The 72,089-nt window shown below is 43.3% G+C and overlaps 1 long non-coding RNA gene across 1 annotated transcript; it reads right to left on the bottom strand.

The window, feature by feature from the left end:
• Nucleotides 1–38,513: 38,513 nt before the first annotated feature.
• Nucleotides 38,514–46,980, bottom strand: LOC138923470 (uncharacterized). Its single transcript, XR_011437119.1, has 2 exons — nt 46,535–46,980; nt 38,514–40,395 (listed from the first exon to the last, which is right to left on the bottom strand). It is a non-coding gene; the product is annotated as an uncharacterized lncRNA (long non-coding RNA).
• Between the last annotated feature and the right edge of the window lie 25,109 nt (nt 46,981–72,089).

The following is a 72,089-nucleotide window of genomic DNA, read 5'->3' as shown; positions in this document are numbered from 1 at the left end:
TAATTCCCTAAAGCAAGGCCCAGGCCAAAGGATGCTTCAGGTGGAGGTAGGAAAAAATCTGTTTATTTTTATTTTTCTCATTCAACATCTTGAGCGAAATTATTTAGATGCAGTGTCTCTTGAAAGGATAACAGTGCCAGCTCTCATAAGTTATTAAAGCTGAAATTTACTATCATGTATATTAAAAACAAGAAAAAACTTTCTGATGCTCAAGGCTGTAGTACATCGAAGCAAATACCCCAGGATTTCCCAATAGCACAGGTTCCCATGGAAAATGAAAACAAAGACAACAGAATAAAAAGATGAGTTCAAGCACGGGTCAAGTATGTGTACCACATTTTTGATTAAAGTTTTCTGAGGTCCGTGGGGATGGAAGTGATTGTGAGTAACTCAGTGTTTGGAAAAGTTGGGTATTCAAAAGAAGGTTCTTTAAGCTGAATTCAAATACTAGCTTTGATACTTCTTAGCAATGGGACACTGCAAATCACTTAACTCCTCAGGGCCCCAATTTTAATATTATAAAATGAGCATGATAATATCCATATTCCAGGGTCGTTTTAGGGATTACAGGAGATATATATTTAAAGCCCTGAGGACAGTGTAGGACACACCATTGACCATCTATATGAGCTGGGCCTGTGCTGGGCGTTTCACACATCCGTCTCTTGTGCTCCTGTATAGCATTTACCACTGTCTGACATTATCCTATACATTTATTTGGTTATTTATTTTTTTCTGTTTCCCTTCTCCACCAAAATGTAAGATCATGAGGGCAGGGACCAGCCACTTTCTTAACAAAGACAGAGCAGGCTTCAGGCTCAGAGCCTTAGACAGGCAACATCATCCAGCTACAATTTAATGACATTTGGTTTCCATGTACATTTCTTTTTATTGTATTATTTCATTAAGAACAAGTGATAGTGAGTTTCTATTCATGGTTCTAATAAAAGTGCCCTTTTAAATTAAGTATATTTGATAAATAAATCCCAATAAGTACATGAATTTATTAGGTTTATTTATTTAAAATTTAGTTGATTTAAAGAAAAATATTAGATAGGTGAGAGTAAACATGATATACTAATACGACCAAAAATGTATCTACTATTTCTCAAACAGTTAAAATTGAGGGTTTGTTGGGGCATAAGATCCCCCAAGTTTTTTCCAGGACCTTTGTGCTGTGACCTGATAATTCTATAAGGAATAACCCTATCATGAGCAAAAAGAGTCATAGATACACTCTTGCCTTAGGAGACCAAGTTTCAGGCAAAAGAAAAGGCAGCCTGTGAATAGCTGAGCGTATTCTCCCTACCCCAAAGGGAAAGGCTCCAAGTTCTTGTTTTCTTACTTTTCCCCTCATCTAATTTTGTTTTACCAGCAAGTTTCTGGTTAGAAACTTTCTAGTCAGACACCAAACATCTTGGAGCCAGACACTGTGCAAATCAAAACAAAACAATAAAAGTGAGGCATGAAGAAGAAAGCAAATGGAAATGAGAAGCGAGTCTGTCAACATTTCCTCACTTGACAAGGATCAAATCCCAGGCATGGGGACATCATAAGCCAAGATTGCATCCCAACTCGCAAGGACCAAGAGTGTTTCTTCACGTCTCCTCTTTTTCCTGTTTCCCTTTCCCAAGCCATTTTCCCTTTCTTTTTTGTTTAAAGGAAGAAATTCAATGCATACTCTGATGAAATCTTTGGGTCTTGTTCAATTTGTTTTCGATCACGCCGGAGTGCGGTGATGGCGCAAGGGGAGGACAGGTCAACTTCCTCAGCACTTTCTTGTCTTCAGTAAACTTCCTGAATCATGATGGAAGCTATCCTGATGATAGCAATATTTCACCTACTGAGAGAATGGTTTTTTACATCAATGCTTCTCAAACTTTAATGAGATTACAAATCACCAGAGGATCTTCTGATTCAGTAGGTGTGGGGTGGCCTGCATTTCTAAGAAGGTCTGTATTTCTAGCAAGCTCTAATGCTGATGATGATGCCAATGATGCCAATCCATGGACCACACTTTGAGTAATGAGATTATATCATCATTGTCATCATATGACACAGCATTTACAAGCATCCAGCTGCCCTATGCTCTGACCTAATGCTGAACTGACATTCATTTTCGAACCAGAAACACCTTCCCAGGTCCTGGGAAAAATATGAAGATGAGTAAGATTTTATTTTTGCCCTCAATAAGCTTACCAACCATATCTAAGATCACAACCAAAGACATAAAATTGTGCTATACTTATTACGTGAAAAAGCCCCTGTAATAAGGGTACAAGATGTATACCAAATCAATGGTAATCAATTTAAAAAATAAGTATTAAATTCTTCTCTCTCTCACATACACACATACACACGTGTGCATACATACACACACACATACTCATGCTCACCATTTTTAGAACTTAAAGTTTAACTTAATGCTTGTAGTACTTACCTGTACTCTTTAGATGGGGGGTGAGGGGGAGGTGGCAAATCCTTTGAATAGACCATGAAAGGCAAGAACGTAAAGCACTGAAAAATTTTTTAAATTTAAATTTTCTTCAGAACCTCTTCTCTGTGTTCTCTAGAGGAGGTGTCTCCTATCATCCATTGCTGTTGAATTTGGCCATATCTTGGATCCCATCCTCAATTTCAGTGGGATGCCTGTTCTTCACATGTTCGTGGTGTCAGGCCTAATATTAAGGCCCTATTATGTGCTGCTTTGACATCTGGAGAAATAAGGGAGCTAACAAGTTCCCCTGCCCACTCTGCTCCTGTAAATAAGGTTCCCTAGCAAACAACTCTCCTTATCCAGGGGACTGCACACAGTTCCCGTTTACCCCTGAGTAGTGGGTTTCAGTTCCACAGAGTTATTCAAACCGGCCAATCACATCCTCCCTTGGGGACCAGGGGTCACCATACCCTCTTAATACTACTAAGCTTGGCTCATAGCCCCTGATTGTTCATTCTGATCCTGAGTGCAACCTCTGTGTGGTGCTGTAGGGTGTGTGGTGTCCTCGTTCCCCAGCCTGTGAATATAATGTTCTTGATAAACTCCTGTCCTGTCCATCTCATCGGTTCAGTGTTGGGTGCTTTGTGCTCAGCCATCCCCATAACCCTAGGGCAAGAATCCCTCCCTCACCAATGAGGTGAACAGGAGGCAATTAAAATAATATGTCATTTGACTTTGAGTGGGATTTCAGCTTGATGCATGTACTGAATGGCATGCAGGTGAGTTTGCTGCCCAGAACGTGGGGTTCAGATAGCTCTGAGGGTCCCTTTACCACCATCATTACCTCACAGGCTTTCAGGCGTGGGCTTATGCTAACTTCCAGATTAAAACCCTTGTGATTGGACATCAGATTTCTATTTCAGTAATCCTTTCACTTACACTAATGCTGTTCATTGTCTAACACAAAACTGGAAAAATTTAACCACTCATATATATTAAATATATCCTGAAATCAATTTGGATTGTGTTCAATTCAATGCCATAATCATTACTAGAATGCAAACACCATAGAAGAATGTTCATAGCAGCATTATTCGGAATTATTTGTAATAGTCCCAAACTGGAATGTCTATCAAGACCCAATGTGTCAACTCAAATGCCCATCAAGAGTAGAATGAATAAATAAACCAAAGTATATTTATACAGTGGAATACTATTGAGCAATGAAAATTAAAAAACTACATCCACTTGCAACAACTTGGATAAACCTCGCAAACATAAAACTGAGCTAAAGATGCCAGACACCAAAGAGTACATATGTATAATTACATAAAATGTAAAGACAGCTAAACTAACCTGTGATTAGAAGTCATAAAAGTGGCTAACTTTGGGGAAGAGGAAGTAAGTCATAAGTAGGAGGAGAAAGGAAGGAGGGCTTGTGAGGGTGCATTTAATGTTCAATTTCTTGACCTGGGTCATGGTTTAAGGGATATGTTTACTTTGTAATAGCTAATTATTCTGCACGTAATTTTCTCTCTTTTCTGTATATATGTTATATTTCAATAAAAAGAGGTACTGTGTTAGCAGTAAAAAAATCTTTTTTCAGCCATCTAACTGTTGTTTATTAAATGCCTACCATATGCTTAGCCAGCCTTGCTGGTCTAGCTAGGGGTTAATATTTGGTACTGTCACTCCGTGGCCTGGGTTTATTTCCTGGTCAGGAAACCACATCACCGGTCTGTCGGTTGTCATCCTGTGGTAGCTGCATGTTGCTGTGATGCTGAAAGCTATGCCGCTGGGATTTGAAAAACCAGCAGGGTCACCCATGGTGGAGAGGTTTCAGCAGAGCTTCCAGACTAAGACCGACTAGGAAGAAGGACCTGGCCACCCACTTCCCCAAAAATTGGCCACGAAAACCCTATGAATAGCAGTGGAGAAGCATCTGACAGAGCACCAGAAGGTGAGATGGTGCAAAAAGACCAGGCAGGATTCTGCTTTGTGTACACAGGGTCGCTATGAGTCAGAACTGACCCAACGGCACTAACAACAAACTATACGCTTAAGATAAGGATGAGGTCTCTGTGGTGAATGAGACAGCCATGGTCCCTATAGTATATCAAGATGAGAATTGGTCACTAAAAACTAGTGCTCTGGGTAGTAAGTGATAAAGCCCGTGAAGAGATGCATATGCAAATTGTTGCAGGAGTTCAGGGGAGGGAAAGATCATTTCCAGCTGGGGGATCAGGGAGGTTTCACGGGAGGTAGGACTGCAGCTGGGCCATGAAGGGCAGGTAAAATTCAGCTATGTAGACATGGCAGAACACACTGTAGGTGGAGAAAATGGTACCAATAGGATGAGTCTAAGGCGGACAGAGAAGTCAAATGCTGTAGGATGGCTGAAGTACAGGAATGTGGTAGGAAGCGATGTGAAATAAAGACAGAAAGGGAGTTAGAGTCCAGTCCTGGAAGTCTCTGAGTATCACGCTAAAGAGGTCAGGCTCCATCCTGCAAAGGGGGATAGTTTTACTGAAGGATAACTGAGCTTTAGGGAGATAAGAATAGGCACTGTATGGCCATCAGATCATAGGTGGGCAGGCCAGCTATGGGGAAGCCAGGTAAGGGACCACGGCTTTAATCCAGACGGGAGGTGTTAAATGCTTGAATTCACCTGCTGTGCTTACAGTGTGACAGATAGAGAGGGGAGCTGACTTAGCAATTCAAAGGAGCAAATGAGTCAAATGGACCTGATGTTTTAATTCCAGCTGTACCACTACACTGATGTGTAAACTTGGGTAAATTGATTAACTTCTCTAAGAGTTAGCACGTCCATCTGTAAAATGAGGCTAACATAAAGTTGTACTGAGGATTATGAATGCGGATGAATATAAAGTACCTAGAACACCGCTTATAATAGAAACTCAATACATGGTAGTGGTCATCGTAATTATTACCATCCCAGCCAGTCTTAGCCCCGTTTTCTTTGGACGTAGTCTAAATTAGATTTCTTTCATGCAGAAGGTGAACAGCAACTTTTAAGGAAGCAATCTCCTTTAACCAACCTAAGATTTTCAAAATTTTTCCCAAATGTAGTATAAACATAAAAGAAAACAAAACAAACATCTGTGTATGTGTGTGTGCGTTTATGCCTCACTGCACATTCCCATCGTTAACCAAAAAATGACACCTTTCTAGAAATTAGTGACCATGATCAGCTCCTGTGCCAGACTGCTGCCCATCATCCATCAAGTCCAAACACAGCTTCAAGGTCATTAGTCACACCAACGACTGCTCCTGGCCAGAAGAGATACTTTTTCATGAGGGCGTTTTTATTTATTTATTTAACATCAGACATCACTCTGTCTGACTCAAAATGTGGTTAGCATCTGTAACAAAATCCATGTAAACAGGTCTCCCATGAGCCGTTGCAAAGATCCTCAGTAACTTCATGCATAATGGAAGCTTATGTAAGTGTGTGTTGCCTCAGGTGGGCGCCTTTTCAGAGCTCCTGGGGGTTTCTCTTGTGATTTTGCGTTCTCTCTCCTTCAGATGTTTGGGTTCTCTGAGCTGTCATCCCACAGAGATGATTTCAATCCTGGATTGAAAAGCCAGTCCAAAAAAAAAAGCAGAAAGTGAAAATTTATTTTTCCCTTCAGAATTAATTTGTCTGACATGAAACTCACAAAATGGTTGACAAGAAAATAGACTTAGTTTCACCCAATAACGAAGAGTTGTCTGTCCTGTAAAAGGTATCTTGTGAAAATGAAAAGTTTAGGCCAAAGGGTTATTTTCTACAAAATACATTCTGTTTACTGGGGTTTATTATCTTATATTTAAAATTTGCTATACATATTTATGACAGTTAAACGGACAACAATTTTAATTTAGTTTAAATTTGGGCTGAGTTGGATATATTATGTCTCTTAAGTGAAGGCCTGGTAAGTATCTGGTAACCTCACCAAACTAGAATATAGGGAGTAAGCATCTCTCATGAATGTATACACAATTCAGTGTGGCTATCTGGATTCCCATGTTACAGAAGATTAGAAGCAAGTGGGAAGCCAGAATTAGACACACTGACAATTATAAGCAATGATGGCCGACAACCTGACAGAGAGTAAAATAATAAGAAATATCTAAAGCACATGCATAAATACCCCAAAGCAGCAGTTTGGAGTCTTTAAATGTAGGGGCAAATCAACAGCTACTGACCTCAAATCATACTGAGAAATGTTTCAAAAAATCATCATGCATACATCACGAAACCGCTAGACATGGAAAGTGCTTTCCATCCAAAGTAGCTTAAATTGATTTCCACTGCTCACAGGGATAATCTTCAGCCATTTAAAATTGGTTCTTATGTGTACATGACTTATTCTTCAACGTCAATGGATAAAAGAGATGTTATTATATGTTTATAAAAATGACAGCATCTGTCAGCTCAATTAGTTTAAAAATAACAACATACTATGAGACCTCCTAAGGAATCTCCTCCTTTAGGTCAATTTCCAATGGAGGCCCACACACCGCATTTCTGGAATGACTCTACAGGAGTGTTTCTTGGAAAATTGCTTGCAAAGGACACTTTTTAGAAAAAAATGGCCAAGAAAGTCTAGGGCTTAGTCACAATGCACATCAGCTATACTGAAGTCTCTGAGAAGACCATGGCAAAGAAATATTCTCATTTTGTAAGATGCTGTCTTCCTTGAACTTATTTGACCAGTGAAGTTTTTTAATGTAAAAATTATCCCTATTTTACAGTATTTGTCTTCTACCAATTGCGCTTTTGGGAATACTGCTCTCTGGCAATGGCTCCCATATCAGTCAGGGATCCAGTAGGAAACAGATGATACTCTTAAAGGAGTTTAACAGAAGCGAGTTTTACAAAGGGACTATTCTGAGAGGCGTGGTCAGAGGTAAGAGAACCACAGTAATCCAAGCGTCAGCAATGATGGGGAGATGTCATCATCCCTAGGCCTGAAGGCCCAGGGGGAGGTGCGGTAGTGTGACCAGAGCATGGGGAGGGCTGCAGTGGGGGAAGAGGAGCTATGACCTGTGGTACGCTTCCTCATAAATGTTTAACAACTTGTTCTTCACGGAGAAAAAAGGCCTACTTGAAATATTTGCTGGTTTTTGTGGAGTGAATCCTCCCTCCATGGCCAATTTCAAGCTACCAAGGTGAAGTCAGTGAAGGTGGAGTTGGGAAGAGACGCGGAGTAGCACAGCTTTATCTATGATTTCCATCACACAAACCCAATGGACGTAAGTAACCTCCGGAGCATGAATAACAGTAAATGCTTAGGAAGTGATTGGTTGTGAGTATTTATTATTTTTAATATAATTTATTTAATTGTACATTTATATACTTTATTTTTAAATGCAGTCTATGTTTAGCAACTAGCTCACAAAATTGCTGAAAATTTAACAAGCTGGCAACAGCAAACTATTGGCTGTAACCACACAGGGAAGAGCTGCTATCAAAACCAGAACCGCGGGGGGGCGGTCCTGGGGAAGAGATGTGAGGCCCTCTGGTCTCTCGCCAGGGAGCCGAGAGATCTCTGCATCCTTGAGAGCATGTAGTCTGCCTCAGTCAGCCTCCCAGCATGCCGGACAGGGCCACCAAAGGTGGAGAATAGATCTGGGGGATTGAGGAAAATGGAAACTAACCAGTGGAGGTCCTAAATGAATACGTTTGAAACTCAGGATTAGGCTGGTTGTATGAGGATCCCTCAAACTACCTTTAAATGTACTTGATGAAGCAAAAATCGCTAGGAATCTATATATTTTTAATGCTGCCCAGCCGATTCTGATAGATGACTAGATTTAGAGTAAAGTATTACATGAATATAGCTCTCAGGTATTAAGAGTGCCACAGTGGACTGTTTTTCTCTTGGAACTCAACTGTTCTTTACTATCTGACTTGTCCATTTGAGAAAATATCTTTCTAGATTATCTTGCCCCATCAGGGGTAGTTTTAGGGTTCTGGGTGATTCAGGTGGGAGTAGTACTACAGCCAGAAGCTCAAACGGTGGAGGGAGGACTTTGAAGAGCCACATAGGGGATCAGGACTCCACTTAAATGGTTCAAGCAGAGTACAGTGGTGCCCTTGAGCTGAGGAGGTGGACAGCAGAATTTGGGGCAGCTGAAGTGGCTGGAATCTGCAGGATAAGTGTCTTCGTCTGCACGGGCTGTCATAACAAAATACCATAAACTGAGTGGTTTCAACAACAGGAATTTGTTTCTCACAGGCCTGGGAACTGGGAAGTCCGAGATTAAGGGGTGGGCTCACTCAGTGCTCTGGTGAGGGCTCCCTTCTGGGCTTGCAGTTGGCTGCCGTCTCGCTGTGTCCTCACATGATGGAGAGAGAGGAGGTCCTGGTGTCTCTTCTTCTTGTAAGGACACTAATCCCATCGTGGGCACTCTACCCTCATGACCTCATCTAAACCCCATTGCCTCCCAAAGATCCCACCTACAAATGTCATCATTTTGAGCATACGGGTGTCAACATACGAATTTTAGGAGGATAGAAACATTCAGTCCATAACAAGAGGGCGGCAGAAAAGAGAGCTGTGCAGAGGGGTAATCCAGAAATCTGTGGGTTTCATGTATAAGTCCCTGACTGAAGAGTAGTATATACATGCAAAGGGTGAGACTAACCAAAGCTTCTCATACGGAATAAAGTCCAAGCTCTGTATTTTGTCCTCCATGCCCCTGCGTATGTTTATGGAGCATGCTTTCCTCTTCATCTAATCTCATGATGTCTCCTGATGCTCTCCACGCTTAGTCACAGTGCTCTCTCAGGTTCTCAAATGTGCATTTGTTAATGTCGCCCCCCATCCTGAGTCTTCCCCACACTTTTCACAGGCTGGATTCTTTTCATCCTTCAAGTCTCATCTTAAAGTCACAGTCTCAGAGAGGCCTTCCTTGAAGATATGCTGTCAATAGCAGTTCACTGAGTTTCCTTTTTAATTAAAAAAAATTTGTTCTTGGGGCTGGCCCGGTGGCACAGCGGTTAAGTTCGCACGTTCCACTTCTTGGCGGCCTGGGGTTCGCTGGTTCGGATCCCGGGTGTGGACATGGCGCCACTTGGCACGCCATGCTGTGGTAGGCGTCCCACATATAAAGTAGAGGAAGATGGGCACGATGTTGGCTCAGGGCCAGGCTCCCTCAGCAAAAAGAGGAGGACTGGCAGTAGTTATCTCAGGGCTAATCTTCCTCAAAAAAAAAAAATAAATTGTTCTTACTTCTTATTTTCAAATAAAACACATGCAAACAAAAAAACTGCATAAAGCAGATATATTATTCATGAATCATTATATGGCAAACACCTTTACAACCACCACCCACATCAAGAAATAGAACTTTGACAGGTCCCCAGAAATCTCTCCATTGGTCCCATACCCAGAACAATTTTCTCTTCCTGCTGAAGTAACTGACTTTTACATTAATCTCTTCCATGCATTTTTCTCTAGTTTATCACTTAAGTGTACACTCCGAAACATTATAGTCTTGTCCATTTTTCAATTTATTGGATATCTCTTTAATTCTCCTAATTTACAATCCCTCCTTTTTTATTCCAATCTTCAAAACTTAAAAAAATTAATCTATAATTTGCATGTGATAAAGTACGTGAATTTTAAATATGGAGTTCCAGGAACTTTGACAAATGTATGCACCCTTGTAGCCACCATTCTAATCAGGGCATAGACGATCTCCATTGCTGTGATCTGAATGTGTATGTCCCTCCGAAATTCATAACCCCCAAGGTGATGGTATTGGGAGGTGGGGCCTGTGAGAGGGGATTAGGAGCTCTTATAAAAGAGGCCCTGGAGAGCTTGCTTGGTTCTTCCACCATGGGAGGACACAGGGAGAGGGTGCCACCTATGAGGAAGCGGGCTTTCACCAGACACTGCACATGCCAGTGCTATGATCTTGAGCGTCCCAGACTCCAGGACTATGAGAAATAAATGTTTGCTGCTTATAAGACACTCAGTTTATGGTATTTTTGTTATAGCAGCCCAAATGGACTAAGACAGCCATCATTCCAGAAAGTTCCATCCTGTTCATTCTAGCCAGTTGCATCCTCAAGAGGCAAATACTGTTCTAATCTCTACAGTTATAGTTCTGTTTAACCCATTCTAGAACTTCAGGTAAACTAAATCATGTAGTATGTTCTCTTTGGGGTCTGGTGTCTTTCACTCCATGTAATGTTTTCAAGATTCATCTGTGTTGTTTTGTTTATTGGTAGTTTGTTTCTTTATATTGCTGAGTAGTATTCCATTGCATGCATATACATCAATTTGTTTATCTACTCTTCTGTGGATAGACATTGGGCTATTTTTAGATTTTAGCTATTATGAATGGAGCTGCTATAGACATTCTTATAAAAATGTGCATTGCAATATTATTAATAATAGCTAAAAACCAAAAATGACTTAAATGTTCAATAGTAGGGGGTTGGTTAAACAAGTGATAATAAAATAATACCATAGGAATCACGTAATCATTTGAAATTATGTTTACTAAAATTTTTTAGTGGAATGGAAAATACTAGCATGTTAAGGAGGAGAGATAGAACATAAAATTGTTTTGCAGTTAATCTCAATTGTTAAATATTTGCATATGCATAAATAAATATATATGTGTATATGGATGAAAATACACTAAAATATTAATGAAAATTTTCCTGATTATTTTGATTGTAGTTGGCTTTAATTTTTTAATGTATTTTTGTATTTTCCCACAAATTCACACTCATCATATCATTTTTATAATCAGAAATAAGCTTATTGTACAAATAGAGATACTGTGAGGCAAATTTGTATTCACCTATGATGCAAAAAAGGAGGGATGGTGGAGCCATTCTAGCCCAGGCTTACACTGAGAACGTATTTCATTTCTGGGCTCCTGATATGGCTTTGGTTCCACTGTCCACAAATCCAAAGGAGGCTATATAAGGGAGTTGTTAATATTTATGAAAACATTGTCGAATGGCAAAACAGACACGTAGTCAAAATGAGGATTTGTAGAGGTGAGAGCTCTCATAGCACAGGCATTCAATTCCTGCAGCACCCATTTCCAAGCACATAGTAGGTTTTTAAATCAATGCTTGTTGAATGCATGAACAGGCATGTGAAAACATAGTGAAATGATCTGCTCTGGTGTACAGGGTCTGTACACACCAGTGTAATTAAAGAAATAGTGACATAAACACCAAGAAGACAGTGTATCCACCTCAGTCTTGAAAGATGAGAGAGCAGGACAAAAAAGGGCCCTAGACAGAAGGTAAAACATGGGTTAAATCTTTAAGGATTAGTGGAAAATCCATGAGTTAAACAGGGAAGAGATGGCCTTCCAGGCAGAAGAAATAGCTTACAGAAAGGCATGAATCTGAGGCATTTATGCCATTATCTGGGAAATGCGAGGCATTGACAAGGGCTGGTATAGAGGGTTTACCAACGTGCAGATAGTTGGAGTCCAAGCTTAAGAGGCTTAGAAGGAAATAAAGACTGCCAAATAGCAGTGTGAAACAGCTGATTTTACTGCTTGCCTGCAGAGCAGAGACATGACACTCAGGAGTGAGTTCAGCCAGTGGTCCAACAGAAAGAACTAGACACTGAATAAAAAGAAGGAAGCACACCAGATAAGGCAAGAACTTGAGCTCATTTCTGGTTGGCTCCAAGGTGGACTGTAAATTCTTCACGACTGATTGGTTGCCTTTAGGATTCATGTCATTGATGCTGGAAAGGCAAGTTATAAATATCCTCGAATAAGTTGGGTGAGATGCAAGAGGGCATAGGGTCATTCCATAGACAATTTTGCAAGATATTTTTAGATAAGAGAAAGCAGGGAGAAGTTCATTAGGGACCCTGTGTGGCATGCTAAGAAATTTCAACTCTTTTTCACTTGGTTTATCAGCCTCCTAACTGGGCTCCCTTGCTCCAGTCCCACATTCCTGCAATCCATTCTCCATAGCTTGTAAACCACAGCTTAACTGTGTCCATTTAACAGATGTTTCTTGAAGACTTACCAAGTGCTGGTGCTCTTTGACTCCTCTGCTCAGAATTTTTCAATGAGTTCATGTTATTTATAAATTCCAAAGTCCTTATTTGGGACATCCAAGGCTGCGTGAGATCTGATGCCATTTTCCTTTCCTGCGTTGTCCCTCATCATCACTCCCCAGAAAGCCAGTGGTGCTTTGAAGTTTGGTTATCAATTTTAGCTCCATCACTTACATGGTCATGTGACTTTGGACATGTTTCTTAGTCCCTCAAATCTGCAGTTTTCCTATCTATACTATAGAGTAATAATAGTATCTGTATTCTAGAAGTGAGCTGAAGATCAAAACTAATCTTGTTCATAAATGACTTAGCCCTATGCCTGACACTGGGGAAGAGCTCATTTTATGAGAGTTGTTACTATAGTTACACCAGGTGGGGCTCCATGAGGACACATGGAGACATGCAAGTGCCTGCCAGACTCCCCAAATTTCCTCATTAAAGCTGAATAACCTAAATGCCACTTTAAAACCAATATTCTTGAAATATTTGTTCAATATTCATTTAGAAGAGAGTTGAGCCCTATACAAGCTCAGAAGGATGTCTGGTGCTTCCCTCCAGTGTGTGTCTCACTCATCAAAGCAAATACTCAGCAGCTGACCAGGCCCACTCTCTTTGGGAGGCAGCTTATCATCTCTCTAGCATTGAACTTCTCCCTGGGGAAGACTCATGGCCTTCCCACTCCACCCAATCATCCTGGGTCTCAGGGCTATGTGACTTCCTTGGCAAGGGACCCATACAGAGGAATTTACCATCAGCCTACAGCCAAGTCTGCATTAATGTTCCAACATGCAAAGCAAGGGGAAGCGTTCCTTTTATTAGTTTTCAGGGGACAAATATCCAATTACAACTTTCTTTTACCATATTTGGAATGTAAGAGGACAAATTCTTTCTTAATTTTTAGAGAAATGCATAAAGCAAGCAAGTATGTGTAATTGTGTATTTTTAGAACTTAAATGTTCTCCTTTGTTGTAGATATGCAGCTCGTATTTTGGAAGGTCTAGTTGTGCATTACCCAGGAACAACAGACAGTACGAACTACCTTCTAACGGCAGAGTCAGGAGTCTAGCACCCCACCTGTGGAATGTTCCTGAGGATCTTCCATAACAAGCTAACCAGGCTGTTTTACAACCCAGGCCTTTACTATATTGAGTCTTTGGTCTACTATGTTCTCCCATATTCCATCTGTATTAGTCTCCTAGGGCTGCTGTAGCAAATAACCACAGATTTGGATGGTTTAAAACAGCAGAAATTTATTGTCTCAGTTCTGGAGCCTAGAAGTCCAAAATCAAGGCGTCAGAAGGGTTGGTTCCTACTGGGGGTTCTAAAGGAGATTCTGTTCCATGCTTCTCTTAGTTTCTGCTGGTTACTGGCAATCCTTCGCTTTCTTTGGCTTGTAAACACATCACTTTAATTTCTGCCCCTGTTGTCACGTGGCTTTCTCCCTGTGTGTCTCTGTGTCCAAATTTTCCTCTTCTCGTACCGACACCAGTCACTGGCTTGGGGCCCACCCTAGTCCAACATGACTTCACCTTAACTTGGGGTTAGGACTTGAACTTATCTTTTGGGGAAACACAACTCAACTCACAATAACCTCCATCAGACAAACGCCTAGCTATCTTTGAGACTCAACCTAATTGTGTCAAAACGATGGGCTCAACGTAAGTTTTTAAATAGCCGTGTCTCCTGGGTTCTGAAAGTACTTCTTTCTGCTCTTATTCATATGTCTTGATGACCAAGTCAGTTATTGCTTTTTTGTGTCTTCAGTTTACTAACTTAACAACTATATAGATTTGAGGATTTTGTAGATTCTGAATATGCAAACTTTCAATCTATTTATCCTAAATTGAACCGTGATAACTATTGTTTTACCTAATGTGACAGGTAATACATTTTCAACACTGATCAGTAAAGACAACATTTTTTGAAAAATAGATCACCAAAACCTTGTATAAGTAGCATGTCAACATATCTTTATTTTGGGGAGCAAATAATGAATTATATTTGTCCTTTTAAATCTACTTTATTTAGTAAGTAAAATTATAATTGCATTTCCAAAAGTGAACTTTTTAGTCCCCTGTAATTGTATAAGTTATCTCATATTATAATATTTTTACACAAGTTAAGACAGAAGGACTTTCAACATCAACATTTGAGATTTTGATTAAAAAATTAGGCTGAAATTAAAAATATATATAGGAGGGAGGGGAATGGGGAGTTATTGTTTAATGGGTACGGAGTTTCAGTTCGGGGTGATGAAGAAGTTCTGGAGATGGGTAGTGATGATGGTTGTACAACAGTGTGACTGTACTTAATGACACTGAAATGTACACTTAAAAGTGATTAAATGGTAAATTTTATTTTTTTTAAAAAAGCCATAGCTTAGTGGTACCTTCCGAGAAGGTGCTCCTGATCCAATCCTCCCAGGCAGAATTGGCCATAACTTTTATGTATTTCCTCTGATCCTCTGTTCAGTTTTCTGTCGCCCGCATCCTATAACTCTCTTTGTTCCTATCAAAATATTCAGGCATCAAAAAATACCCAAGCATCAGTATTAAGAGCTTCCCTCTTCCTTTCTCCTTCTCCTGTCCCACTCCAGCCTATTTTTTGCCTTTTTTTTTTTTTAAGGAAGATTAGCCCTGAGCTAGTATCTGCTGCCAAACCTCCTCTTTTTGCTGAGGAAGACTGGCCCTGAGCTAACATCCATGCCCATCTTCCTCTACTTTCTATGTGGGACGCCTACCCCAGCATGGTGTGCCAAGCAGTGCCATGTCTGCACCGGGGATCCAAACTAGCGAACTCTGGGCCACCGAAGTGGAATGTGCAAACTTAACTGCTGTGCCACCAGGCTGGCCCCTTTCTTAAAAGGTATCTGTATTTGTGTTGTAAGCTATTTTGTGCTGGTCAAGATAATGGGTAGAGCTGCAAAACTGACAGACTCTAAAGGAGGTGGCCAAATTGAGTTACATGAAAAATGGAAAGAACCGCTCCCAAAGGAAGATAATACATCCAGAAGACAAAAAGAAGATGGAAGGGTCCAAAAGCCCCTTGAGATCCAACACAATGTTGTGTATCTTTTTGAATCACCAGTAGATACAACAATCTCTGGATCTTAGTAGGTAATTATTGAATGAATGGCTTTTCTCTTAAATCTTTGGGAACTATTGAAAGATTTTTAGGGTGTGAGGGTGGAGGCACAGGAAGATTTGTGCTTTAGAAAGATCACTATTGCAGAGGTCTAGAATTTGTAGAGCTGTATCTTCAGGCTCTAGAACTCAGATTCCTCATATCTTTCACAAATGGTGTTTGGTCTCAATGTCAATTATTTCACCTACCTGGAGTTCTGAATCTTTAGGAAAATAACATCAGACAAATCCAAATTGAAGGACGTTATACAAAATATTCACCAATAATCCTCAAAACTGTCAAGGGCATAAAAAAAGAAACAAGGAAACTCTGAGAAAACAATCAGAGACTAGAGCAAGCTAAGAAAACACAACTTCAAAGAAGTCCCAATGTTGGCTCCTTAGTGTTGACATCTAATCATAGAAGTGTAAGATGTTAACAATAGAGGAAACTGGGTGAGGGGTATATGAGAATCCTCTGTACTATCATCTTCACATTCTGTAAATCTAAAACTATCATAATACATAAAAGTTTATTTTTAAAAAGTTTGTGGAAAAACAACTTTATTTTACTCTATAAATAAAACCTCTCTTTCCTGCCTTACTAAATGCTCTAATCATACTTGACACTGTCTTTAACATTTGAGAAGCTTATTTCAAACTAAGGGTCATCATTCTGACTACCAGGGCCACTTTGTAGGGCCATATAACTATGGCGTGAATCAGAAGCCTCTAAATTCTTGCATTTCAAAGACCAGTAAAAGTTCAGGTAAAATGTAGGCATCTATTAGGGTTGTGTGTTATTCATTTTGTCAAGTAAGAATAGTAACTTTTTAGAAAAACTACCATTCTATTATTGCCATACATTATAAAAGAACGATCGTTTTAATACCCCCAAATGGAAAGAATGAAGACAAGTATAAAGAAAGCTCTTTTAGTCTTTCAGAGTCCTTAGGGTTTTCTATATCCTGCCACATTCAACAAGATGGATGAACCTTGAGGACGTTATGCTAAGTGAAATAAGATAATCCCAGAAGATTAAATACTTCATGATTCTACTTATATGAGAAGTCTAAGTTATACTTGTAGAAACAGAGAGTAGAATGGTGGTTGCCAGGTGCTGGAAGAAGGTAGAAATGGAGAGCTGCTTTTCCATGAGTGTAAAATGTCAGTGATGCAGGATGAGCAAGTCCTAGAGATCTGTTGCACAACATGGCGCCTGCAGTCAACAATATTGTATTGTACACTTAAAATCTTGGTAAGAGGGTAGATCTCATGTTAAATGTTCTTACTACAAAAAAGAAGAAAAAGAAAAAAAGGAAAGCCCTTTTAATCTAATATTTATTTTTGTGAAAAACTTCTACATGCTTCTTATTTTTCTTTGTTTGCTGCAGACTGGCCAATACTGTTTCCTGGATGCAGATCGGCTTTGGGAATTGCTGGGGTAAGGGATGTGGCTGAATCTGTCCCGGCCCCAGGGAAGTCCCTGGAAGGGCTCTCTACTTTATTTTGTTTTGTTTTTAATAAATTGCTGATATGATTCTTGTCTTTATGATTCAGCTCTTTTTCCTTATTTTTAAAAAAGAGATTTTTGGAGCTAATAGATGTGCATTTTCTACTTAGAACATTAAAATCAGCATTTACTGCTGGCTTTTCTATTTGCTAGTTGTATGACCTTGATTGGGTTGCTTAAGCTCTTTAACTTCTCTTTTTCTCCCACTGCAAAGTGACGATCAGAATGTCGTGGTGGTCAGCCTCTAAGCTGGCCCCAGTGATCCCACTTCCCCATACTCATGCCGTTGTATAATCCACTCCCCGTGAGTGTGGGCTGACCCGGTGACTCACTTCTAACAAGAAGACTATGGTGAAAGTAATGAGATGTCACTTCCGAGGTTAGGTTACAAAGAAATACGGCTTCCAACCTGGGAGATCTCTCTTTCCGCTTTCTCGCTCAGTCACTAGGAGGGAAGCTCACTGCCATGTTGTGAGCTGCCTTGTGGAGAGGCCACCATGGCAATAAACTGAGAGACCTCAGCTAGGTTAGGAACTGAAGCCTGCCAAGCCACGTGAATGAGGTTGGAAGCACATCTTCCCCTGCCTTTAGATGAGCCCGCAGCCCAGACCAAGAGCAGAGCTAAAACCTCCTGAGAGACCTTGACCCAGAGGTACCCAGCAAAGCCTTACCCAGAGTCTTGATGTACAGAAATTGTGAGACGACGAATATTTGTTGTTTTAAGCTGCTAATTTTTGGTCTCATTTGTATATGGTAATACATAACTAATACAAATGGCTACCTTGCAAAATCATTGTGAGAATGATTGGAAAAATGTGCTTAATTAGATTATATATGCTAATGAGCTAGAGCATATAAAGCAGGGAGCACAATGCCTAAAAGACAGACTATAAATGTTAGCTCCCTCCTCCATTCTCCTCGAAATGAGAACAATCATACTTGCTTTATTGTGAAAATGTTTTGAAAACTGTAATGTACTATGGAATTGCAATACATGTAATAATGTATTATTGTAGCAGGAAAGAAAACATTTTTATTTTAAAAGCTGTTTGTAGTTTATACTGGTTGGCCCAGAAAGAAGGCAAAATTTTTCTTAAGAAGAAACCAGCACTTTTGTTCAGGAAGGGAAAAAACTCTAAAGCAGGTATGATTATGGAAAGAAAAGAATCCAGTGGGAGCTGGAACTCAAAACAGGAGGTGACCTGATAATGTGAGACCCCCTGGTGTGGTTTTTCCACAATACACAAGATGGGGCCACATACTATTTGATGTGTGGGTTCAAAGAAAGCGTAGAGAAAGGTAAAGGGCTTGGGGGTTAATGGGCAGGAAATATATAGATTTCACAATATATGCAGGACCGAAATTTGGTCCCAGAATAAAGCTTAGAATTGAGTTTGGGGGCAGAATCTAAAATAAAGGTCTAAAGTAAATTATTATATAAACATTCAAGAAACATGCTTTTTCCCAAAGCATGGAGGAGTGTTAGGTTTATTAGAAATGTTTTTTCACTATCTCTCATTTTATTTATTCTTAAAATTCTTATTTAATTTATTAAATCCATCATTAATTTAAGGGACTCAGAGGAAGTGTGCTATTTACTAATCAGGGAACCGAGTCAACAGTAAGTTAAAATTTCCCATACCTTCTTTCATTTTAATAAACCTTTGTGATTCCCAGGTATTTTTCTTTTTCCTTTTTCTTTTTTTAATATGATTTAAAAAAACCTAAGAATCCAGAGCAGCTCAGAGAATAATACACTCATGTATCCAGCTTCAGTGTTTTGTCCACAGGTGTGGCTGTGTCTCTCATTTACTTGCATCTTTCATGAGTCACAGGACGAAGTCTGAGCTGCTTGGTGCAGCATTCAAGGTCCTTCATGCTCTGCCTCCTGACCATCTCTCCAATCTCATTTTGCACCCTGTCCTTATCCCTCCTACAGCAAACACCACTAACACCAAACTGCCTGAGTTGCAGAACCTGCCCTGCCGTTTCAGACTTCTCTGCCTGTAATCCATCAGCCACTTCATCCTTAAAAACCCAGCTCAAAGCTCACCTCCATCAGGAAGCATCCTCAGCCCCCGTAAGTCCTTCCCCTCTCTCAGCAGCTTCTGTCCTGAGCGTCTGTTCCTGTAACTGCTTGTACGGGTAAGAGTGTGGGCTGCCCAGAGCCCCCACTCACTAGTTGTACGACCTTGGACAAGTTATTCAACTCTTCTAGTCCTCAGATTCCTCATTTGTAAAATAAGGATAATAATATCGCTGTGGTTGATTGTGAGGATTAAATGGGTTAATTCTTGTAAAGTATTCAGAACAGTGCCTGGCACTGAATAAGTGCCCAATAAATGTTAGTTTTATTATAATTTTTCACTTACTTATCTTTCTGTTTGCTTATTTGCTTCTGAGCTCCTTGGAATTAAGGACAACACAATGCCCAGTACATAGTAGAATCTGAATATCCATTTCATGCAAATGAAAATCGTGCGCGCGTGCGTGTGTGTGCATGCAGATATATATATATTTAATTAGAAACTTCTGCATCTGTGGATTCCTTAGTGAATTCTTTAATAATGCCCAGATGTTGCAAATATGACCTAAATTTGATTTTTTATATTCCATGAACATCTACTGATAATGATAATAAAATCCTATTTTTGTTTAAAAACAAGCCTCAAAACACAATGTGCAGTCCATGGAGAAGCAAGCAAGGTGCTCCTTATATTTTCCTTCATGTAAACAAACCACCAAATTTAATTTGCATCTGCATCAAGAAGTTTAAAAAAAAAGACTTTCATTAAAAACAGAATATGGTGTTTGGGAAGAATAATTAAACGCATCTGAAACCCAGGAGATAAAAAGAGATGAAGAATTTTCTAATAAAAACAGCCTGGCTGGATCCCCCTCTCGCTCCTTCTAAGTTCAAAAATGCCTGTCCTCGGAAGACGGAGTGGGCTCTTCATTTAGAGCATCGCTGAAGGCTTTGAGTGTGGATTTTGTCTATGGGAGTCCCGACTCCGTCTTGATACATGAGGTAGACATTGTCACAGAATGGGCCTTGACCCCTAGGAATGAAGTCAGGCTTAGGAATTATTATTTCCAGCCCCATTTTTCCTCCCCCTCCTTCTCCTCACCTCTCTCTTAGGGAAACACTGTGGGTTTCCTTCCTTCCTCCCTTCTTCCTTCTTTTCTATCTCCCTCCCTTCTTCCTTCTCTCTCTTTCTCTCGTTCTTCCTTTTTCTTTTCAGACTGTGTTTCTGAAAGAGAATGACCCTAGAATATCATTGAACCAGCTAGTGGAATGACAGCAAAACCAGTAAAAGAGGACAATTAAAAAGTAAGTTCACCTAACAACAAATAACGCCTCTAAGACAACGAAAATACAATTTTCAGTCTTTGAAAAATTTGAATCACAGGAACATATTGTAGTTTGCAGGCACTCAGAAGAGTGCCAGGTGGCACTGGCATTATTCACCAGGAAGGAATACACTGGCACCAAACACATAGCCCAGAACACCAAGCCACTCCCAGATAGGATGTGTGTTGTAAGATACTGGAGGTAAATCTGATTTGGGGCTGTTGGCTACCCAGTGAGTGGTACTGCCCTATGCAAGAGGAGGCCTGAGTAGAAACCTACATGCATTCAATGAGGCACCCAAGAAAACAGGGCAGTGGAGGTTTTGAATCAATATGTAAATCTAAACGTGCGCTCATGCATTTCATAAAACCTGGAGAGCCCAGCCATATTGTTTCTCCTGAAGACTTGACTCTGATTCTGTGACCTCCATGTGACCTTCCCTGACTGCTCCAAACCTCTCTGAATTCATGGAATCCATTATCCACCCCAGACATTCCCAAACTTTCTCTATTCACAGCATCTTAAGTGTCTCTCAGTTTTTTGTTGTGGCATCCCTTGGCCAAAATAAATCCCTAATATTTTTCATCATTAATTAGTTATGTTCAAACAACTTAATAAATCATGTCCTAACAACTTAGCAGCTGTTTGAAAAAAATAGTGCATGTAAATGGAAAGAAAACTGCTATTTAAAATTTTATTCTTATATAATCATAATTGCTTACTAATGGATTATGTACCTTTTGGGCACTGCACAACTTCTCAAACTTTAAAATCAGATTAGACACCACCACCCTCATTGCCTGTTCCACATGGGTTTTTGTGCAGTACTTGCATTTTTATCACAGTAACTGCCAAAAATCCAGCTTCCCAAAGATATAAGATCAGAGGAATGTAGCGTGATCTAATGTTGAAATTATGAACTACTAGCAGCTCACATGGCAGATGATGAACGTTGCTGTGTTTTTTTTTAATAAAAAAAATATCCCATGATGCCCCTGTGAATTCACTGTGGCACACTGGGGTGCCTCAGCGTACAGTTTGGGGATCTCAAATCTCATTCCTGGCTACTCAAAATCAGGTCATGAGCCAACAGCATTGGCCTTAAGTAAGAACTTATTCCCACTCCCCAGACCTACTGAATCAGGATGTGCATTGTAACAAGATGCCTAAGAGATTTGTGTGCATATAACAGTTTGAGAAGCATAGTCAGAACCATTACTTATCACCTAAGCATATCCTACTGTTGTGAGATGTCCTATATATTGTATATTTTTAAATGTTTGTGCTGTTATTTAATCTTCTCTGCAGAACCTTCCCAATAGTTAGCTAGGTGGAGAGTTAGCTAGATGGAGTCCAGAGACGTCATTATATTTTGTGATCCCCCTCAGTGTCCGGCACAGTACCTTGCATGGAGTAAGGGGATCAAATATCTGCTGAATGGATAGACCCAACCTCTAGGCCTCCCAGATGTCCTGGGAAAAGTCACTTGTGCAAGAAAATGATTGATGAAACCTGATCTCAAAGATACTGACAACACTGTGAGCAGGTTTAGAATGAACATGGCAGTTCATTTAGGATCTCAGACTTGATATGTTAGTTCTTTAAAAATGGATACATCCCATTATTTGGGTCATGACAAAAAGAGAATTATATCTTACTATTCAGCTTGATAAGGAAAGTAATTGTGTTGTAGAGATATATAGCCTAAAACCACAGTGACGTGACTATGCAAAAATGAAGACAGAGTGTAAGTTGTTAAAAGTTAGGTAGACTGCCTTCCCTGAAAATATAATGAACTAAGTGTTCCAAAATAATGCTGCCATTTATTAATTGTACTCATGGATCATTTGAATGCCAAGATCTGCATGTGTGCAAAATGTCATGGAAATTGGATTCAATTCTGTTTGAAACAGCTGTCTCCACTACAGCCAAACTGAATGTACCAAATTCTTGGGAACAAATTTGAAAGGGAAAGAAAGCAGAAAGGAGTCTTTGCTTTGTCAGAGGATTCAGGTTTGTCTCAATGCCACCAGCTACTCTCTCCTTTTATTTTCCCTTCAGAGATATTTCTCCCATCAAATGTTCCATTGGCTCAGTGAGATCAAGCATCATGCTAGCTCCTGCAAGGTCATTGTATGATGTCACTGCAGCTAACTCGAATTGGTCTCATAACCACCAACCACTTTTCTCACCCCAGTTGGCCACCTCCTAGACGTAGAAGGGGGAGAGATGGGAACTCAGATGGGAGCACAGAATAATGGATTCTTAATAGGCCAATAGATCATGGAGTCATAAACATCTGCTCCTTAGTGAGCACTCTTGACTCTAGCTCTGTAACATATCCCAACTCTGTTTTTCCCACCTCCTCCCACTGCTACCATTTCTCAGGTGGATTGCTGCAGCAGGAGCTTACCTAGCATCTTACCCATTGATACAGTCTATCTCCACACAACATTCGGAGTAATCTTTAAAAACAAAACAAGACAAAAACAGACCACATCACTCCCTTGCCTAAGACTGTCCAATGGGTCAAAACTGCTCATGACTACTTGAATAAGATCCAAACTGCTTCCACTACCAACCAGACCTTAAAGAATATGGCCACTGTCCACCTTTCAGACTTCATTTCACATCACTTTCTGCTCCATTCACTACACTCCAGCCACACTCACCTCCTTATCCCTGTAATACACCAAGCCCCTTCACTATGTGGGGCCTTGCTTAGCTATTCTTGCTGCCTGGAATGCTCATAGCCTAGATCTTTGTCCATAACTGTGTCTCCTCACTCAGGTCTCAGCAAAGAAGGAGCCTCATCAGAGAAGTTCGCCTGACTGCCCCGCTATATAAATAGTTCCTCCCAACAAACACACATCTCTCTACATACCATTCTCCCATTTCATTTTCTTAAACACTTACCTTATCTGAATGTATCCAGTTGTTAATTAATATGCCAGTTTTATAAATTATTGCCCACATAAGATTGAATGCTCAATGCGATCAGGAATCTTATGTGTTTTATTCACTCCCACATTCCTTGAGCAGAATCTGACATCACAGACACAGGCCTGCAAAGGATTGGAAATGATTTATTCCTGCTCTCTTGTTTTCCTGGAATAATTGAGATGCAGGAAACCATTGGCTTCTGCCGCATTACAGAGCCAGTTAATGAGGAAGCCAAAGCTAGGACTCAGTCTCGGAGCTGTTGATCCGCTGCTATTTCTATTACACCTCCTGGCTGCTCATTCAAAAGAAAAGCAATCTCATCCCAAGTGATTTAAAAAAAATTATTCAAAAGAAGTTCAGGTGACTCTGATTCAGGAATGCCCCACCTCTGGATATGAAAAATGCCCTGTGAAGTCCATCATCCAAACCCTCTGTGCAAAGCCTTCTTTATTTCAGGAAACTTCCTTAGGGTATTAACATACAAGTTAGTTTAGACTTCAAGGTGGATTTTTAAAAAATTTCTCCTTCCATTATTAAAATATCTGTTGACGAAATTAACATATCAGATGGAACAACAAAACTAGAAATAACTTAGATCTCTGAAGATAATTTATTCATTAAATTGGAACTTTTAAATACAGGCAAAAGAGAAAATAACTATTATTAAAATGTTCCAACCAAATTGCTGCTTATCTTACACGATGCTAATTAGTAACAGCACCCAAAATTCACTCTTCTCTAACCATCAGAGAAAATTGGAGATTGGAGAAAGGCTGTGGGAGAAGGGTGATGGACGTGGGGGGTGTGCTAGTAGTTATTAGAAAGGCTGAATAATAACCACTAACGTTTGAGTTCAAATTCCATCCTCAGGGTTTGTGCCCAGGGTCTGAATATGCTTTCCTCTTCCCCCGACCCTGAGGACAACCCTTTAATCTGTCTGCTTTAGGGTTCTCACAGGATTAAATCCCCTTCAACCTATTTTCTGCAAGGCAGGCAGAATGATGCTAATAAAGCACAAATCATATTAGGTCACATTCCCTCTTAAAACCCTGCAAAGTCTTCCATTGCCCTTAGGAGAAAAATGCAAACTCCTTAACATGAACTAGGCATCCCATCACAGCCTCACCCCTGCTTGCTCCCCAAGAGTTTCTTTCCCCGTCTTCTCTGCCTCAGCCACCCTGGACTGTACTCGGTGTTTCACCTCAGAGCCTCTGTAAATGCTGACCCCTTCGCTGGGATGCAAACTTTTCTTTTAAATTTTGAAAGTATAATATAATATTATATGCTATGTGCCATGGATTGAATTATGTCCTCCCCAAATTCATATGTGGGAGCTCCAGCCCCCAGTGTGACCATATGTGGTGACAAGGGCCTTTAGGAGGTAACTAAGGTTAAAGGAGGTCATAGGGTGGGGTCCTAATCTGATAGGATTAGTGTCCCCATATGAAGAGAAACCTGATAGCTCTTGTGAGCAAGCTCTCTCTCTCACTCTCTCTCTCTCCATATATAGAGAAATAAGTGGTCACTGAACACACAGCAAGATAGATGGTAGCCACCTATAAGCCAAAAGAAGAGGCCTCACAATTAAACCTATCTTGCTGGAACCTTGATCTTGAACTTCCATCCTCCAGAACTGTGAGAAATAAGATTCTGTTCTTTAAGCCACCCCGTCTATGATATTTTGTTATGGCAGCCTGAGTTGACTAATATATATAATATGAATATATAGTAATGTAATAATTATAAGAAGAAGAACGTACTTTGTGTGTTCCAGGCATTGTTCTAGCCATTTTGTATGGATTAGCTCACATAATCTTTAAAACAACACATGCTGTAGCTACTATTGTCTTCATTTAACAAATAAAGCAACTAAAGTTCAGAGAGATTATGTCTTTCTTTTAGAAATGATGAACCTGAAGTCGATAAAGGTTAAGAAATGCACACAAGTCACACAGCAGACTTGAGGTTTGTGACTTGGCTCTGTGGGGCTGTATGCCCTTTGCTCCTAATCCCTACGTGACCCGGTGCCTGCCCTAAAGGGGATTAAAACCTTAATGTCCCATTCAGGGCTGCTGAAGAACTTTGGGATGTTTTGCTTGGAAATATGTGGTAGCTGCCTCAAGTATCTAAAGAACTGGAAGAGGGATTAATTTGGAAGAGGGACTAAAGTTATTTTCCAAGAATTTAAGCAAGGCCATTTGAATCAATAGCAGGAAGTTTCATAAAACAGCTTTCAGACCAGAAAAACAACGGATTTTTTAACAGTCCATAGATGGAATGGACTACGTGGAGACCTGGCTCTCTCTCCATGAGTGGGTTCAAGAAGGAACTGGAAATTAATTCAAGGGCAGTATGGAGGTGATCTGATAGCAGATAGTGGTTGAACCAGATGACCTCTGGAGTTTCAACTAGCTCCAGGAATAAATGCCACTTGGTTTTCATAACCAATGGACTCTTCACGATCTTATTGTTAGTACAACCATTTGAGTTGGCAAAACACACGGTTCTAAACCAGCTAGACTGGCTTGGTGAAGATGTGGTTGCATTTTTCTGCTAGTACGATAGCCAGCCTTCCTTTTACTGAATGCCTGAGGGCAGGTCCAATGAAGGTTCCATTCTTGTTTGAGAATGAGTAATTGTACACGTCAGTTGGTAAAGGCCATCCTGGTTCTCCACCCTCAGTTCATCCTCTTCCCCTGCCTCCCAAAGGCTCAACTGGGATGGGGAGATACAACAAGGCTCAGGGAGGGAAGTCAAACTCTCTAGTTTCCTTCTTTAATCAGCAAAATCACAAGTACATTATTTTATAAAAGGAAGTTTTACATTTCATAAAAAGAAGTTTTAGTTCGAGAACTACTGGAGAAGTGGGAAAGGAAACAAGTATTTCTAGCTTCCCATAGTTCACATTGCCAAGTTGGCAGCAGATTTATTCTTTTTCTGGAATTGTTTTACTTTTTCACTTTTTTCCCCCACATTTAATTGTACAAACCATCAAGTGCTTCTTCTCCCAATAGGCCTAAGTAACACTGGATGCTTTCTTTTCCTTTTAGACTGACCAGCACAGTTCTCAGCAAGTTAATTCAGCCAATTTGTATTTTGCCTTAAAGCAATAAATAAATGTCTTGAGTGGCTACTCTGTCGCAGAGTCTATGCTAGACTTTGGGACACAAAAATGAACAAACTCTGTCCTTCACTCTGGAGGAAAACCTCACAGGACTCTTTGGGTTGCAAATCACAAAAACTAAATTTGAATTAGTTGAGGTAGAAAGAGGACTTAGTTGTCTCACATCCAAACTGCAGAAATGGCCAGGACGACCTGAACCGGAGCCTTGAGTGCCTTCCAGATGGTTTCTTCCCATCTCTTATCTCAGCTTGCTTTCTGTTTTGGCAACTCTCCCCATAAAGCTGACACCATAACAACCAGGAACTCTAGGTTCCACCTTCCCTATTTCCCCACCCAAGAGGAAAAGGCTCCTCCACACAGTTGCAGGTTAACAACTCCTGGGGAAGTACTTGATTGGTCCAGTGTAGGTCACATGCTGCCTGTCACCATGGCCACAGGGGCAGGGCCAGCTACCTTTTTTTTCTTAAGCAGCTTTATTAAGGCATAACTGATATGCAAAGAATTGCACATATTTAAGGTGTACTCTTTGATGAGTTTGGACATCAGCTACCATTTGAATTTCATATTAGAGCAGAGGAGTCTGCAAGGGGAAAGAGGGAGGAACAGTTCCTTGAAAAGAAGGGGGAGATATTCCCTGAATAAAGAGTGGCATCTGAGGGCCCAGCTCAGTAGCATAGCAGTTAAGTCCACACACTCCACTTCAGCAGCCCAGGGTTCGCAGGTTTGGATCCCAGGCATGGACCTACACACTGCTCATCAAGCCATTCTGTGGCTGCATCCCACATAAAAAATAGAGGAAGCTTGGCACAGATGTTAGCTCAGGGCTGATCTTCTTCACCAAAAAAAAAGAGTGGCTACTGAGCTGATGAAAGACCAAAAGTCCACCTTAAGGAGCTTACTTGCTTGCTTATAGGGAAGACATCTAGGCAAACAATTAATAATAATGCAATGTTACACATGCTTTAATGGAAGTGCATCCAAGAGTAAGGCTGAGGGTCATCAAAGCATGAGAAAGTGATTAATTCTGCCTAGACATTTAGGTTAAACTGTAAAGAAGAGGAGATGAGTCCATGGAGGAATGAGAAAAGTGGGAAAATAGGCTGAATCAGGTTGTACTAGGCCTTGTGTATTAAGTTAAGGAGTTTAGATGCAATTCAGTGGGCTACAGGATGGGACTTACAATTTTATGCAAGACAGTGGCATAGCGTCACACTTAGACTGAGACAAGTGGGCTCTCCACTGGAACCTACTGTTTATGAGACGCAGCTCTGGCTCTCCTATAGCCACACCAATTTCCACAAGGCAAGGAGTCCACAGGGCCAGTGAGATGTGTCCAGCCAGAGCCTGTGCTCTCCCCGACGTCTAGATCACAGTCTGGGTGCTCAGGACCTGAAATTCTCTGCTCAGAGAATAGCAAGCCTGCTTTTAGGGGTTGTAAATTATGCATGCCTCTCAGGGTTGATCCTCCAGACTGTCTGTTGGGAACGTGGGTGAAAGATTGGACACTTGAGCGGGGATGTCCACATGCATGGATGTGAGGCCCTTGCAGTGGGACAGAGTGGCGTGGTGGGAAAGGAGGGGTTGGGCAGTGAGCTGGAAACCTCCATTTTAACTCTTCTTTGGTCCCTGCCAATGTTAGGGATGGTCCTGAGTTACACTATCAGGTAACCTAGATGACAGTGTGAAAGGAGTCCCGTCCAACCTAACTGCCTATGAGGAGGTAATCCCCATTCCCTGGCCTCGTGTTTCCATGTGGGGCAGCTTCCAGCATCACACTGCTGGCCTCTCCCATCCCCCTCCTGCCTACCTCGGAGCAGCTTAGCTGACTGGTGCATTTGAAAATGAAACTGAGCGTGCTCTCTAGTGTACCTGCCCGCCCACAGAGGCATCCAGTAAGCTTCTGGCGGCACTCTTTGCCTCCGCAGGGAGTAAGACTACAGTCTGGAGTAAAGGTCAGTTCGGGGAGAAGGTGCAGGAGACCCACGTGGTGGCACGCTGTGCTGGTATGTGCAAATTTGTCATTCTTCCCATCAAGAGGTGGAGTCTACGTCCCCACCTTTTGAAGTGAGGTGGGACTTGATGACTGCCTTAATTAATTGAATGCTGTGGAAGTGATGCAGTGTGACTTTGGAAGCTGTTAAAAAAAAGCCATGTGGCTCCTGTTGGTTTCTCTTGGAACAATCACTTTGGGACCCTTCATTCATCGTGAAAGAAGTTCAGTTCCCCTGAGGTCACCATATGGAGAAACCATATGGGAGCGGGGGAAAGATGCTGTTCCAGCCCCAGCTGTTGGAGTTTTTCCAGCACAGGTGCTAGACATATGAATGAATGCTCCCACACCCGGCCGCCACTTGACTGCACCCACATGAGAGACCTGGGTGAAACTTAGCTAGATGAGCCCAGCCAATTCCCACATAAAGAACAAATAAATGTTTGGTATCATTTTAAGTCACTATTTGGGAGTGGTTTGTTACACACTCCTTTATGGGAAAAAAAAAATCTAGAACACACATGTTCTCTACATATTCTCTTTATGAAGCCAGCCCTGGTGATCCAGTAGTTAAGATCCGATGGTCTCACCACCATGTCTGGGGTTTGTTTCCTGGTCAGGGAACCACACCACCTGTCTGTTGGTTGTCATTCCGTGGCGGCTGCGTGTTGCTGAGATGCTGAAAGCTATGCCACTGGGATTTCAAATACCAGCTGGGTCACCCATGGTGGACAGGTTTCAGCAGAGCTTCCAGACTAAGACAGACTAGGAAGAAGGACCTGGCTAACCACTTCCAGAAAAATTGGCCATGAGAACCCTATGAATAGCAGCAGAGCACTGTCTGATATAGCGCTGGAAGGTGAGAGGATGGTGCAAAAAGACCGGGCAGGGCTCTACTCTGATGTACCCAGGGTCACTAGAAGCCGGAATCCACTCCACCGCTCTAACGAGGAGGCTTTACCAACAATGAAATTTGATCTCCTTTATCTAACCCCTCTTTCTTATTTCTCAATTGCTTCCAAACACAGGAAGGAAAAATTTATTTAGTCACCCCCTAAAACTCCAACTGCATCCACCTAATACAAGAATTTCTCCTGCCCTACTCTGGGGGCATGGATGGGCCTTAGGTCTCTCTGCTTGACTCTCTCTAGTGATCAGATATGTCTCCCAAAACATTCAAATTAGAAGGGCTCTTTCTTGAAATCTTCTTTCTTAAGTTGGTTGAAAAACCTTTAAAGCAGTGCTGAACAAATCTGCTCCATCTTTTACACGCACATCTTTCAAACCTTCCACGGCTGACATCACATGTATCTCTAGGTCATCTCAGCTTTCTTCGTGATTTTTCCTTCTATAAGAGTTGCAAACGGTGCAGTGCATCAAACTCGAGTGTGCATCAGAATCATCTGGAGGGGTTGTTACAACATAGGTTCCTGGGCCCCATCCCCAGAGCTTCTGATCCAGTAGGCTTGGGGTCAGAGAATTTTCATATCTAACAGGTTCCGAGTGTTGCGGATGCTGTGGTCCAGGGACTACTCTGAGGACCACTGAGCTTGAGAAACCAAATGTATAGGATGGCAGAAAGAGTCCTCATGCTGCCTGTGCTGTCTTCTAATAAAATACAAAAGTCCCTAATAAAACAAAGATCTCCAAGAAAAACTAAGGTGCCTGCCTATATCACACAGTTGTGTGGATCGACAGTAGAACAACATTAAGTGTTTCGCAAACTGTCTGGGGTTATGCAGACAGGAAATATGGCTTGAAGAGATTGCCTGTGGACTTCATCTAAGTGGTAATATCCTTTTTCAAAGCGACACGAGAATCAAACAGAATATGACAGCTGAAGACTACAGCAGAATCCACTAACCCATTTCCTGTTTGTTTCCTTTACAGATTCTCCTGCTTTCCAGAAGGTCTTATAGCCTGGAAGTAAAAGCAAAAGGGGTAACGTGTACTGCTTTCATGTCCACATGGGAGCGGCCATATTCCTAAAAGAAGAGAGCCAGCCACTTCCTAGCTGGAACCATTATTCTGAGCCTCAGTTTCATTTGCAGAAATGGATAATAATTGTTCTACCTCATAAGTTGTTATGAAGATTAAATGAGTTAATATATGTAAAGTTCTTAGAAACAGACCTGACATGGATTAATTGTTATTGCTGTTTTTGTTGTTACTATTATTCTCTCCATTTTAAAGATGAGGATTGAGGCTTAGAGAGTTTGAGAAATAGATCCCCAACCTCATAGCTGGAACCTCCCTGCATTTCTGCCTCTCAGTTAAACAGAGGAATTGGGGCAGGAAAGTCAAAATCAAAGTCACAAAAATCAAGTCACACCTCTGCCGTCATCATCTCTGCCTGTGAAAGACTGTGCTAACGGGTCACAGCACAGTGCTCTGCAGAGCCCAGGCAAGGCGTCAGCGCCCTCCTGGAGCTGGTGCTGGGGTTGGCGAGGGCTGCCTAGAAGCCCATGAGACAGATCCATTTGGCTGTATCAGGAACAGAAAAATTTAAGCTGGGGACACTTCTGGAGCATTGTAAAGTGGAAGGGCCAACCCCGATAGTGGAAACCAGGAACGAAAGGCTGAGGATCCCCACTGATAGGAGGATCCTCCCACCCCTCCCTCTCCTCCTGGGTTACAGTTCCCAGACTCCCAGCCTTCTGGATCTTGGGGTGAAGCCAAAGACAAGACAGGCCATTTCTACTGCCATTCTACCTTTGGTATTGGCCAATGGTTTCTTTATCATTTTAAAAAACAACTTTGTATTTCAACAGACATGCTTCAGTGCCTCCATGTTGTCCAAGGCAACTTCACATTAAATGCTTCCTGATCAGCAGCAGGAACTCCAGTAAAACCAAATAAAAAGGGAAACATTTTAAGGATCAAAGCAGATGAAACATTACAGAAATACCACCATCATATTCAAAGGTCCAGTAACTCTACATTGAGAGTCCCCAATTCTTTACAATGGTGCTAGAAAAGTTAATTGTTTAATCCTGATGAAGACATGGCTGTAAGTAATATTAATTAACATTGCCTTGGGCCTATGTGTTATTCTTCTGTCACACTGTGAAGGGGATTATTATGCATCGTAACGGATAATCTTCAAAGAGAGACTTTAGCCTTCTCCCCACCCCCTCTCCAGCAGACACACACAGACATTTTCTCTTACCATTACTCCCTGGCTGACTTCACAAGTTCTCATTCTAGTCAAGAGCTCAGAACAGAATCAGGTTCTCCTTGAAGGTGACTGTGTTTATAATCATAGACAATGTGTATTTAACTTTTAGATATTCCAGACACAGTCTTGTTTCTCTAATAAGCACTTATATAGTGCTTACTATGTGCCAGGAGCTGTTCTAAGCACTTCACAAATATTAACTCATTTAATCTTCACGACAATCCCAATGAAATTTGATCTCCTTTATCTAACCCTTCTTTACAGAAGAATGAACCTAGGCACAGAAAGGTCAAGTAACTTGCCTAAGGTCACCTAACTAGAAAGTGGCACAAGTACATTATGAGCAGATGTGACAATGTCACCTGGGGAATGTATAAAGTCAGGTGTTCTGGCTATCTGCAGATGACCTTTGCTCTGGGGTGAACGATGCCCACTTGAATGCGTTCTCTCAGTTAATCCTTAGTTAACCCTACAGGAAGGCACTGTGATTTCTTTCCATTTTGCAGCTAATAAGAACCACAAGAAAAGAGGCTAAGTAACTAGCCACAGTCACACAACCAATACATGGGATTCAGACTCAGGAGGCAGACTCCAGAGCAGGCATCTGTATCCAGTAGGCTGTGTAGGAGAGACTTCTGGCTCGTTCCTGCTATACTTTGTCTCGGACATAATTCCCCTGTTTCTGGCTCTCCAATGCAGGCTTTCACCCCCACACCCAAGGCTGCTTTGTTATGCGGCTCCTGAATAAGAATAAACAATGTCGAGCATTCAAGTATCACAACGTCCACCTGCTGGGTGCTACCGGCAGCTGCTCTCAAAGCTAGTCCAGACACACGGGTAAGTCTGTCTCCCTGTCGAACACCAGGGGGAAGGTCACATGCAATAGCCAGGACTTAGCCCTGCTCACCTCCAGGCATTCCCCAGACCACATCATCAAACCTGCTCAAATACAGTCGTGTGCCAAGAAACAGTCAACTTCAAAGCGTGTGGCTCTGAGCCTAAGAGTCTGCATTTCCCTAGCAATTACATTTTCTTATCTACACACCAAGAATAGTCATCTACGGCAGGGTCTGGACCAAAGAATGAAAACAAGTTTAGTTTTAAATAAAACGTCAGGAAGAGGATTGCAAAACAAAGTGCAGTGGAAATATTGGCTTCTCAACTCTTTCACATATTCAGCATTTAAGGGACATAGTCTTTCTCTGGGGGTGCTGGAACCCAAAACACCTGGATTCCAGGGGCTTGTGCTAATACTGGTTACCTTAGAGCCTCTCTCTTTCCCTCAGTGAAACAGCACATTCCTGTTCATTTCCTGATGGAGAGCTCCCAGGAGTTGGAACAAGATGTTTTCGATGGATGCCCTTTATCTTTGGAACCCCTTCCTTCCTGGACTGGCAGAATCTAAATCTCTTGTCCTTCCACAAAGCCTGTTCCAAGGTTTGTCTTTTTAATTGAGCTTCCGCTGGAGAATGCTTAAGGCTCTATTTGCTTACTACGGACAACACAATGAAACGCGGTCATCAAACGGGGCCAGGCCCTCATTGTTTTCCTGACTTTTAGACCCTTAAGGAGTAACAACCCTCCTTCTTGTAATTTTCTATTAAGAATGCTTTCTTTTCTCAGACCCTTGAAAAAGGTTTTACAATTTACTTGGGACTTCGTTTTGACTCTCAGGGGAGTTTAACCCACCGAAAGAGGAATGCACAGATGGAAAGCCTGTAGGAGTGGATTCGAAAGGCCCGACTAAGACAAATCCAGGCATCAAATGTGAGTTCCAGTCTCTGGAAACAAATGACAAGAATAAATTAATTTAAAAACATTTTTATATTAATGACTTTCAAGTTTTAGTAAAGAGAGCTATTTTTCCTAACTTTGTCTTGCACAAAAAATTGAAATACCATTTTATAGTCCAGATTTGAGTAACCAAACTGACCTAAGATCATTAAATTTTTAGAAAAAAGATCATATAAACACAAACTTTCCAAAAGCAACATGTTTAGTAACTAACGAAGTCTATTTTCTCCACTGAAATTCATTTTATTGTGTGTCCCATTGTCCTAGTAAAACTTGAGTGAGGAAATCAAAATGAATGTTCAAATAGGGCTATGACATTTTGCTGATCTGGCTGGCTTTCATTAACTCTTCATTTGCCCATTTCCACAAGGTTCTGTTGGCCAGTGTTGGTCACTGCCTGCAAAACCATCCATCCCTTTTCCTAAGTTTGATTCATAACCAGGACTGGGCTTCATGCTCCCACCAGTTTGTCTTTATCCTGCTATTTCTCAGCACCTGCCAAAACCCTGAGGTGGTTTTTTAAGCCACTAGGGTCACTTGTGGTGATCCAGAGCAGAAGGCAGGAAGGCCCCATGATGTTGGCAGATCAGAGCATTCTCTGAGTCTTGGCTCCTGTGCTCCCGCTTCCTGCCTGCTCGCCCTTGAAGGAGTCCCGGTGGGCTCCTGACCTGGAGGATGCAGTTTCCACAAGTCAGATGCTATCAAGACTCCTGCTCTTGGATTTTCAATGACCTCTGCGTCCCTAGATCGCTGACTTCCCCTCCCTCCCCTACCATCCAGGTGTTTGAAATGACAAGCTCCGATTTATTTGGCTCCCTTTCCCACTTTTAACAGAAACCAGTGGCTAAAGATGTGCCAGGTGGTGCTCTTGATAAACAACAAGTTCTAATACGAGATTTCCTCCTGGAACTCCAGCTCCTTTTTTCTGGCTGATGACCGAGGTGGGAGGAAACTTGGCTGTGCCTTCTAGACACTTTTCCTTTGATAGCTCATCTCCATTCTGCATAGAGTGACAGGAGAAGAGAATGGTAAGTTGGCTATGCAGGAGTCCCTGAGGCTATTTCTGGTGATGGCCATGAATCACTCTAAACCTATCCAACTTACTACATTCCTGAGGCCAGGCCACCTCCCCCTGAGTGCCTGGTCTTAGGATGGTGCCTATGTGACACTGGGACTCCCCTAGTGATGCTACTTAATCCACCACAGCCACGCAGAATCTTTCCCTTAGATGTCTTGCGCATTCCATCAAAATATTTCTTATCTCTGTTCCTAGACATAGTAAGTGTTCAACAGATATTTTTGAAAGTTGAATGAACTCTACTCAGTGTTTTATCGTTTCATTAATATTCCTTCATTCCAGAATTAATGCCTCAATCCAGTGACCGACTTCCTTGTTTCTAAGTTCCATGAGAGACAGTGGAATGCACTGGAGCCTGAAGTTCTGATGGAGATCACCTTTGACACTTACTATGTAGCTTTGGCTAGTTTCTTCACCGATGCAAGAAGCACTGATTAGGGGCCAGCCCCGTGGCCGAGTGGTTAAGCGCCTTTCATGTCTGCATTTACCTGTGTACCACCACTCCATTACCTGCAGAACAAAGCAAGCGGAGATGCCAAGGTCTCACTGTGGGGACACCTGTGCTGCTCTCACCTGCAAATGGGTTCGCCTGCCCAGCCACTGCAGAATTCGACTTCTCCAAGCAAAACACATTTTTTTCAAAGTAATTAATTACAGTTTTCATTCGTACTATTTCCTTCTTCACATTTCCTACACCCTGACACTACCAGCATCCCAGACATTGTCCAAGGCTTAGAAGGACTGTGGTTCAGCATAACATCTGACACACTAAGGAGATGTATAAGGGGCAGACTCATACTCTCATTTTTCTCACTTCTCCATTCTCACTTGGTTCCATACTCCTCTCCACTCACCTTGAACTCTGTTCTGATGACCCTTTAAAATGCCCTTAAGCTTCCTCTCACTCTCCCCCTTAGGTGCTCCGTCTTCCCACTCCAGTTCCTATAGGACTTGCCCATTTGCTGATGAAGCCAGGAACATGAATGGAATTGACCCAAGGCCAGAACTTTGGCGAACACCAACATTCAAGGAGGGACCAGAGGCAGAGGCATCCCAAGCAGACCCAAGAAGTAACAGGCACAGAGTAGGAAGAAAACCAGGAAAAGCCGCAGAGGAAAATATCTCATGAAGGAAGGACTGATCAAGTATTAAATATGACAGGGAGGTCAAGTACACTGAAAACTAAAAATGAGTATCCTGAATACAGCAACCAGGAGGAAATTGGTATTCCTGGTTAATCAGTCAGGATAGCCCAGGTTATGTTGCATTAACAAATAGCCCCCACATCTCAATGGCTTACAATATCAGAGCAAACATTTCTTGTTCTCATTACATGTTCCCTATGGATTATTGGCTACAGATCTGCTCAGGACGTTTTCATGCTAAGACCCAGGCTGACAGGGGAGCCTCTATTGAGAGAGAAAGGAGCAATGGATCTTAAAGGTTCTGCTTGGAAGTGGCAAATGTCACTTTCACTTACATGTCATTGGCCAAATAAGTCACATACGCAAGCTTGATGTCAACAAGGCAAGTATATAATAAGAAAGTGGTCCGTTAGGGAGGAGCTGATAAAGAGAATTCCCACAGGAATGACAAAAACTTTTTTTGCTGAGGAAAATTCACCCAGAGTTAACATCTGTTGCCAATCTTCTTCTTTTTTTCTTTTTATGTGAGCCACTACCACAGCATTGTCACTGACAGACAAGTAGTGCGGGTCTGCGCTCAGGAACCAAACCCAGGCTGCCAAAACAGAGCAGGCCAAACTTAACCACTAGGCTGGCCCAACAAAAACTATTTTTGAAAAATAACATAGTCTGCCGCATTAGGCAAAGCAGTTTCTCTCTGTCCTCAGTTTTTCCTTCTAGAGAATAATGAAGATGATTGTATTACCATCCCCATAAGGTTGCTGTGAGGCATAAATGGCATGATATAAATGAAAATCACTATGGAAGATGATTTTATCTCTAACGTACCCAACGCACAGCTATCATTATTATTATTATTATTAATTAATCTTCTCTCCCTCCATTATATCACTCTCCTATATTCAAGAGCCATTGCTCCCTCTATACCTTCAAATCAGGACCTGATGCCTTCTACCAACTGGCTTGTTGGCATTCATTTCCCAGTATCCCTCTTCACACCCACAAAGCTACTCACGCTATTATCTCTGCCTCAAGTGCCTTTCTCTTTCCCCATTTTTTCATCTCTCATCTCCTTATGAGTTCACCTCAAAACCACTTCCTCTAGAAAGATATCTTGGATTGGACCAGCTCAACTCTAATAACTTCTCCGTTGCACAGTATGTCCTATGCTATTTGGTCCCAACTCAGTGTGGCATGTAAAGGTCTGGCAGTGGTTTCAAATGTGTACGTGTGTATGAAATTTTATGACAAGCTTGAGATCAAGGGGGTCAGGTTATAGAATGTGGGGTCTGTGCTGGTTATTCTTCGCGTGCCTCTCTGAATCTATCTCCACCATTCTCTGCCTTGTTCTGTGCCTGAGGAGGCTGATGTCCATAGACGGCAAAACTCAGGATCACTTGCCATCTGGCTACCAGTTGGTTTGGCCAATAGGAGGCACTACTAGGGAGACTGGAAGGTAGAAGAGAGGCTGGAGTGTTTATTCTCTCTCTCACCCTCACCCAGCCTACTCTGATTCTGCCAGGGGCCAGGGGCTGTGGATCGAGCTCCTGTCAGGCACCTCTCTTCCACTGCTCAAGCTCCAGGAGCAGCATCCATACTTCCTGCTCCTTCTCGTTATGAAGGCTAGCTCATATTCTTTTGTACTGAAAATTCCATAATTAGAATCTGCAGGCAAGAATGACAGCCCCCCTCCACTCATGCCCCCATGTAAATACGCTTTAAGGCATTTCCTTGGTCACCCTTTGTCTGTACCTCTCTGGGTCCTTATAGTCCCCTCTTTAAGGTCAAGTGTGCTATCTGTGTTGAGAGTCTAACACGAGGCCCCTTTGATGGCTAAATGAGACCCCTGCCTTCCAGAGGGCAGATGCCCTGACTGGAGTGATGACTCATCTGGTCTGGATAATTTATCTCTCTGAAAAATCATTGGCCTGAATCCAACTATATAAAAATGTTTTCCTATAATCCCAAAGCAGAAGACTCAGTGATCCAAATAGCATTATCTAGGCTCAAATTTCCTAGACAAAAATGGAAAATGGCATGGGGACCATTCCTGAATTACCGTATTAAAGCTCTCTAAAAGATTGAGGGGCCAGCCCAAGGCCGAGTGGTTAAAGTTCTGTGAGCTCTGCTTTGGTGGCCTGGGTTCGTGGGTTGGGATCCCAGGCATGGACCTGCTCCACTCATCCGCCAAGCTGTGGAAGCATCCCACATACAAAGTAGAGGACAGTTGGCACAGATGTTAGCTCAGGTTTAATCTTCCTCAAGCAAAAAGAAAAAAAAGAAAGAGGAAGATTGGCAGTGGATGTTAGCTCAGGGCAAATCTTCCTCACACACACACACACAAAATTGAGCAAAATGTGTAAAAGTCCCAAAGAAGTGACAGGTTTAGAAGACCTTAGAAGTCACCTTAATTTTCTCATGCTCCTGTAATCCCATTTTGTAAAAAGGTAGGATGTTAATTAATCAGTCTGTGGTTATAGAAGTTATCTGGGGCCCTGCTACTCGGAGTGATTATGGACCAGCAACATCGGCATTACATAGGAGCTTGTCAGAGACGCAGAATCTCCAATCAGAGTTTGCACGTTTACCAGGGTTCCCAGGTGATTCCTTTGCACGTTGAAACTGGAGAAGCACCTAAGAGAGTTCTCAAACTGCGTCTGTGCTGAAGGAGCAGTTGTTGGGCTTTTTTCTTCCTAACCTGTTTTGCACGGATACTTTTGAAAACACAATAAAAATAAATCACTAAAATAATAAAATTTTTTTTGAAAAGACAGGGAAATACAAACCCAAACATTTTATTATTAGATTCAAAAGACATAAAATGACCCTGTAAATTGCTATGGAAGTCTCTAATGCATGCTTTCTGCTCCTCTAGATTCCCCATCACTGACCAGTAACAGTTCGCCGATGGGCAGCAGACTGTGGACCACACTTGGAATAGCCCTGTTCCGGCTTACTGCCCATTTTACAGACCAGCAAAGAGAGGCCCAGACAAACAACACACCCAAGGGGACACAGCCGGTTAATGAAAGAGCCAGTGTTGAACTTAGATCTCCCAAACTGTTTCTCACGTACCTGATTAACCTTGACGAAAATGCTAAAGATTTACTGAGAACTTGATTTAGGTCTATTGAGTGAGTTGACAACCTGGAAACCCAAGAGAACCAACGGTGTAATTCCACTCTGAGTCTAAAGGCCTGAGCACCAGGAGAGCTAAAGGTGTCGTTCCCACCCAAAGGCTGGCAGGCTTCTTTCCCAGGAAGAATCGATGTTTCAGTTCAAGTGCAAAAGCAGGACTAAAGGCGATGTCCCAGTTCAGATGCAATCAGGCAGGAGGAATTCTCTCTTACTTCCACAGTTTGAGGCAGTTATTACAGCAGCACTCCACTTTCGGTACCAAAATCTGTATCTGTCAAAGTTCTCCAGAGATTTATCTTTAAAGAATTGGGGGCCAGCACATCCCAACATGCATAGGGCAGGCTGGTAGGCTGGGAGCCCAAGCAGGAGTTGATGTTGCTGTCCTGTCTTGAGTCCAAAATTTATAGGGCAGGTGAGCAGGTTGGAAACTCAGGCCGGACTTAAGGCTGCAATCATGAGGCACAATTTCTGCTTTTCTGGAAACCTCACTTTTTGCTCTTAAGGCCTTCAATTTGTTGGATGAGGCCCACCCACATCCCCAAAGGTAATCGCCTTTACTTAAAGTCAATTGATTATAGATGTTAGCCACATCTACAAAATACCTTCACAGCAATACCTAGATTAGTACTTGGTTAAATAACTGGATACTATACCCTAGCCACGGTGACACATAAAACTAACCATCACAACTGCCCACCACCCTACCCTTCTTCCTTGACCCTCCTAATTCTCTACCTTGATCTTTATTTATTTTTTTGCCATAACACTTAACACCTAACAGACTACATAATTTACTTATTTATTATATATTCTATGCCCTTCTCTCTTGAATTTACAAAGGTGAGGGATCTTTTCTGTTTTGTTCACTGACGTAGCCCAAATACCCAGAATAGTGTCTGACACTCAATAAATGTGTAGAAGGAATGAAGCCAGGTTTTGCCACTTTCTAGAAAGTAACAACCAATGGATGACTTATTTAACTTCACTCAACAAGTAAAAGCAAACAAACAAACAAGAATCTATCTCTTAAGATTGTCATAGGACTAAATAAAACAAAGTTTATAAGGTGTCTGGAACCCAGAGAGCATTCAGTAAATTGTATTGATGATTGTCATTTCCTCCAGTTGTTCAATCAGCAAATGCTTACAAAGCACCTACTGTGTGTTGGGTACTGGACACCAAAGATACCACAGAGTGTAACAAAGTCCCTGTTCTCTTGGAACTTACCTTCTTGTGTGAAAATAAACCATGAACAAATTCCCCGCCCTAGACAGCCATTTCTACATTTTTATTACAACCCATGACCCAACTGCAAGGTCAGGCTCACGGGCAATCAGAGGTTCTTTCACAGTGGATCAGACATAGTTGCCTCAAGGACATGATGGGCATCTGGTTCAAAGCCCAACTCTTCTTCATTGTCAAATCCTTTGCCCCACAGGCGTTGGCTCTCTGCACAGTTGGATGACAGATCTTCCAAACACGGAGCATCAGGGTAATTAGCACGGCCTCCGAAGCCTCCTCTTCTTCATTCAGGGTAAGCACAAGTTTATTTAACGTGTGACGAAAAAAAAAGAAGGAAGAGAGATCATTCAGGTGGGGTCAGGGAGAGCCTTCCAGGCTGATTCAGTCTGAATAATGCTAGTTTATTGCGATTGCAATGACTGCTGTGCTGATGAGAGTAACTACCCTAAACTGCAAGGTGAACAGCTTTTTGACGATTTCTTTAATCCCACAAACCCAAAGATTCAGATGTCCGGGTGTGGGGATGTGGGTGAACCCCGAGGAATTGCTGAGGATGGCAGGGCGTCCCTGGAGCAGTGGCTCTTGACCTTGGCTGCACTTTAGAATCATGTGGAGAGCTTTTAAAATTCCCCATGTTCAGGCTGCAAGTAAATCAGGATCTCTGGGGGTGGGATCCAGGCGTCAGTGCTTTTTAAAGCTTCCTGGGGATCCCAGAGTGTGGTGGAAATTCAGAACTACACCCTTTAAGGCTCTAGTTCTCACTTAGAGCAGCGCTTCTAAAACTTTACCGCGCATCCGCATCACCTGGGGATCGGGCCCACGGTGGAGACTCTGCTTCAGTGGCTCTGATGCTGAGATGCAGCATTTCTAAGAAGCTTCCAATAGATGCTGAGGCTGCCAGTCAGCATTTACATTTTCAGTAGCAAGTCCCTAGTCATTTCTGATGCAAAGTAGACCCTGGAGGGTTGGGGTAGTTCTGGAACTAATACAGGAGTTTGTATTAACTCTACAGAGTGTGGGATGGCTCCAAAAATCATAAATAAATGGGTTTACCTAAAAGCCTTCTTAAACCACACCTGCTGCCCCAAAGTATGCAAGCTGGCACAGTGCTAAAGTAGTACATGATGGTGATTGAAAAACGCGAGTCCTGGAAGTAAATTACTTGAATTCAAACCCTGGTTCCGCCCACCTCCAGCTGTGCAGTCTTTAGCAAATCACTTAACCTTTCCATCCCTAATTTCTCCATCTGTAAAATGGGGATGTTAGTAGTCTCTCACTCATAGTCTTGTCATAAAAATTAAATGAGTTAATACAGATAAAACACTTAGAACAATTCCTGGAAAATAGTGAGTGCTCGTTAATTGTTAGCCATTGTACTTATCAGAGTGAAAAGGTGTATGTTTTGGAGTCAAGGAAGTCATGGGTTCAAATCCCAGCTTATCCACGTAACAGCTACGTGTTACCGAGCAAGGAATTTAGCTGAAGCCTCAATTTTGTCATCTATATATGACAACAATAATGCCTACTCTACAGACTTGTTGAAAGGGCCAAAATAATTTATGTAAAGCACGTGGCACATAGTAGGTGCTATGGTCTGAATGCTTGTGTCCCCTCAAATTCATATGTTAAATCCTACCCCCAGTGTGATGGCATTAGGAGGTGGGGCCTTTGGGAGGTGAGGAGGTCATGAGGTGGAGTCCTCATGAATGGGATTCCTGCTCTCATCAAAGGGACCTCACACAGCCCCCTGGCCCCATTCCCCGTGTGAAGATGCAACTAGAAGTCTGCAACCCCGAAGAGGGCTCTCGTCTGACCTTGCTGACACTCTGGCCTCAGACTGCCAGCCTCCAGAACTGTGAGAAATACGTTTCTGTGGTTTATAAGCCCCCAGTCTGAGGCATTTTGTCATAGCAGCCCGAGCAAACTAAGACGGTCGGCATCAATGAGCGGCAGTTGCCGGGGAAGGGTCAGGCCGGGCTCGACTTCAGGGCCAGGGGGCTCACGAGCTGTGTGACCAGAAGCAGGGCCACCACCTCTCAGAGTCTCCATTTCTGCATCAGTAGAATAGAGATGACAGTAGTTGGTTGAGAGGAGAAATGAATACAAATGAAAGTGCTTAATAAACCGTAAAGCTAAAAAATGCAGATACAAGGTTTTAACGTTGTAAAGGTATTTCCCCCACCCCAGCCCCCACAGAAGAAGGAAAGCAAGACTGTTTGGCTACAGGACTGCCAAACACTTTCCCCAAAGCCGCGCTTCCAGCAAAGTGGGAAGTTGATGCAGGTAATGCCTCACTTGCCGCTCAAGCCTGATTATACCGTGAAAGAAATATGATCACTCATTGAAAAAAAATCCCTTTTGCTTTGCTGGTGGGACAGTTTCTCTATGAAAAAACTTCACTCCCACATCACTCTCCTCCCTTTTACAGATTTTGGTGGCACCCTTTAGCCAAGGCCCCTCCAAACACATCTTAGTAAGTCCATTAACGGAGGGGAGGCTGTGTGCTTAATGGGTATCTGAAAGCAAATTGGATAATGCGCTCTAGAGGGAACCCCCAGAGGGGTGAGGGGGCACCCAGTGTTGCCAGGCCACTTGTCTCAGCTAATAAAACCTCCCCCAGCAGCCATCCCACGTGCCCAGCTCCAAGCTACCATCTGGCACCCACATCTTGAGATCTGCCGCTTCTGTTTGTGATCTAGACAGCTACAGCTCACTTCCATGTGGCAACATAAGTGTATTGACATTTATCATTGGATTCCACTTTCCAGAACAGAGAGAGACAGGCCTGGCAGGCACAGAGGGCGTACATCTCCGTGGTATCACGCCCAGCAGCTGCCATTGGGGATTACTTTTCTATTCTGTCACCCTTTGGCACAGACTCCTCTGCTCAGTGCTAACGACAATTACTGGCTTGTGCTTCAAGTAAGGAGAGGAGAGACTTACTCCAAAATCTCCATGCTCCCTGCAAGCTCCTCTTTCTAGGATAAGACTGTGCAACTTTTGCAGATGCAATTCACATTTCAAAAAAAAGCACAAATGTATATATATGTGCATGTGTATGTGTATATATATATCTATACATATATGCACGTATATGTGTGTGTGTATATATATATCTATACACACATAGATATATATCCATATCTATATCTCCATATGTTTCTGTTAAAGATACTGTGGCATTATTTGAGTATGTATCTGTGTATGTGTCAGCATGTTCACATACGCATGTCTGTGTGGATAAACAGCATATAAAAATACAGGTTATTTCCCCACAAACCGTATCTTAATGCTGCAGTATGCAAAAGACTCAGTTTTCCATTATTAAGACTTGGTCTTTTGTTTCCCAGTCCTCACTGAAGGGCTAAAAATCTCAAAAGCCGAGATGCTGTACCTCTCTGTGTAAACTCATTGTAGTCTCATTCACAAGAGTCGCAACTGAGCTCTGAGCAAAACGAGAAACATGACTCAACTTTTGGAGCCCCTGAATACGCGGTGTAAGCCAGAAAGTTCCGGAAAATCGCCTCATTTATTCAGGTGTTACCCCGTTCTTCCTAGTCTTTTCTTTACCACAAGCCATTGTTTCAAAGGCGAGCTCATGGTCAAAACAATGGCTCTTATCTGACTAGGGCTGTTGAAGAAGGACCGGCTAGGCCATGTTATCAGGGGTTCTTGTCGGCTGTAACCTCGCAGTCAAATCGTCACCCTTAGAGCCAGCCAGTGAATCATGCTGCCACCGTGGCAGGAAGATGACGACAGCCATGACATTTTGAATCCTCCAGAGAGGAGGCCGAGGAGGAAACATCGGTGGGTGAATGAGAGTTTACTACAGAGAAGGAAAAGAAAAAGACCTTACCAGGCAGGAAGAACGGACGTGGATTTCTATTAACCCTAGTGTGTCACCACGAGCCGTGGAGTTGCTCAACAAATATTATTTGAGTTGAATTGAAAGATCTCTATCAGCCTGAAAAAAGGCAAAGATAGAACTCAAATTTCTATTAAGGACGTACATTTGCAAGGAAAGGATAATGGGGCAGAAGAACTCTGTTCAAATATGCTTGACTTTGGATTGACCTTCCTGTCCACAGACACTGAGGATGAGCTGGCAAGAATGTTCCCTGAAACAGGAAGACAGGATTGTAGAAACTGAGAGCTGGAAGGAAGACATACAAGGTGCCTTGAGCCCAGAGATATGAGTAACTCCCAGGGACAAGATAAATGGCCCCCAGTCCAGTACTTTTTGACTTGAAACCATCTTTTTAGCCTCCACATGCTGTTACGGGTCCAGGCCTTCGGGCGGCTTAAAGGTGGCGACCCACCTTGCCAGAGGTTAATCGGTCCACTTATGGAAGAGAAAAAGCCAAATGAAAGCAATCTCATTGTCAATGTGGAAACACAAATCAAGGGTCAGAAGAAATCTTGAGAAGTCATCCAAGACAAAGACTTTCTAATGATAGCAGTGAGAGAGATGGCATGGAGAAATGGGCATGATCATATCCTGCTGAGAGGAGAGTAAACTTGTAAAATATTTCTGGAGGACAGCTTGGCAATGTGTATCAAAAGCCTTAAAAACTTTGCATACCCTTTGATCCATTTAGGGTATAATTGGCCCAATTATAGGATCTTATTCACAGGAAATAAATTATGGCCTTGCACAAAGATATAGCCAAAATGTTATCCATCTTGCTATTGTTTCTAATAGTGAAAAATGGAAGCAGTTTAAATTTTCTATAATAGGGATTGGATGAAGAATTAGTACGTATATGAACTGAAATCCTACGCAGTCGTTAAGTTGATGTATAAGAATATTAATTAGCAGAGAAACCACCCATGTTATATCATTTGATTAAAAAAAGTTACAAAACTACATATCCAGTATGATCCCATATTTTGTACAATGCACGTATGGAAGTATACACCCCTAAACATTGAGGGTGGTTATCTCTAGGTGGAGGGATAATGTATGACTTTCATTGTCTTCTTTATATTTATTTTTAATTCCTGAGTTTTCTGCAATAACATTACTATTTTAATTATGTTAAAGTCATCTATTCCTGAAAACTTTGTAGCTCATTGCCCTATTCTTTGGGGTGGAGGTGGGAGGATGGGAGGAAGTGGATAAGTACAGATCAAAACCACCTTTAAACTAATTATTCTTTTTATCATTTTACCACCAAAAGAAGCAAGGAAATAAGGCCCTGCACCTGGGCTGGGAAGATGCAAAACTAGTACTGCTCTGGAGCACTTCTCCACCTCCAGGAATTCCTCCGAGGACCTCGAATGGCTGGTCTCCACCCCCACCCCCACCGCCTGCCTTTGACAAGATGGCATCCAAGTGCAGCTTCATAGCCTTATGGAGGCAAGAGGAGCCTTTGGTACACAGGTAGTTGTCTTGATTCTTACTGGCCTCTTCTGAGATGTCCTTGGTCTCAGCTTGTCATGGGATGTCAAGCACAGGTACCCACCCAGTCTTTTAGTGTGTCACTCATTGTCATGGCCTCCAGTGGAGAAATCCCTGTCCTCTGCAGCTTCCTCACACTGACCCAGGCCTCCTCTCTCCCACCAGTCTCTCAGCCTACATTTTCTCAGTTCAAGTCTTCTACTCTCCTACTATCATCTCCTATCTTTCTAGCTCTTTCCCTCTAGTACTTTCCTCAAAATCCTTCAACCCACAGGAATCTAAAATACATTGATCCTACCACCTTTTCACTGTCCTCCACCTCTGCCACGTACTCACTTCCCTCCTAACCCAGCTTAAATTCCATGATCGATGATTATAATCACTTCCTTGCATAGATGCTCAATCCCTTGCCTCTCTCTCTTATTCCCTTTACTAACTTGGTGAAGTTCCAACCCTGGTTAAATCCAGTTCTCTGCCTACTCTGTGCCTGCCCCATGGAGCTGAATGTGACCAGAGAAAACTGCAATCCAATGGTCTCATCTTAAATTCATGATCGCTCCCTTCAAGTGAGCACGTTTGCTACTCCTTCTCTCCTTAAACCTCCTTCCCTACCCTCATTCTCATCTGATGCCCCTACTTCCTATTTCACTGAGAAAATAGAAGCAACCAGAAGAGAACTTTCACCTCCACACCTACCAGCCTGCTAGCATCTGTGTGCAAATATCTTTCTGCACTCCAACTGCTATGGATGACAGTCCGTGGCCCCAGCCAAGGCCCACCCCTCCAGTTGTGCACCAGATCCCATCCCCCTCGTTAACCCAAGGTCATAGCTAAGGCAGTTCTTCCTTGTCTTGCCTGCATTATTATTTTTTCTCTCTACTAGCTCTATCCATCAGCATATAAATACTGTTATTTCTCTCATGCAAAACCTGTCTTGATCCCATTTCCTCTTCCAGCTACCACCCCACTTCTCTTTTCCCTTTATCGCAAAACTCCTTAAAAAAGGCATCTGTACTCACTGTTTCCAAGCATCTCTCCCCATTCTCTTAAACACACTCGACGAGGCATTTGCCACTCTGAAACTGCTATTAGTGACTTCTAATTCGCCACGTCTGGTTGTCCATTCTCAGCCCTCATTGTAGTCGCGCTATCGGCAACATTGACCAGGGTGACTACTTCCTTCTCCTTGAAACACCTCAGCCTTCCAGTAGATCACACTCTCCCGGTTTTTCTATCTCATTTGCTGCTTTTTCCCAGCCTCCTTTGCTGGTTCTTGCTCATCCCCCTGACCAAGACCTTATAATGCTGGAGTTTCCCGTGCCTCAGTTCTTGGACCTCTTCTCTTTTCTATCCACACTCACTTTCTTAGTGGTCTCATCCAAGCTCATGGTTTTAAATACCATCTCCATGCTGATACCTCCCAAACGTATATCTCTGGTCCTGGCTCCTCCCCTGAATTCCAGGCTCATAGATCCACCTTCCTACTCAGCATCTTTACTTGGATGTCTAAGTTGACATGTTGAAGAATTAGTTCCTGCTCTTAGCTGCCAAATCTGCTTCTCCTCAGCCTCCACATGTAATAATAGCAACTCTGTTCTTCCAATTGCTCAGGACAAAAACCTGGATGTCTCCCTCAGTTCTTCTCTTTCTCTCATATTGCATATTCAATCTATCAAGAAATCCTGTTGGCTCTTCCTTCAAAATATATTCAGGATCTGACCACTTCCTATCCTCTGTGTTGCTATTACCCTGGTACAAGCCACCATTATCTCTTGCCTGGATACTTGCAAACTCCTGACTAGTTAACCTTGCTGACCTTCACTCTGCTCTTAATCTAGAAGCCAGAGTAATCCTGCTAAACATCAGTCAAATTAGGTCATGCCTTTATCAAAATCCTCCAATACTCCCTCATTCCTCCAGAGTAAGCCAAATCCACTACAATGGCCCATAAGGCCCTGGATGATCAGGCTGCTCTCTCCAACCTGATTTCTTTCTTTTCTCCTGCTCTGTGGCAGTTTTAAAACATGGCCCTCAAGTTCTTTGACACACATCCCATTGAGTGGCTAGGGGTCCCTGTCTCCTGCCATTGAATCTGGCTTCTGTGACTGCTGGACCAATAGGTTATGGCAGCTTCCACTTTCTGCCTTTTGGGACCCTTGCTCTTTGAAGCCAGCCACCATGCCTGAGGGAGTCTAGCAGCCTAAGGAACATCCCGTGTGCAGAGGAACTGAGGCCCCCGACTAATAGCCCCCGCTGAGCTCTCAGGCACCAGGCAGCACCAACTCAGCAGCCATGTAAGTGAGCCATCTTGAAAGTGGTGCCTCAGCTCCTCAGTGATCCTCCCAGCTGATGCCACGTGGAACAGAGATAAGCTGTCCACACCAAGCCCTGCTCACACAGAAGATTTATAAACCAAAAGATGACTTGTTTTAAGCCATTCCATTTTGTGGTGGTTTGTATACAGCCACAGAGAACTCTCCTGTTACAGCACCCTCATGCACTCCACATTTGTCTCTCCATCCTCTTGGCTGTTCCTTAAAAACTCAAATGCTCTTGCCCCAGGGCCTTTGCACTTGCTGTTCCCTTCTATGTTCCCATATATTTACACAACTCTCTCATTCACCTTCTTCAGATCTTTAATCACTTGTTAACTTTTCAGTAAGATCTTCTCTCCCAAACTGGCAAACACACATGCTCCCCCCAGTGCTTTCCCCCTTCTCACTTAATTTTTCTCCTTACTAGTCATCACTGTCAAATATATTATATGATTTACTCATTTAGATGGTTTATTGCCTTTTGAACCCATTAGAAGGTAAACTCCATGATGACAGGAATCTTTGTCTTTCATTCCCTGCTGATTCCCATGTGCTTGGAATGGTATCTCCCACGTGGTCACTCCTCAATTAACATTTGTGTTTCTACTGCACCCACGTACAGGGGACCTTGTTTCCTCTCAGATTCCACCTTCCCTCTCAACCTGTCTCCTCTCTGGGGTTCTTCGTCTTCTCTCTCCATGCTTTCACCTCCCCGCTAGACTAAAGCAGCATCTTGACTCAAGTCTCAGACCATCGGAGTCCCTTTATAATTATTGCCACACTAGAAGGCCTGTCTCCTTCCTGGGTGGCAGGAACCTCCTTTATATCATACCCTGTGTTCATTCCACATTAAGGATTATTTTAAAACTTTATGCTCAGGTCTCCAAGCTTAGTTTTTTCCAGCAAAAATTAGTAAAGCTTCAGCTCTGACAACAAACGAGCAAGAACAGAGTGAGGGAGCTGCTCCGGCTATCCGTTGCTATGTAAAAACTACCCCAAAACTTAGAGGTTTAAAACAACAATCCTTTATTTTGTTCCTGAGCCTGCAATTTGAGCAGGTCTTGGTGGGGACAGCTGGCCTCCGCAGCACGTGGCATCAGCTGGAGCAAATCAATTAGGGCTTGGGAGATCCACTTTCAAGTGTGCGCTTTTAGAAGCGAGAGAGTCGTTCTCTGTCCCCACAAAATCTGGCGTTCAAACTTTATTATACTTTGCTCTCAAAAAACCTCGAATTTGAAGCTCAGAAGTGGGCACACCCGCTTTTCTTAGACTGCAAACCATATCTCTATGAAGCAAAGGATGCCATGGACCAACGGGTGGGGGACCTCAGGGCAACACAAACAAGCAACATATGATGGTTTAAATGTGCATCAATTTAATTTCTCAAAGAATCTATACCCATCTCATTTGATTCTTCATTAGTTCACCTAATAATTCAATTATGAGAACAGAAATTTTGTTTATTGTTGTATGCCCATTTCTTAGAACAATGCCTGACATAAAATAAGTGCTTTAACAAATGTTTGTAAATTAATTAGCAATAATAATAGTTAACAATTAATGTAATAGCTAAATTTATTATGATTTTTTACTCAGCACTATTCATTGCACTTTCTATGAATTAACTTATTTAATACTTGCAACAGCTCTGTGAAGTATTATTATTCCTGTTTTACAGATGATGAGCAAACTGAGGCACAGCGAGGTTAAGAACCTGCTATGAAATGGCAGAGCTGGGATTCAAGCTCAGGCAGTCAGACATTGGCGCCCACCTCTTCATCGTTACGTATGCACAGGGCGTACTGCAGACCACATAGGGGTGGCATCATAACCCAGCTTTGGGGGGTTGAGGAAGGCTTCCCAAGGAGGTGATTTCTAAGCAGAATTGTAAAAGACCAATAGGAACAGAGTCAGACAAAGAGACTGAGGAAGGGCTTTCTTAGAAGGATTTGCAAGATCGCCTACTGAGTTCCAGGCATTACGCTAAGAGCAAGAAATACAAAGAAATGAAACATGCTCCTTGACTTATAGATGGAAATTTAGGCAAATTGTTGGAACAAAGTGTGTCAAGGGATAGTCTAGGTGTGCATAAGATGCTATAGGGAGATAGAGGAAGCAGGAATCGAGCCAAGGGAAATAGTTCCATGAGGGCTTCCCAGGGGAGGTGGCATCTGAGTTAAATCTTGAAGGATGAGTAAGAGTTTGCTAGACAAACCAGAATTGGGAGGGACATTTCTGGCAGAGGGAATCACACGTGCAGTGAAAGGATGAAAGAGCTTCCAGGGCTAAGGAAACATCCAGTAGGCTAGGAAGATCATCATATTTTTCTTTCTTTTATATTTCCAGAAAATGAGTCTATAGTGTTGCATAGCATTGCCTCACACCCTCTGAGAGTAGAAGGTTCTGTTTGATATTGAACCTTTGTTCATCTTCCTGTGATATAGACCCCCCCCCCATACCTACCCTTGTTCTCTAACCAAGGGACATACAGACTCACTGTCCTCACCCCTAGGGTACCACTTCATCCCAGTGGAGAGTGCTCACTCAGCTCTCCTTTCTGCCCAGATGTGAGGCATTCAGTTCCCTTCCTGGCCACTTAGGAAGGAAGAAGCACATATTGAGAGTCACCCTGTGCATAGAGCAAGGCTGGACATTGTAGGGAAGATAGCTGAAATGTAAAGTGTTTTTCCTGCCATCCAGAGGCTGCTCATCATCAGTCTATAAAGTCTGCTTTTCAAACTTCAAATCCCAACACTGTCACCCGCTCAACACCCTCCAACGCCCTGCCACAGCATAGGGGTTTAAGCACCCGAGCTTTGACGTCATATGGACAAGTTGTGTGACCTTGGGCAAGTTTCTAATCTTTTTGAGCCTTAGTGTTCTCGTCTATGAAATATTATTAACCTTGTGTGGTACTTTTGAGGATTAAAAGAGTTAAAGTATGTGTAGAAATTCAGATAATTTTTGAGAGAAGTCACAGGAAGCATAACTTAAAGTGGTATAAGGAGAAAGGAGAAATTTGTTGATTTACATAATTGAAAAGTCCAGGGGTCATGCCAATTACAGGAGTAGCTTGATCCAGGGGCTCAAATGCTGTCACCAGAACTTGGTTTTTCTCCACCTCTAGCTCTACTTTCCTTTTTTGACTTTGTTCAAGGCTCCATGTGGCGGCAAGATGGCAGCCAAGAAGCACAGACCCTATTCTCCTTTGTTCCAGTCCAACATTCAAATGAAAGTCCTGAGCCTGACACTCATTGGTCTGAAGATGGTCAAATGCACATCCTTGAATTCATTACTTGGCCAGAGAATGGGACATGCTGATTGGCTTAAGCCTGGGTTCTGGGCCACCCCTGGAACTAAGGAGGGGTCTACTCAACTCAAACATAAAATAGTATGTCCACTACAGTAGGTAAGTCACCTAGCACAGTGGCTAAAATATAAAAAGTCCTTAATGAACGATCACCATCATCACCAGGATTCTATTTCAGTCTGGATATCTCAAACAAACATAACTATTCTTAAACAAGAGCCCTCGTGCTGCTGAATTGAGAGAAGTGTTATCTGTAGCAGACATTTGTCATTCATGGCTGCAAAAATCTCTTTAACACTCTTTCTACATTTTGATAGTTCCTTATGCTAATGGGTCCTGTCTAGCCCAAATAGAATCCAAAAAATTCGCTTTTCCCACACAACTCATCCCGTCTTCACAACTACTATTCAGTTTCTTTCAATCCTGTGCACCCATGAGAGAATCTGATTTGGAAGTGAGTTATGGAAAAGAGAGGAATTGGGGCTGGCCCCGTGGCCGAGTGTTTAAGTTCGTGTGCTTTGCTTCGGCAGCCCGGTGTTTGCAGGTTCGGATCCTGGGTACGGATGTAGCACTGCTCATCAAGCCACGCTGAGGCAGCATCCCACATAGCAGAAATAGAATGACCCACAACTAGGATATACAACTATGTACTGGGGCTTTGAGGAGGATAAAAAAAGAGGAAGATTGGCAACAGATGTTAGCTCAGGGCCAATCTTCCTCAGCAAAAAAAAAAAGTGATGTACTTTAAAAAAAAAAAAAAAGGAGGCATGGAACATCCATTTTGCTGTTGTGGATGGTGGGAGCCATCCAGTTGATTCTAGAGTCAGTTTGAGGCAACACTCTTATCAGGTGAGTTCCCTAGGGTAGCTTTAGACATTGCTCCAAGATCATTAGTCCAGAAATTATTCCTCTAGTTCTTCTGAAGATTCTGTTGTGTTTACCACCTGTACCAAATCCCTTCTTAGATAAAGCAAGTAGAATGATAATGTTGCCTGCAACTAAGAACACCAACCAATAAGCCGCCCAAGAACTCCCCAGTCCTCCCATGCGCAGGCTGGCATCACGGTTCCCTGCGCGTGTGTCTCGTCTTCTCATCAGACTGTTCTCCACGATGCAAGCGGATACCTTTTAAAAAAGTAAATGCTCAGAAAAATGCCAGTTCTGTGACAAAATAAATGAATTCATGACTGGCCATTTGGGGAATATTAGAAGCTTAGAATGTGAAGAGATTAGGAAATTATTGAGCTCATGGTACACACTGGACAGATGATATTGAAGACCCAGAAGGTTAATTGACTTGAACTGTCGTCTTTATATGTCTAGTTGATATTGTTTCCATCAAAACTATAAAAAAAATTATGGGTTTAACATCATATCAAATTTATAAGGATAATATTAATTATTTTTAAGGTTCTAGAATTTCATTTTGTTCACTATTCTTTTTCAAAGAAAAATTCTTTTTCAATTGACATAGACTTTGGACATTTATTTCTCTCGTCATAGAGACATGGAGCTTCATGAATCAGTGACAATGCTAAAAAGGACCTACTCCGAATTTGTCTTCTAGCGGCCACACCCACTACTGGCTTATATCAAGGTCCAGCGTTAGGACCATGGACTCTGCAGCCAGATGGCCTGAATTTGAATTATAGCGCTGGCACTTTCTAGCTATGTAACTATATGCAAGTCATTTATTCTCTTTATGCCTCAACTTCCCATCTGATCATTGGGCATAGTGATAGTACTTACCTGGTAAAGTTGCTGTGAGAACGAAAAGAGTTAATATTTGTAAAATATTTAGAACAGTGCTTCTTAGTACATTGTAAGTCCTACATGATTGCTAATTAAAAAAATATTTAAACAAAAAAACATTTAATTAAAAAATGTTGAGCTTGCAGTTAACTAAAGCCTCACATACGTGGCTGCCGATTCAGTCTCCCTCAGTCTAAAATTGTTCAATTGATTTTGTTTCCAGCCGAAATGCAAGCCTTTGCACTTAACCCTGCTGAGTTTCCTTTTGGTGGCGCTGGCTCTGAGGCACTTTCATTTCCCTTCACTTTCTGCGCTCACCTACCCGCCCCCCAGCCCCAGAGCAGATGCTAACGAGAGAGGTGGAAAAGGGAAGGGAGGCGTCCCCTGCAGACTTCGCACAGGGTCTGCAGTCCTCAAGATCTGCCTGCAGCTTAGCTTTGGAGCCCAACCAAGTTTAAGTGGCTCTAATTACTTGAAAATGAGGCATACAGTGAAAATCTGACGAGCCCATAAACTTAATAGCTGATCTCCAGGCAGCACTGCTACCAAACTGATTTTTAACTGCCATCAAAATAAGCCCAGGAGGTTGTTAGCCAAAGCACCCCAGTAAATGTCATGAGGTGCAGGACAATGGGGACAGTTGTGACTCTTACAAAACTGCCATGTCCACAGGTGGAATGAAGTGCCTGCCCTATTAAGGAATAGAGACACAATTCAGGGAAGCAAGCCATCCAAATGCACTGCTTGAATCCTGTTGGGCTGTTCTGATGTAGAAGAAGATAAGAAAAAGAATTAACTGGGGAGACTTAAGATGCGGAACTACAAAAATAACCTTGTGTCCCTGACATCTGTGTTTATAAAGGCACGATGTTAAACAGCAGAGATTTTCCCTGTGGCTAGCCAATATCAAGATGGTGCCTTGCGTGTTATGTTTTTCTGTAGCCCTCATCGGACGCCCTTCTCTTACTCTCCCTTTTCTTCCAGCTTTTGTTTTCGTCTCTCCATAAAGAGTTGGCAGAAACGTAGCTGGGCAATTTCAGAAACATGGCTTATAACCAACCTGCTCCACTATTTTGCTACAAAAAGTGAGCCTGTGCTAACTGTTCTGTAATGAAGTACTTGGTCCACGCCCCGCTTCTCGCCCAGGTGGTGATTTTCCCCATCAACAACCCCAGAGCAGGTTAGAATCAAAGTGACACATGCAGGAGCCAGATGTTTGGAGAGTAAGAAGGGGAGGTAAGTTCACACAATTGTTCTGCCTTCTTGCTTTCCGCTGAGGTTCTTTCCTGTGGGCTGTAGGACGCATTAACAGGCTCTGGGCATGGATACGGACAGCCCCAGCCCGGCACAGCAGCCAGAGCCTGCTAACAGGCTGCCTTCCTTTTCCGGTGCAGCTGGTGTTTGCAGAAGGACATGATTTGAAAGTTGATTTATTTACCCTGTCCTTTTTTTTTTTTTAATGAATGGACATAGATGTCTGTTTGTTGAAACAATTAATAAAGTCTAGTGGTATCATTACAATTTAAGAGAAAAACATCCTTGGCTTGCAGGTGGAAATCGAAGGACTGACTTTTGGAATGTTCTGGAATGTAACTCAGAGCAAGCTGAGAGGACATTTTTTAGTCTTGTTTTTAAGAAAACAGCTGATCACTTTCGCTGGTGGAAGCCCACGGGCTCCAGTTCATGCCCCTTCATTTTGTCTCTGTCGTCTGTGGAGACTTTGAAGATGTTTACACAGCACCTCAACTATAGAGAGGACGAGAGCGTCCTTCATCTTGGGCAGCTCCTCCTTCCAAGTCTTTTCAAAAAGTCAAGGAATCTGAGACCTAAGAGGTATAAACTGACTGGAGTGAAAGGAGGGGGTAAGTCAGAGAAGACACACCTTCTTCCTTTAAAAAAGGCAGTCAGGGGCCCGCCCGGTGGTGCAGTAGTTAAGTGCGCACACTCCATTTCGGCAGCCCGGGGTTTGCTGGTTCGGATCCCAGGTGAGGACATGGCACCATTTGGCATGCCGTGCTGTGGTAGCCATCCCACATATAAAGTAGAGGAAGATGGGCATGGATGTTAGCTCAGGCCAGTCTTCCTCAGCAAAAAGAGAAGGATTGGCAGCAGATGTTAGCTCAGGGCTAATCTTCCTCAAAAAAAAAAAAATGCATTCGTTAGTACTTTGGATAGTCATATGACCACACACACCAATTTAGAAAGCTTTAAAGGAGTATTCATTGAAAAATAATTCTCTCTTGCACTCCTGCCCCCCATCAGCCACCAAGTTCCCTTACCACAGGTAACCAGTATTACCATTTCTAGGTGTCCAGAGACATCCTATGTAGGTATAAACATTTATATGTGTCTGTTTCCTAAATTCACAAATGATAATGTACAATACACATTGTTGTACACTCAGCATTTTTCACTTAACAATACATCAGACAGAGGTTGATTTTTTTTTTTCTGCCCAAAATGCTATCAGAAGGGAGAAGTGATTCTTCAGTTCAATGATCTGCGTCTGGTTCTGGCTTATTGTACTGACAGCAAACAAGATGTCGAGTTGAACTCTACCTCAGCCTCAGGTAATCTCAGCCTGGAGAAATGGGAACCACATTTAAAACCTTAAAACTTTAAATAACAGGAAGTTTTGGGGGCAGGTAGAGGAGAAAGGGAAGAAGGGTCTCTGTTTCATAGAATGTTCTATGGAATGACAGTGGAGCAGAGACCCTGGAATGCAGTGTTGCGAAACGAAAATGCATCAGTTTCCTTGCCTGAGTAAGCAGAACACAAACTTACTGACCATGTAGTGTCATTTTTGCTAGTTAAGGATCTCTAGGAACAACAGAGCATCAATATTCTGGACACAGTACAAGGGAAGTACAGGTGGAAAGAGAACAGGCAGAAAGGAATCAAGCAGACCTGGATATAATACTGACTATAACAGTCATTAACTTCAATAAATTACTTAACCTCTCGGAGCCTTGAGATAAAATAGAAACACATACCTTATACAGTGGCTGTGAGAATACATTAAAAAAAGAAAGAAGTCAGCCCTTGTAGGTGTCCACTATGACTGTGCTAATGCCACATAACAAACAACCCCCAATTCTCCGTGACCCGAAACAATGAGCATCTATCTCATGCTCCTGGGTTGGTTCACTGTGATTGGTAACTTGCACATTTTTACTTCTGCCCACATTCTATTGCCCAAAATATCACACGGTCAAGGCCAAAGTCAATGGAGCAGGAAGGATACTCTGCCCACAGTGAACCACAGCCCAGGCAGGCAGGGAAAAAAGAATTGCAAACAAAATATATAGGAACCCAGTACAGTAGCAAGCACCTAGAAGGTTCTCATAAATAGGAGTTATTATACTTAACTATTTACTATTATAGAATATATTATTATTATATTTATATAACACATTAAATATATATTTTAATGATGGTATTATGTTATATAATGATATATCTATTATTAGTACCTTTACATACCTTTACGTACTACATACCTTTCACATATGAAAGGTATAAGAGATGGCACTAAATTTAAAATAATTCTAAAACAGACCTTAAAAAGGAAGGTTCTTTTAAAGCACACACTTTAAAAAGTCAGTCCGTTTGTTTTCTCATCATTGATATACCTATTCAGCAGTGGCATATACAGCACCTCTGTGAGGATTTGAAAAACATGTCCCCTCTCAGCAGGTGCAGCCCAGGGCCAGAGGCATGGCAAGTGTATAACAAAAAGACCCCCTTCCATGGGACAGACACAGCTCTGCACAAAAGCATGTGGCTTGGCACCTTGGAGAGCAAAAGGAGAGCCACCCCCTCAGCCAGCAGATTGTGCAGTGTGGGACCTGCACGCCATATGCAGCACTCCTGAAAGTGAGAGGCGGCTGGGAGTCTCATCGAGTGTTGGGTTCTGGTTCATTGGCACCACTGCTATAAGCAATTTCCTCAGAGCTTTGATTCACAGCTTCCTTTCTGCTTTCCAAGGGCTGGATTAGAAAGTGGGAGCTTTGAGAACACCGTGGCACCAATCTCCCAGAACCCCTGCAGCTTTTCATCTCGGAATCCAGACCCAGGTGATCTGGCAGCTTCCAGGCAGCTCTCAAGCCTGGAAGCTGGGATCAGAGAGAAATGTACAGACTTACACAACTTAATTTCTCTCATCCTGACTGACAGGATCAGGACAGGAGGGAAGAGGAGAGAAATCTAAAGCAGCTTTACAGGCGCTGACATTATAAGCTTGTGGATAGATAAGCAGCTCATGGGGAGTGGGGGTGCGAGGCAGCAGACATGGAGTGAGAGATTGAGAGAGGCACCCCCAGGGTGAGATGGGGGTGGGAGAGCCTTATGTCTACATACACATAACCACCAATGTGAGAAAAGATGTGGAATTCAGTCCCGAATGGCTTATTTGGAAAACTAGTTAGGAAGTGGTTAACAAATAATGATTCCACTGAACAGAATATTAATTTCCCCCCAAAAGTTATTTAGAACCTAAGCATAGAAGGGAGAGGAAGAAGGAGAGAGAGGCAGACAGAGAGACAGAGACAGAGGAAGAAGGAGGGAGAGAGAGACAGAGACAGAGAGACCAAGAAAGAGACAGAGAGGAGAAAGGATAGGAACGGAGTAGGAGGAAGACAGGAGCTAGGTCTGCATTGACCCCAGTGCCGAGCACAGAGCCTGGCATGGAGGAGACGCTCACTACTACAAGAGTGTGCGAATGAGAGAGAAGAGATGAGAGATTGCAGTATTGACCTCGATGATTTTACTCAAAGCACTGCCCAGCAACTAGACTGGAACAGCTCAAGTGCCCACCATCTTGTCAAATGTCTCATTTGGAGAACCACCACATGCTCTTTCTAGCATAACTCCTCCATCCTTTCCTGACTCCCTTCATCATCCTTCTAGATCTTGTTCTTTTCTCCCTCTTCCTCTCCTGCAGGCAGAGCATAGGAAAGCATCTCTTGCTCACTGGCTTGACGGCGCTCTCTCTCTCTTTGGTTTTCCTGTTTTCTTGCTTGTAAGAGTCTGTTAGACACTTCCTCTGAGGTTTATTTGCAGTCTGACCCATGACTCTTTGAAATATTCTCTCTCATGGTCTCTCACTCTAGTGACACCACGAGGCCCCCCCATAGCAAGGCATGGGGAGCAACAGCTCATCCGGAGGTCTTAGCTGCCAGGCTGTGCTCCCCATGCTGTCAAGGTGGAGGCTCCTGAAGAAGGGCAGAAGCACTGAAGGCTGCTCCCTGAGTGAACTCTCCTTGGACACCGGCCAGAATCAAAACTTGGCTTCCTCTCACCCTTTAAAATATGGTTGGGCTCAATGAGGTCTTACAAGGTTGTCTGGGCTTCCATGCTCAGGAATGAGTCCTGCCATTGGGCCACCCAGCCTCGTCCCTGGACCTTTCCAGATCCATTCAGAACCCAGCTGCCAGTGTGGAGACTCAGCAATCTATCTGGTGGCGGCATGTTTATTTCGAAAACAGTCATGAGACTTGATTTGATGTAGTGAAAGAAATGAGCGCTTGCTGAATATGGCCCAGTTGTGACTGCATTAATTCATGGAGATTAGCAGCTGACACTGGCTGGAAGGTATGATCAGGACATTTCAGTAAGTTTGGCTGAAGAGAATGGCCTTTCCACGGCTGCTGCACCTCCCTTCCCCCACACCAAAGCTCCCAGGAAGACTTCATATCTGGAATGACTTTCTCAACAAGGGCCCACAGTGTTATTTTAATGCTCGCTGGAAATGGACAAACGGAAGCATGGTTGGGAAATGCCCCCAAAGTCAGTCATCAAACTGATGCCCTTTGAGACCTGCTTTCTCCCAAGCCCACGTTCTAACCATTGAATGACTCTTCAAAGATGGAAGAAATTCTAACACGCTACCAGGGAAATACAGCAAGACATTTTCTTGTGGATCATCCAACTTGGTAAGTGAATTGACACCTTGTGTAAGCAGTTATGTATGTTCTCAGCTGCAAGGAACAATGGCTTAAACAAATAAAGGATGATTTTCTCACAGTTATGCGTTGAACTGTGTCCCCCGACCCCCAAAATCTTATGTTGAAGCCCTAACCCCTAATATCTCAGAATGCGGCTGCATTTGGAGATAGGGCCTTTAAAGAGGTGATTAAATGAAAATGAAGCCCTTACTCTGGGCCCTTGTGTTAGTCAGGGCTCTCCAGGGAAACAGAACCAATAGGGGAGATATATACACACATATATACGAAGAGATTTATGATAAGGAATCGGCTCTCTCGATTATGGAGGCCAGCAAGTCCCGAGATGGGCAAGGTGAGTTAGCAAGCTGGAGACGCAGGACAGATGATGATGTAGCTGCCTCCGAAGGCCGGCAGGCCTGAGGCTCAGGAAAAGCTGATGTTTCAGTCAGAGTCCAAAGGCAGGAACAAAGTCCATGTCCCAGTTCAAAGGCAGTCGGAGAGGAAGAACCCTCTCTTACTCAGAGGAGGCTCAGCCTTTGGGGTGCTAAGTTCTTTGCTGGGCTATTAGCAGTTCCCAAACAGACTCAACTTCATGCTGTACTTAGGACCTCAGAGCGCTCCGACCACTCATTCATTCATTTGTTCAGGCACAAAAGACTACTCAAAATGCTTTACATGCATTATCTCATTTAAGCGCTGGAGCAGAATGGTTAAAAAAAAAAAAAAGGAAGTCTCTGCCTTTATATAATTTACAGATTTGAAGAAGGAAAAATATTCATGCTCTTATAATGAAGTGCGGTCAGGCTTCTGAAAGGGAAACTACTGGGAGACAGAGGAACCGAGAGCAGAGAAACCTAACCTATTATCTGCTCACCAAAACCTTTCCCATTCTGCAAGACTGAGGCCAGCGCCAGGCCTTGGCCGGTCAGCACTCACCCTGCACCCGGTCAGAATTAACTGCTCCTTCGTGTAGAGGTACTTAGTACTGTTAAAGGGCGCTTACCTGGGGCTGGGCTTCGAGCTAAATACTTTAGATACACTGTATCATTGAACCTTTACAGCAATCCCATTAAGTACATTATCTCCGTTTGATAGACAAAGAAAATGAAACTTAGAGACTCATATGAGCAGAACTTCGCACCAATACTTCCCTTTTCCTGGAACCTTCCGTCTCCAGATTGTCACCTGGTTGCCTCCTTCCTCAGGCCTAGGTTCTAACGTCACCTCCTCCAAGAAGCCTCTCTTGACCACTCATTCTTAAAGAGCCACTGCTCTGAGTCACTCTTGCACATGATTATTTTTTCATAGCTCCATTACTCTCTGAAACTAAATTTTTAATTTATTTGTTTGCACGCTTGTTTTCCATCTTCCTCCATTAGAATGTGTAAGTTCTATGAGGGCAAGAAAGGTCTCCTCCTCTAAGATGGGCCACTCTGTATCCTTGGCACTCAGCAGGATACCTAGCACACAGTAGGCCTTCAATTAACGTTCATTGGATGAATTAGTGGATATAACGGGAGTCATATAGCTAGTAAGTGGCGGAGTTGCAATTTAAACCTAGGCGTGTCTTTCTCCAAACTCCAGCATGAATTCCTTTTAGAGACTTCACATTATCCATCTTGCTTTAGAGTTTATTCACTTTTCTGGCTCTGCTTCTCGGTTCTTAGGGTAACGCCACCATGTCCCAGACATTTTCGTATCCCCCGTAGCTCCTGTGGGGACACTGCCTTGCTCCCCAGACACTCTGCCCATGTTTGCTGAGATGACTACGTTTCCATGACAACGCCAGAGGAGGAAGAAGGACTCTGAGGCCCCGTGAGATTTTTCTCTCCTCTCCCTTGACGTTAGCCTCACAGACTGAGGAAGATTCCTCCTCAGCCCACCTCAGGCCCAAGGTGTCAATCACAGCCCGGGGAGGAGGCTGGCTCCCCGTGAAGGGTGGCCTCTGCTTCCAGCTGAGGGACCCACGTTCAGGGGTCAGAAGTTCCAGCCCAGCCCCCACTTGAGGAGCACAGGCCAAGTCCTGGAGTTTCTTAGAAGGTTCTGGTCCTTCCGGCAAAGAAGCTTGCCTGGCCCCGTTACAGTGGGCAGGATTCTTCTCCACCAAGGAGGGAGGCCAGGCACAGCCATCCTCTCACACGAGGACGGACATAGTTCAGCAAAAAGCCTTCCTACCCTGAGCCTGACTCTGGCTTTTCCCGTTCTTCCCTGAGCTGAAAAATCGACGGAACCTTACGAAGCTCGCCGTTCCATCCCCTTTATCTGTGCCTGTGCGGAGAGAGAGACAGCAGCAAAGCCTATCTTTGGGGCTTGCAAAAATCTCACTCTGTTGTCATCAGAAAACCCAGAGGAGTGAAGGCAGCGTTGGCTCCTGTCTGTGCACAGAGCCAGGCGGGGTCCCCTGAAGCCAAGGGCCCTCCTGGAGCCGCACGGACAGGGTGCTGTCACCTCTTCCATGGGGACCAGCCCCAGGCATGAGAGCTCCCTCTCCTTCCCTGTGCTTGCCATTTTGCACAGGGATTTGCAAAAGGCAGTCCACTTTCCCGGCATGATAGAGAAGGCAGCTGCCTATAGGCTATGATCTGACAGCAGCTAGACATGACTCCTTCCCTCGAAAATAGCTCCCGATTACCTGAATTTCCTCCATTAACATAATCCCCTGGAGTCTCAAAGAATTGGCCTTTAAGAAAATGCTTCTAAAATGCAAATTCTCCTAGAAAGGCTAATAATCCGCTAGACAGGGGTCGGCAAACCTTTTCTGAAAAGGGCCAGATAGTGGATATCTTAGGCTCGGTGGACCCTACAGTCTCCATCGCAATTGTTCATCTCTGCAGATGGAGCCGTAGAGCAGCCCCCGACAGCGTGTAAGCAAATGGGCATGGGTGTGTCCTGCTAAATTTTATTTACAAAACCTGTGACAGGCTGGAGCTGACTCTTGAGCCATAATTTGCCCACCCAGCACTAGGCTGTAAGTCTTCCTTAGCATCTCTGTAAGCCCGCTGCTCTTACAGGAGGCACACGGCGAAGAGATGTTGAAACGTTGTTTGTTGAAGTACTTATTGGCTAACAACAGCTCAAGAGAAGCTGTTTAAAAGCCAACCTTTCCAGAAGGAGCCTCAATATGTCGGGGGTTTTCAGAGGCTGAGAATTGAGGTGGTAGGGTTCTAAAATCAGATTTGCCAACTTAACAATTTTAAGCGAACAGGGTCCCGTGGGTTAGAGTCATAAATCTCAAAATTCCATAACTGGCTGAGGTCATCATAGCTCCCAGCTGGGGATCAGCAGAAAGGAAAGGCTGGGAGCAATGGAGACCAGTGACAAACAAGGAACGCTGAGCTTGGTCAATCTTTCTGGCTTTGGCACTTTTGTTATGTCCCTGCACTCAGGAATGATGTTTGCTCTTATTGCAGAAGGTGAGCCAGATTCCCACTGTTCTGGCAGATAAACCAGTAAAGCCCTTTGCTAAGGGGCAGGCTGTTCTTTATGGCTTTTTCTTTCTTTCTTTCTTTCTTTTTTTTTTTTTTGCTGAGGAAGATTTGCCCTGAGGTAACATCTGTGGCCAATCTTCCTCTATTTTGTATGTGAGCCACCACCGCAGCATGGTTGCTGATGAGTGGTATAGGTCCATGCCTGGAAGCCAAACTTGGGCTGCTGAAGTGGTGTGCACCAAACTTAACCATTTGGCCACCAGAGCTGGGCTGGTAGGCTGTTCTTTAACCAGCACTGCAATACGGAATTCCACTTACCTTCTTTCCTTCCTCGTTCTAGTCATGTGACTGTGCCAATCATGGAATATAAGATCTGCCTGTTAATCTCCTTCAGGATAATGGAAGTCATGATGGCGAAACTGAGCACTGGGTTAAGGAGAGGGTGACGACAGCCACCTTAACTTTCACTGTCTTCTGGACTACTACCTTGGTTTCGTAGAAGGTGGAGCACAAAGGCCTGAGTCGTGTGTACTCATCACAGTTGCAGACATTTGGAGACCCTGTGTCAGTCAAGATAGGTGAGGTCATGGTGCAATAACAAACAACCTCAAGTTTTCAGTTTCTCAACATTAGCAAAGTTTATTTCTTGCTCATGTTATTTGTCCAACATGGGCTGTCAGGCAGGTTCTACTCCTCACAGTCACTCAGGAGCCCAGATAATGCTGGCTCTATCATGACTCATGCCTTCTTGGTCATCTCATGAGGGAACAGGGACATGATGGATACGCCCTGCCTTCTAAAGCCTCTGCCCAGAAATGTCATATCTGCTTCCATTTCATTGACTGACTCACATGCCACGTGGAACTTTTAGAAGTTAGGAGAGTGGCAAGTGCAATCCTACCCTATGCCTAGAAGGATGACAGAATCTTGAGCAGACCTACTGAGTACCGTAGGACCTGAATAAAGGGTCGGGGGCATCTGCTTACATGAAGGGTCCCTTCATTTCCCCTTATGGCAAAGACACAGAACAAGAGTGCAGAGTGCTGATCGCAAGGGAAAAAATTCTGAAGGCGTAGGAACAGGAGTCGATCTGAATATTTCAGATGTGTAGTAAATAACAACATTCATCAAGGAAAGACAGTTGCTGAGGGCCCAGATGAAGTGGGCCAGGGGCTGGAGCAGATATGGAGGACGGCGGAGCATGCCACAGGGGAAGAAGCAGGCAGACTGCCTTCTTCCATGAAGAAGAAATTTTTTTTAAAAATCTGAGACAAATTCAATGTGGTTATCAATAGATTCTGTTTAAAACCAAGGGTTCAAACACAGAGGTAGTTCTGAGAGGGGGAAAGACTATTGATGTGGGAAGGAGTGAAGTAGTGATGTATTCTGATGGAGAGGACAATGGAGAGATGGAGGAAGAAGCTGGTGTGTCTGCTCCATCCTGGCCTGCACGTAATGCCCTCCATGTACCGTGGTGGCACCAGTGCCCAAGACAATAAAACAAAAACAACAGGTCTCAGAGTCTGGCTCATACAGTTGTGTAGGTTGTGCACTGCACACCTTGAGGGGGTAGTGATCACACTGTGGTTTATGTGGATGGAGCACCCAGGAGCTGGCAGGCCACAGCTTGAAGGAACCTGAGTGGTGGCCCTGCCTCCAAGCCCTGTTCAAGGCAGCATCTTTGACTCTCGCTCTTCACTTCACACAGCTCCTGACCTCATTAGTGTGCTTGCCTGTTTCTGACACTGCCCTCACCCTTCAAATCTGACAACACACCCAGGTTTTCTGGTGTCAGCACTCGGTGCTTCCCAATGCATAGCTTTCATATTCCCCAGGAGCAAGGTCAGGAAGGGTGAAGTCCCGACCCTGCAAGGTACGCAATCCTAGAGGAGAAGCAGAGGAAGACGACCGTTTGCAGGCACGTTGACACACCCCACAGAACACCCCGAACCAGAAGGAGGGAAGAGGATGAGACTGGGATTCCCAGGAGCAGGGGAACCAGGGAACTAGCTTTTTGTCCCAGTTATTGTGATCCCCCTGGGCCCCTAAGGCTGGCCTGACCCGGAAGAACATCCGAACAGATGCACCCTCAGTGTCTACCCAATTCAGGGTATAAAGTAGGTCCTCATTAAATGTTCATTAAAAAATCTATAAATATGTATGTTTAAAGAACAGTGCAACTTTCTTCCTTCCATGGTCATAAGGGTGACAAGAATTTGACCACAAAACAAGCTACTGAAATGTGAAAGAGTCGATCAACCAAGTGGCAGGAGAGGAGGGGCGTGTTTGTTCTGTAGGAGACGAAGTGGGCGTCTAGAGTGGGATTGGTGCCTGGGGGAGTGTCTTCTAGACATGCCCTCCCTTGCGAATTGGTCCTTACAATTTCAGTCCTAAAATGTTCAGTGGGGAAGTGAGTTTACAGCTCTTCAAATGCTTGTAAAAATACTAGGCAGGGTTAGTACTGGATCCAGTATTGACACTAAACATTGAAGGTATTACCACCTTGAAAACTAACATCAAACGTAAACAGTGTTGCCATAGCAACATTAAACAAACAGAAGGAAAATACCTAAGTCCTTGGTCCTTTTGAGTGAAAGCAATGTATTTACATCCTTCTTCCTTGTAGTAAGCATAAATATAGATCACAATTGAGTGTGTTTGTGTATAAGATAACCAATTTTCATGAAATCATGATGCTCAGGAAGATAAATACTGAGATTGAAGCCAAGCCGACTTCAGGCAAACATTTGCCTCCAAATGCATGTGTGACCTCCTCTCCATGTCCTTTCCCGCTCTTTCCTGTCAGAGACACAGTGGAAATAAAGAATGATCAAAACCAGACTTACTATTAGCAAGGCTCTTGACCCGTAAAATATCTGTCTTCAAATAAACGAAAAACTCTACCTTGAAGAAAAGAAGAAAGTCTGAAAGGGCTGGGAAGAAGGCAGATATGGCTTGATTTTTAGGACACTGTCATCCAATGGATTATTCTCTGCTAAGATATGTCTTGACTATGACAAAACCCACTCTTAACAAAGCTTTCCATCACCAAATTTGCATAATGCCTTATTCACAGGCATAGAATCCCACACAGCATTGCCTCTGACCAAGGAACTCAATTCACAAGAAAAAATAGTGACCTGAGGCTCATGCCATGGAATTTACGAGTCTCACCACATATCCTATCACCCAGAAGCAGCTAGCCTGATAGAAAGTGGAATGGGAGGGCCAGCTCCATGGTGTAGTGGTTGAGTTCCCATGCTCCGCTTTGGCAGCCCAGGGTTCGCAGGTTTGGATCCTGGGCACAGACCTATACATGGCTCATCAAGCCATGCTGTGGTGGCATCCCATACACACTGCTATTTTGTCCCATACACAAAATAGAAGAATATTGGCACAGATGTTAGCTCAGGGCCAATCTTCCTCAAGCAAAAAGAGGGGGATTGGCAACAGATGTTGGCTCAGGGCCAATCTTCCTCATCAAAAAAGAAAGAAAAAGAAAGTGGAACAGCCTACGGAAGACTCAGTTATAGTACAGTTTGGGAGAACACCTGAAGGTCTGGGCTCCAACTCTCAGGATGCCGCATATGCTTTGAGTCAGTTACCAATATGTGGTTCTGTTTCTCCCCCAGCCAGAATATACAGGTCCAGGAATCAAGGGTGGGCGTGGGAGTGGCTTCTGTCACTATTACACTTAATCTCCACTCAGAATGTTTGCTTCCTGTCCCTACAACCTTGGGCTCTTCTGGCTCTGAGGTCCAGCTCCATAACGGAGAAATGCTTCCACCAGCTGACACAGACTGCTCCACTGATTGGGATGCTAAGACTGCCAACTGGCCATTTGGGGCTCCCAGCCCTGCGGACCTAGCACGTGGAGAAGGGGGTTACGGTACTGCTTGACCCTGATTACTAAAAGACACCAGGGTTCTACTACACAAGAGCTCCATCTGGAACCCAAAGGATGCTCCAGGGTGTTTCTTAGTATATCCATGTCCCACAGTAAGAGGTGATGGAAAATGATGGCATCTCTAGGGAAAGGAAACAGTTCTTATTTTTGTATGGTGCTTCAAACATGTTGAGAAAGTGTGCATAGCAGCTGAGTAGCCAAGGCAGCGAACGGTGCTCCAAAGCTACCTTTCTGTAGTCAGCTCTGCGCCGCGGGGGGGTCTCTCTCTCTTCGGACAGTCGGCTCCGTGTTATGTTCTGCCGATAGGGGGTGCTAGAGAGATATCAGGAGGCCAGAGGTGGGCTAGGATGGGGACCTGCCGCTCCTACCGAGATTGCCTCACAAACGAGGACCCCTCGCTCTGGCATTGACAGGGTCCCTCTACGTTCAGCCTTGCCAGAAGTGGCCTCATTTGCACCCTCTTAGAGGTATCAGCACAGTGAAAGTCCCTTCCCCTGGGCGTCTAGGTTTCCATAATTCCAGCTCCTTCCCTTTGCCCTTGGAGTAGTGGCTACTTCCAGCGGTAATGACACTGGTTACTTCAATGGTCTCTTTTTGTTCCTTCAGTCCTCTCGCAACTGTGTGATCAATTGTCTAACTGTCTCATTAAATTTCCTGTGTTGAAATATCAGATCTGTGGGGTTCTTTTCTGACTGGACCCTGACTGATACCCAGCCTTAGAAGGAAGCTCAAGATTACTTGACATTTCAGTTACTATCAATTCTTCAGAAAGATTCATTAGGACACTCAATTCCAAAAAAGAAAAAAAAGGGGGGGGTAAGACATTTTTAAGGCAATTTAATATGGAATTACTATTTCTCAAATGCCATCCTCTAAATAGGAATAGGAGAAAGTCCTGTGAACGCCTGCCGGAAAACAAATGCATTTTATTAAAAGATTTCCCTCTTTGTATTTGGAGGTTAAAGAAATGATAGAATTTATTGTTCTACCAAACAAACCATTTCGCTTATTTTTGGTAAATTACGCTAAATGTGGTTTAATTACTGTGTCCAGAATAGCATTTCACATCTGTGGCCCCAAAAGCGATCATTGCAATGGACCTGTGGGACAAAGAAACAGAGCCCTCTTGTGGCCAATTTAAATACTACAACCTCTTGCAGTTCAACATGGATGGAAATAACGCCCTACCCAGGTCACCCGATCTTTGAACAGAAAGATGGATGCCTTGGGGATTCTCCCCTCATTGTCACGAAACAGACAAGAAGTCTACTGCCCAGAGAAACAACGTCGGTGCTTCTTGGCACTGTACAGATGGAACATAAAAACACTTATAAACTGTGTCAACCAGGTCATTATGAAATGCCCAATTTTTTAAGGAGGAACTAGAAGGAGTGAGAATAGATCTGAACCTGTCTAGCATGTCAGTTGAAGGAGGCACTTCGATCCCTTACACGGCAGGGATCTTAGCACAAACCGCAGTAACTGCCTTCAGAATTGGTTACGCACACAGCTGAGGCCGCAGGGCATCAAGATGAGGGAAACTCAATAAATGCAGGTGGAATGTGTTGAAATCTGCACATTTTTATCCTTTGTAGGCAAAGACAAGAGAGTCTGGGGAACTGAGTGTTAGAGACCTTACAGGAGTAACCTGGGAGAGAGGTGGCATGGAACGGAGGAGGCATTTAAGCTTGCCAGTTGGATGGCACCAGCTTCAAATGCCATCTTAGCACATTCCTAGCTGTGTGACTTAGGGAAAATTACCCAACCTCTCTGTGTCTCAGCCTTCTCATCTGTAAAATGGATATAACAACATCTACTTCAAGACAACGTATAGTGTAATGGTCAAGGGCACATGCTTCAGAGCCAAGCTGCCTGGCTTCAAATCCTGACCCTGCCACTTACCGTGTGACCTTAGGCAAGTTACCTAACCTCTCTGTGCCTAGTCCATAAAATGGGATAAAACAGCACCGAGCTTGCAGGGTTGTTTTGAAGATTAAATGATTCAATATAGTACATAAAACACTTAGGACAGGCGTCATAGATGAGTTTGCCATCATTCCTACCGTTTAAAGTGCCTTCATGCCTAGCACGTGGTAAACACACAGTAAACGTTAGCTTTATTTTTGGCTATAAATCATCATGGGATAATTCACTTGGTATCTTCTCCCCTACTTGTTTCTTTGTCTAGTAAGTAGAAACATGTGAGATCACCATTTTTGTAGATCAAAAATACTTGAATGCAGCCATTTCTTGGTTTAACCTAACACAGAACAGTGCTTGTCACTAGGTCACATTAAAGGTTATCAGCAAGAGCCCAAGTTTGAGAAAGAAAATAGAGCTTTCTGCTGCATTCACGACGCTGGACCCAGGAGCCCCTTCCCCTCCTGCGAGGACAGAGCCCTGGGGCAGTTTTAGTGAGACGGGGCTCTTGGGGCTCCTGTGCCAGCCCCTGGGAAGGTGGGGGCGATGCTTCGGGTACCTGTGCCAATTAGAGCCTCGTCAGGAAAACAGAACCTGCTCCAGGGAGTTCCATGGAGGGAATTTAGTATCGAGAACTAGTTACAAAGGTGTTGGAAGAGCTGGAACACCCTAGAGGGGACGTGGAAGCAACCCAGAGATTGGCACCACAGGCAGCAGCCACAGCCTCGGCTGCTGGAGGGATAAAGGGCAGAGGGGGCATTGCCAGAGGGAACCAGGGCCATCAGCAGGAGAAGGAACCATGCGGGGCTGCCCAGCCCCTCCCAGGGCCGCCCCCCACCTGCCCCAAGCAGAGAGGAAGGAGGGGGAATCTCCCTTCCTTCAGCTCCCAGATGTCCCACGGCGCTGAGTCTAATCATGCTCCAGCTGGCAGAGGGGCCTGGGGCATGGAGTCGCAGGGACTAACCCCTTGAATATAGAGAACAGCAGGAAAAAAGAGAGGCACAGATTTGAGAGCAAAGCGGCAAATGCCCTCATAGAGAAGCAGGAGCTGAAGGAGAAAGAAGGGAAAAGAATGGGAGGTGCAGGACCATGACATAAACACAGCTGCCGCCATCTTGTCTCTGGAGCTTCAGCATCTCCCTAATCCAATGGAGATGGAATCCTGATGCTTTCCTACTCTAGCCGGGTAATTCCAAATAAAAACTGTGGGAATCACGATAATCTGTCTTTGGTGACTTTAAAAGATGGAGAAGGATGCAGGCATCTCGGGTGGGTATGTTCTGGGAACCTTCGGGTTGACTTACGACCTTCTGGCAGGAGGTTAGGGGCCCACGCTGCATGTTCTCAGCCTCAGCCTCTTCCTCCTGGAGCTCGGTCCAGCGGCTGGGAAGCCAGACTCCTCATCTTAGAAGTTCTCTCCTCTAAGACTGTGGAAATGAGGTAGCCAAGTGCAATGTGGTAGCCTGGACTAAATCCTGGAACAGAATTAGTGGAGAAACTGGGCAAAGTCTTGGTGTCGTTGTAGGATTGTACCAATGTTAATCTCTAAGTTTTGACAAACGTACTATGGATATGTTAGATGTTAATGTTAGAGGAAGCTGGGTGAAGGGTATATGGAATACTCTGTACTACTTTCTCTTCCATCAATCTAAATTTATTTCAAAATTAAAAAAAAATTTTTGTTCCCTCCTCCAGAATGGCCTCTTCCATTGGCTTCAGCGGGGGTGGCACGTTACTGCCAACTTATTGAGGCACCGCCAAGGAGATGATGCCCAAGCCCCCATGACATCAGTGAACACGTCCAGGTGGGTGTCGGAAAGATCACATCTAGCAAGACTTCTGTGGACATTTCGTCCCTTGTAAAAACTGTGAGTTCGTTAACAGTAGCCAACTTACAAAGAAAATGATTAACTCTCCTGCTGTTAGCACAACCAAGGCGTTCCTCTCATCAGTGAGATTTCTGCCACGCCCCCCTTGGCTAAGGCAGTGAGCTGGATGATGTTCAGATTTAATGGACAAAGGTCATGGTCTAAAGAAGTTCTTAACTCCTGACCGGTCGTGGTACTGGTCACAGATATTCAGGGTCTGTCTATAAATGAACTGACCTTATATAGACACATCTTTTAAACTTACCTTAAGTAACTTTTAGGAAAAGTAGAGTATATATACATACACACACACACACATATAACCATGTTAGGAAGGAGTCTGACTCATCAGCATATGTGTGAATTGATATATTTTTTTCCAGTTAACTGCTCTCATTGTCCTCTATCAAAATCCCTGTTTTCCCACTGGGTGGTGGCTCCCTTTAAGGCATCTCAATTCAATTCTATTACTTTTAATTCATTTTTGGTAATTAAAACAGTCTCGTCTGGTTACCAAGACTTAGCCCTGTGCATGCTCAATGTTCAGTATTATTTAATTCAGAGCTGCCCCCCTCCCAGCCTAGGCTGGTGTGAATCGTCTTGATGGGGCCTTTCTCTCTCTGCGCTCTTGAGGTGGGGGGAAGTCTCCCTTTGAGATTGGTTATGATGGCGTATATTTGCCCCCTTTCTGTAAACTCATGGCCACTAATCTAGCTTCTAAGCTATAGACTCCATGGTTACAGAGGGAGCTGTAACCGTCCCAAAGAAAGAGACATTTGACTCCGCCAACTTCTGCTCCTCAAATGCTGGCCCCACATCCATGTTCCCCTGATAGAACGCGCCTCTGTGGTTGATGCCCCGGCAGTTCCTGGCAAGCGTGCGGCCCCCCAGCTCACGTACTGTCTATAGCCCTAATCTCGGGTACAGGCTCAGTATATCTTCTGAGCCTCTCAGAAACCAGCACCTGAGAGGGTGGTCTGTGCCCCTTCTTCTCCTTCTGGCTGTGCCCTGCTCAGGACAGACAAGGGAGGAAAGGAAGCTTGGTGGCTGTTCACCAGGGTAAGAATGTCACCCCTTCTTACAGTACCCACAATTCTGCAAGTAATTTGTGGGATTGCCTTCTCTGGACTTTGGGGACAGGCATCATTCATGCTCACCCTCCCATCCCCCAGAGGGAGACAGAAGTGAGGAGATGGCCTCTTAATGGTACTCTCCAAAGAAGTCTGGCCTTGACCTTCACCTTACATCTCTTGACAGTATAAGACCTGACTCCAGTCAGCGTCTCTCACCCTTGGAACTGGGGAGTCTTTTACAAAATGTTCTCTCTTATTCGAACTTGCTGTAGAAAATGCTTAGGCTTCTCCCACCGGAAGACCATCTCCACTGTGTGTAACCTCCAGGGTAGAAAAAGGTCTCAATTAGGACCTCCCACCAGACTCCTGGGCACACTCATGTACACACATTCTTGAACGAAACAGCTGCCCCCTCCACAAGATCGACCTCCACCGCTCCAAGGACATATTCTTTGAGGTGTGGTGTAGACGCTATAGAGCTGTCCCACCTTGACACTCCTTTGAACTTCATGTATTCTTTTTTACTCTTTTAGCACAATAGTGGCAGGGGATTTGGAAGGCAGAAATTACCAGTGATTGTTTCAAAGCTCAGTCGTCTAAAATTCGAAAGATGGGCGAGGTTGCCTCCCCATGGACCACTCTTTGAGGGAGAGCTGTCTATATCAAAGGACAAAGTATTAGGCTTACTTCATCCCAAACCCCAGCTTCGTATTGGCCATCTGGAGGGCCCCCAGAGAACTTTCCTTATGTCTGTATTCAAGGGCTGCTTGTACAGATGGTTTAACAGTTAACACCTCCCTGTTTCTCACTTAGGTGCTTAGACTGTGTTGAAAGGTCATTACTCCCCCAGCTCCTTCTTTCCCCTTGCATTCCAGAGATTTAACTAGCAGGGAGCAATGGAGGCCGAGAGGTGCAGAGACTCTCTTGAATTCCTAGGCATATTAAATATTCGCAACACTGAGCGTTTTGCTCTTGTAAGCATTTGCTGCTGGCCTACTCAACGCCAAGCGTAAAGTAAGTACTGGGAGATGAAGATGAATAAGAGATGGATCCTGC

The sequence above is a fragment of the Equus caballus genome, chromosome 3, assembly GCF_041296265.1.
Source record: "Equus caballus isolate H_3958 breed thoroughbred chromosome 3, TB-T2T, whole genome shotgun sequence".
Classification (NCBI taxonomy): domain Eukaryota; kingdom Metazoa; phylum Chordata; class Mammalia; order Perissodactyla; family Equidae; genus Equus; species Equus caballus.
This window is presented reverse-complemented; position numbering and strand designations above follow the sequence as displayed.